The following is a 72,089-nucleotide window of genomic DNA, read 5'->3' on the forward strand; positions in this document are numbered from 1 at the left end:
CAAATGACCCCCCCCAAAGGCCCCGGGGAAGAGGTGGAAGCAAAGGTCTATCCATAATCTACTAATGGTACAGGAACGGGAGAATGATGGGCCCCACACACACACACACACACACACACACACACACACACACACACACACACACACACACACGCGCGCACGCACGCACGCACGCACGAACACACGCAGACACACACACACACACACACACACACACACGTACACTGTAGTGTTGCACGGTGTATCGATACTAAAAAGGTATCACAATGCCTTCACGCAAAAAACGATACGATTTCCGACGTTTTTAGAATCGATACTTTCGTTCGGTCAGTACTACTGGTAATATTTGTCATGGCATGTAGACTGCAATTTGTTCAATAATTATTGCCCAGATGTAGGATAGGCTACCCGAAATGCGCTAATTAAAGCCCACAGCATATAATAACACCAAAGCGTGTTGAGTCATAATAATAATAGCGGCTTATTGTTACGTGGTAGCAAATCATGTTATCAAAGAAATAGGCGTAATGTGGGAATGTGCACAGATATATTGCAACAGGTAATGGTGTAGGCCTATCTGACAAAGACCTGAGTGGTTGGAACATAGTACTTGTACACTGTCGCAAAGAAGACTATCCTCACATTTTTCCCTTTGCAACTGTCAAAGAAATCCCATGAACACGGGAAGGCCTAGGGTAGCCTATACTGTACATCAGATGGCCTAAAGATTAGGCCCCTCTGCATAGCATTCAGTGATTTGCATGCAGTAATTTCAACACTGACCTTGATCTAGCCTAGTTTGGCTATTTAAAGCTACTTTATTGCCAAAACACAACACAATGTAAATTAACTATAACAAACATTAAAGGACTTAATCACACAAAGTAAGCCTACTATTTTACTAACTATAAAAAATAATAATTATGTAGGAAGTTTAGAAGTTTAGAACCCAAAATTGACCTGCACACTACAAAAGTGCACCTAATTAAACACAAATGACTCAATACACTTAGAGGAGGAGGTATAAGTCTTTTCTTTTTCAGATATCTTTCGCCGTAGTATCGTTTCAGTATCAAGCATTGTGATATTTATGGCAGGTATCGTACCGAAGTCATAATTTTGGTATAGTGACAACACTAGTACACTGACATGTACACACTGGAATTCGGAAATACATCCACACCAGGGCCCAGTTTCCCGATAACGACGGAGACACGCTCTTTCGAGGGTTTTCTACAATTCATCTTACGATCGTTCGTTTGGTTTTTCCGACTGTTTCCCAAACATGCTCGTAGCATGAACGCGCGTGCACTGCTCTTAAGATGCTCTTAAGGGGAGCTGTCCACGTCAATAGTTCTGAAATATCCTCTGATTTGACGGTGATGTCAGGTGACTGCACGTCACAGCTATAGGCCTACCATTTAAACTTCGGATCTACACATTAATTCACATCAATACGAAAATAGAAACACTTTGACATCTGCATGTAAGCATCCCAAGTAGGTTATATACCACACAGAGACATAAATAATTGTAATTATTTTAAGATTAGATTATTGCACCATGCAATAATTTTTCGCGGTGTCACTTAAGAAGACGTTTGAAAATAAGAAAGAAGTCGAGTAAGAAAGAGAGGAAATGTGTAGGCTTAGATTTTGATGCAGTAGGCTACAGACTAAACCACATGTTGCTTTCTCTGCTTTTTACCTCAAAGGCCTAATAAAATATAGCCTTCACTTAACAAAGATAATGTCAAACTATTCTGGCAACGTCTCGTTTCATAACTTGATTGCATTTTTGCGCTTTTCATCACATTATTATGACCATTAAATGTAGGCTATTTTGCACGCTAAAATCTGATTCATCACAGATAAACACAATAAAGAATGGGAACGTAAATTGGATTATGTATTCTAAGTTGTAATTCCTCTGTATGTCCTGTTGGTGACCTCAGTGAGAAGTACTGTTAAGACTCTCTTAGCCGGTAACGAGTACTCTGGAGCACTCATAGATCTATGAGTGTTTTCACGACGCTCTTAAGCTACGATGGTTTCGGGAAACAGTCGGCAAATCTTAAGACGTTCGTAAGAGGGACTTTACGACGCTCTTAGGCTTAAGATGCTTTCGGGGAACTGGGCCCAGGTTGAGTGTAGCTCAATAAGTAGCGATACACTCCCTGACACAGGAGACTGGGGTTTGATTCCTGCACACTGCAGAAATTTTAAAGGTGCATTTCTCACAGCTAAACCAAGTTAGATAGATAGATACAGTATAGATAGAAAGTTGGGCTTGTGGAACTATAGGCTACATGGTCCTCGCTTTAGATTGGGGGGCTGTAGAATTTACTACAAATAATTAAGAAAGTTTTTATAAGCTTATTAGTTATCCACCTCTTTGTCTTATACACCATTAACAAGCATTAACAAGCTGCTTGTTAACACTTACAACTGTTAACAAATATGCTTGTAAGTAACTGAAAAGGCTGCTATGTTCATGTTATTAAAGGATAACAACCATTAACTAACTGTTAGTAATGAATTGTTAACAGCTTATTATGCACTGTTAATACCTAATAAGCACATGTTATTCTAAAGCGTTAGCAAAATGTGTATTATGTATGAGAGTATAGCCATGCCTGTGCATGTATATTATATTAATTGATGAACACATGTGGCTGTCTCCATCCCTTTATGTTATGTAACATGCAGGGCCTCGTGGGGGCAGGCAGGAAGAGGCTCTGTGTTCTCAGCAAGAAGCTCAGTTACCCCCCAGCTCTCAGCTGTCAATCACACCACTGCTGCATACAGCGGGATATGATCCCCTCATAGGATCCAGATGAACGCGCACCTATCATCTGAATAAAGAGTGTGTGTGCGTGCGTCAGTGTGTGTGTGGGTGGGTAAGGGTGTGTGTATGTGTATGATAGAGTGCCTTGGGCCTTCACCACACTCACACACACACACACACACACACACACACACACACACACACACACACACACACACACACACACACACACACACACACACACTGCACTCAGAAAGAATGTGAGGCCTAACTCTATGCATAGGGCTTTTTTCTGGGCTCACATGTGTTTTGCATTACCTGCCTCAAAGTTACGCACTCACATACAGGTTATCTTAAAGAAAACACTGGGACTAAAACCCAATAGAGAGAGAATTATGAGTAATGCTGACAAGGAAAAGCAAACCTGGCCAGTCTGGAAATGATGAAAATATCCACGAGAGAGAGAGACAGAGAGAAAGAGAGAGAGATGGAAAGAGAGGGAGAGAGAGAAGCATGAATACCTTGCACTGCTTCCCTCATTAACAGTGACTTAGACCTAATCTATGAGCTGTTTCTCAGGGCAGCTGTCATATGGGAAACCCCTCATTTGAGTGTAAACACACAATCAGAGACCTGTGGCCTGCGCTAGCTGGTCTTACATGTGCTCTGTGCTCCACGCCCTGCGCTGCGCTGTGGGAAGCTCTAACAGACTCTGACTTCCCCAATCCTGGCTTATCAGAGCCCGGCCCTGCCCTGTGACTGGGTAATAGAGGTCAGCTTCCTTTGTCTGCAACTGGATGGGCTCAGTGAGGAGCCAGAACCCCACTGCTGTGAGGTGGGTCAGAACAGACTGGAGCTGGTTAGAGGTGGCCTCTCTGTAAAATGCTGTGGGTTCCCCAAAGTGAGCTTGTTTCAGACGATTTTGATCCAATTATGAACCTCAATATGAAGGATAAGAAGGATGCTGGGTGACTTGACAGGCTGGTAAGGAAGGCTGGCTCTGTAGTGGGAGCTGAACTGGAGTGCATCACTTCAATATCTGACAAAAGGACCCTAAACAAACTGATCAACATCTTGGACAATGAATGTCATCCACTCTACAGCACTATCAAAAAGCAAAAGAGCTTGATCAGCTGGAGACTTCGCTCACTGCCATGCACAACTGAAAGGCTGAGGAAGTCATTTGTTCCTAGGGCCATTGAACTGTTCAATGCCTCACTAAAGGGAAGAGGAGAGATAGACTTCTCTGCTTAGTCTGTCTGCCTCTCCACCCTCTCCATGTTTGAGTACTGACTGCCCACTACTGCTTTACTACTGTTTTACTAATGTATACAGCCTAATGTTTTCACTACTGTTTTACTGCTACACTGTTTTTCATGCTATATTAGCACACATGATCAATGGCTGCGGTCAGGCTTCTGCTACAATACTGAATGAATGAATGGCTATAACCCTATTACCTCAACCTGTTCTTGCACTGACATAGTTTTTTTATTTTACCTTGTCTACATTATACTTTACTCTCCTATTTGTCCATATTATTTATGCTGGTCTCTAGACCTTACTCTTGCACTGTTGCACTGTTGGACTAATGTTGGACTACTTTTTGCACCTTCACCATGACACTCACTCTCTTGAGCACCTTGCCATGCACACATAACTAAAGGACTATGGTTGGACTACTTTTTGCACCTTCACCATGACACTCACTCCCTTTAGCACCTTACCAGTCCCGGCCCTGTCACTACAAGCGTCTTATGCTTGATCACCCTCAAGCACATTGGACTTTCTAAATTTAATTTATATAGTGTATTTAGTATTTAGTTTTGTTAGTTTTCTTATCTTTCTTATCTTCTACTGTCTTATTGTACAGTGGAGTTTAGTTATATGTTTATACTTATAATTATGTTTACCATTTCTGCTGTAAGTGCATGTTGTGTGTGATGTCTGTATGCTACTGAGACCCTTGAATTTCCCCTTGGGGATCAATAAAGTATTTATCAATCTATCTATCTATCTATCTATCTATCTATATGCAAATGCAATCTGCAAACAACTGCCATCTGCAGGTATACTCAGATACATTTGCCATTAGTAGAATGTTTCAGTAGGATTGCACTATACAGTATTTACTAGAGAAATAAGGACGAGTACTAATGAAGGCATGTACAGTCAACAGTATAACATGTTGTTTGTTGCATGTGAAAGTGCTTATTTATGTGTGTGTGTGTGTGGGGGGGCTTTTGTGTGTGATGAATGTGTGTGTGTGTGTGTGGTCAATATGTTTGTGTGCGTGTGTGTGGTCAATATGTTTGTGTGTGTGTGTGTGTGTGTGTGTGTGTGTGTGTGGTCAATGTGTGTGTGTGTGTGTGTGTGTGTGTGTGTGTGTGTGTGTGTGTGTGTGTGTGTGTGTGTACTTATGGGTAACAGTTCCACACTTCCCCAGGAAGGAAAATCGGAGGCAGTTTACGGGAGTAAATATTTGCCACTGCAGGATAAAAGGATACATGCGTACAGCAGATGGTTGCATGTGTTTGTGGAGAGCAGACCATGGGAACCAACACTAACTGTCACACATATGAGTGTGTGCTCTCTGTCTCTCTCTCATTCTTCTTTTGACTTTTCATGTGGTCCATAGAGAAGACACACTTACACACACACACACACACACACACGTAAACACACACATATACACACTAAAAACTATGAAGACTATAAGAAAAAGTTTTGCAGCAACTCCCTCAACAGCCTCACAGAGTAAAGGTATCGCTCAACACATGAAATATCTGACACACAAACCACAACATTTCAGATATTTTAGAACTGGTTCAGTAGGTTTCATTTGCAAAGCTGGTAAATGATCATGGTCAAATATTGCTGGCAATGACACACTCAAGCACACACATTTAATACACACACACACATTCTCTCTCTTTAACTCTCCCTCCCTCACACACACACACACCTACAGACTCCGTATCTCTTACACATACACCACCAACACACAAACACACACAGAGACAGCCACACACACAGACACACACACACACACAGGGTAGTGTATTGTGTGAGAAAGTCTGGCAGCTGGAAACGGTACACCCTGAGGAGAAGTAAAAAAGTAACGAGAGAAAAAGGACGGCTTTCAGCCCCACATTCTACAGGCAGGAGAACCATCAGAACCACATTCTACAGGCAGGAGAACCATCAGAACCACGTTCTACAGGCAGGAGAACCATCAGAACCACATTCTACAGGCAGGAGAACAATCAGAACCACATTCTACAGGCAGGAGAACAATCAGAACCACATTCTACAGGCAGGAGAACCATCAGAGTGAACATGTGTTGTCTTCTTCCCCCTCTCATGGTCTTTCTCATTCTCTCACCAGTGTGTAAGAAATACAGAGACAAACACACACACACACACACACACACACACACACACACACACACACACACACACACACACACACACACATGCACATATAAAGTATCCTAGTTCAGGTGTAGCTTTGTGTTAAAGTATTTTTAAGTCTGTGGTGATTGCAGTGTCAGAACAATGCAGCCTGTCTTCATATTCTTCATATAAATCAAAATGACAATTAAATGCTCCCATCAGCATTCCATTAAGTCATGGGATATTGAGCAAACAGAAGTTCATTATGAGGGACGGACTGTGCAGAACATTGAAACACAGTCCAAATGGTCTTATAGAACTGCACTATAGCCTCACTGTCTGATCATCTCTCACTCTTGTGAAGTCCAAAGGAAAAAAGAGGATTTAGACTTCACTGATGAAACCCAGCAGCTCCGGTCGTGTCACCTTCGGGGGGGGGGGGGGGGGTGCAGCCGTCTACAGCTGCGGTCTGGAGAGAGGCCATGTTTAAAAATGTCATTCATCCATTCATTCCTCTTCTTCTTGCCTCTTGTTCTCTCTCTCTCTCTCTCTCTCTGTCTCTTGCTCTCCTCCAAATCCCCTCCTGCTCTTTGTTTGAGGGAGGAGGGAGAGAAGTGTGTGAGAGAGAGAGAGAAATAAACGAGTGTCTGGAGGAGGAGGAGGAAGAGGAGGAGAGTGGTAATGACAAAACCAGATGAGACATCCGGCCGAGAGAGAGCATCCCCAAACACACACACACACACACACACACACACACACACACACACACACACACACACACACACACAAACACACACACAAACACACATCCATCAGACCTCCTCTGGAAGGCCCCCTTCTCTCCCTGACTTCTTCACCCCTCCGACTGAGCATCCCTTCATCCCCTCTTACACCTTCAGCTTTCTCTACTCTCCCTCTCTTCCTCCCTGTGTTCCCCATGTTCTTTCTCTCCTTCTCTTCCTCCCTGTGTTCCCCTTGTTCTTGACATCCCTCTGCTCTCCTCAGCACAGACGTTTGTGTGGGAGTGAAGAGGCCACGGGGGAAGGAGAGGCAGAGGAGGAGGAGAGAGAGAAGGAGAGTGAGATAGAGAGTGGAGGAAGAGAGAGAGGCAGAGGAAGAGGAGAGAAGGGGAGAGGGAGGGGTTGGAAGAGAGGGGGAGAGAGAAGGAGAGTGAGATAGAGAGAAAGGCAGAGGAAGAAGAAAGAGGGGGAGAGAAGGAGAGTGTATGAGATAGAGAAGGGGAGAGAGAGAGGAGAAGACAAGATGAGAAACAGATTTGCACATTAAGCAGAGCAGATAGGTGGTGATCTGGAGCTGGCTGCAGGTTAGCCGCTCCGGCCATGTTGCTTACTGCTCACACACATCTTCATGTCAGGGGTTTGGTCGCAGGCCAGACTCTCGCTCTGGGGATGCCAGAAACAGATTGAGAGCAGTGAGAAATATATGTGAGGTGAAACACCTTCATAAATGTGCCACATTTGGCAAATTAAAACACCTTTGTCAGTTTTATGGCTAAAGAGGTTTCAGTGGTCAAGGACTGAGAGTTCTGCTACTGAAAGTTCCTTTATTGAGAGTTCCCCTACTGAGAGTTCCCATACTGAGGGCCAGATGTACTAACGCTTTTGCGCCCACTTCAGGCGTATTTGTTTCGCAATGTGCGTGTAAAATCATTGCGAGGTATGTACAAACAGGCCGCAATGATGTAAAAGTGCAAACTGCCTGTCACGGGAGCTGAAAGTGGCAGATTGCGTTTGTCATGTCATGCATATGCATTCATGGGAGGATCCAGGGGAAAGTGGGAGTTTAGTGTAAAAAGATGGGGGGAAGAGTAAAGAAGCGTATATACAGTATTCTGCGGTATGTACTGTACTAAGACTGTCCTAAGCCTATTCTGCGGTATGTACTGTACTAAGACTGCTCCTGAGAGCGCACGTCTATTCTGCGGTATGTACTGTACTAAGACTGCTCCTGAGAGCGCACGTCTATTCTGCGGTATGTACTGTACTAAGACTGCTCCTGATCGCCTCTAGCGGTATGTACTAAGACTGCTCCTGAGAGCGCCGCGTCTAAATAAATACTTCCATCTTGTAAAAGCAGGTGTTAATCCAAATTGCAGTTCAACGCGTCAATAAGAGAACCTTTCAAATACAACAGAATCGCTATTTAGAGCACCAGTTTTTGTGGTGAAAGTGTTTGTACTACCAAAAGCAACCTTAACTTTCGTTGGCCTTTCTTACTTTCACTTTCACGTCATTCACTTAAACTTTCCTACTTGCTAGATTTGACCAATCTTCCATAGCCTACGTGCACAAGTAGTTTGAGTAGAACTACTGATCTTCATTATCTCCCTGCTTGTTTACATCTTATCATGTATGGTATTATTTCATGATCCTAAATGTTTGATTCTTTTTAATGTTGTCATTAGTTAACTTCATTCAACTGCACTTGTATGTAGGCTCTGCCATTCAGTTGTGGACGTTCGTAAATTGCGTTTATGGGCGGAGAAAGGCAGAGAAAGGCACAGTTTACACTAAGGATTGAACGATTGATAAATACGACGGAAACTTGGGTCTGACAGCGTTGGCAATCTGCGGTGTGTCCATGACGCTGATAACACGTTCACAAATATACGTACATCTGGCCCTGAGAGTTATAGGTGAGTTTCTATTACAGCTACTCGGCCCACTACCCAGGTAAAGGGAACAGGTACACCCCGCTTATACGCTTATGTCACACTGTCACGCGGCCATTTTCAATATTTTCTGCGCGAAAACAAAGCTGTGGAGGGAGAAAGTTCGGAAAGTTGCTGTGAGAAAGTTGCTGTGAGAGAAATCCCCTACACTTACTGAACATAAAGCCACACACACACACACACTCCCATACACACACACACACGCACACACTCCCATACACACACACACACACACACACACACACACACACAGATCAGTTGGCTGTTGCAATAATGCACAGGACTGTTCACTTGACTCCTGAGGCTTAATCAGAATGACTGTTTGCCCCTCTCCTCATCCCAGACCCCACCCCCACAGAGCCTTCAATAACACATTATAGCTCCTCAAGTATACAAATATGCACAAGTCTTTGCTCTTTGCTCACAATTAGTTCATAGTGGCGTCAGTTAATCAATTTGATCAATATGTAATTAACAGCACTATTGGCACCTCAGCAACTGATAATACATAACTTACATAACTAGAAGATAACCTGAACTTTATATAACTTTATGATAATAAGATAATGACAGTAAACCATGTTTGTGGATCAATGAATCAGTGTTGTGTGGAAACTCCCTTTCCGTGTGCCTGGCAGCTTGCTTGCGGGAGTTTTGCACGTTCGTAACAAAGCTGTTTTGTCTGGCCCGGAAGAATGCTCGGTCTGGATCTGCTGAATGCTAGCCAGTTTAACCTCTGACCCCCTCCTTGACTACTTCCTGTGCCACTGAAGTCGTTTCCTTCCTCTGCTTCATTAACTTAGGGAGACTTTAACGAGCAGACCCCTGATAGTATCGTTGCACGCCGCCCTGCTGCGTGCGGTTGTTTACTGATGTTTGTCAGTGTGTGTGTGTGTGTGGCTGTGAAGTTGTGGGTGACAGCATCAGGCATTTTTCCCTGTGAAGCCTAAGTCACACACACACACACACACACACACACACACACACACCACACACACACACCCATGGCCCCACAAAAACACTAATGATGAACATCAGTAAACAAATACGAAAGATCCTGGTGGCAGAGCTGTTCTAAACACAAGTGAGGAGGGTGTTTTCTGAAGAGTAATTGTGTGTCTGTGCATGTGTGTGTGTGTGTGTGTGTGTGTTGTACGAAACACACACACACACACACACACACACACACACACAGAAACCTAGACTCTGTAACGGTAGATCTGTGTCACACTGGCCAAATCCTGGCCAATGTTCCTGCCATGACAGTACAGATTTGATGGCTGTCCTTGACTGAATGATTAAGAGAAACATTATCAGTAAGTCACTAGAACACCAACGCAAGAACCTATGTGATGTGCACATGCAGGGCAGACTCCTATTCATTGTGAAACTCTCTTTTACACACACACAGTCACAAACACACACACACACACAAATCCGGATACCATTGTGATAAAGTACAGCCTGAGCGGGAGTTTTTTCCCGCCAGCCTAAAGCAAGTGTGTGTGTGAGTGTGTGTGTGTGTGTGTGTGTACAGTACTGGGAAATCCATTTCAGTATGGTCTTACATCATTCTCTCCACATGGGATTTACCAGTGCCAACTACAGGGGTTCCTGAAAAATCCCCCCAAATCACATCCCCCTCTGACAGTTGACGCGGTGGTGATGTAACAGTGAAATTTAGCCTGCCATGTGTATCTTGACAAACACACACCTTTCCTAACTCCTTATCTGCCTGTGTGTGTGTACTCACCTGAAAATACATTTCCTTGACAGAATGTGCACTTAACCTTAAGTCGTATGACTAATCACGTGTGTGTGTGTGTGTGTGTGTGTGTGTGTGTGTGTGTGTGTGTGTGTGTGTGTGTTTGTGGCTGTGTTTGTGTCTGTGTTTGTGTATGTCTGTGTGTGTGTGGGTGTGTGTGTGTGTGTGTGTGTGTGTGTGTGTGTGTGTGTGTGTGTGTTTACAGTCCACAAGTCCTGACCTACATGCACAGACATGGGTGCATGAGACATGAAAGGGTGTGTTTGTTATCTCTGTGTGTTTGCATTGACATGAGCAGACATCAGGTATGGATTTCACTCATATGGCCAAGCCCCTAACCTTTCATGGTAAACAATTATCCCACTGAGAGAAAGAGAGAGAAAGAAAGAAAGAGGGAGAAAGTGTATTTTCCTCCACTCCATTTATTTCCTCTCTTCATCACATTTTCACTTAGTGAATGCATTGAATGAGGTGAAGTGAAATGTGTTTGCATCGCAATCCAGTACTTGGTTGTGTGTATGTGTGTGTGTGTGCATGTGCCTATGTTTGGGCATGTGCATGTAAGTGAGTGAGTGTGTGCATGTGTGTGTGAGTGAGTGAGTGAGTGAGTGTGTGTGTGTGAGTGTGTAAAATAGCATGCATCATGTGTGTATAAGAAAATGATGGGTTCACCCAGTAAAATACACATGGAACAGGGCATGTTGTTAGAACTAAACATGGTGAAGCAGCTTTTAGCTGCTATGTGGCTCAGCTCTGGAACCAGCTTTCGGATGATATTAAAAAGGCCCCAACTGTAGCCAGTTTTAAATCTAGACTTAAGACCAAACTGTTCTCAGATGCTTTCTGCATCTGAGTAGAGTAGAGTAGAGTAGAGTAGAGTAGAGTAGAGCAGAGTATAGTAGAGTAGAGTAGAATATAGTAGAGTAGAGTAGAGTAGAGTAGAGTAAAGTAGAGTAGAGTAGAGTAGCTCCAGGCCAACTCCCGCACACATCTCATCTGACCAGTCAGCAGACTCTGACTGCCGTGGAAAGGTTCTGCTTTTGGCTCAGTTGGGCAAGTGGGATCTGTTTTACTGGTTTTCCGTGGATCATTTACTAGGACACATTCAAATCATGCAACACAGTGGTTTATGGTTAATGTCAAAACAAACTTTTTACAGGCCTTTCCTAGAATATGTGGGACAGTAACCAAATGTAATTTATATGGGTTGTTGTGTATGGACAGTTTATGGTTTGTAAGCAAGAGACTTGTTAGTGTGGGCACGTGTGTCACATAAACCATAAACACACCCACTCACACACACACACACACACACACGCACCACACACACACACATATTTAAATTTGTACAGACTGGGATATAGTGGGGGGAATTCAACCATGACCTCACTTCCTGTTGCAAGAGGAAGCAGAACAGAAAAGCTCATCGGTTGTTTAGGGTTGGCTGATGCCACACGCTGTGACCGACAATGAAATGACATGCACTCCCATTGAGAAAGGACAACATTACAAGCACACATGCAACAGGAAAGCAGTTTCTTACATGTGCCTTTCTGCTGAGGCAACCGGACACAGAGGTCAAACATATTGCTTTCAAACCTGAACCTTGATCAACATCTGTTCATGTGCAACAAAAGATGGAGCCCCAGGTTGGTCCAGGTGGCTGAAGCACTGGTGGCAGCAAGCTCCTCTGCAGTCTATTGTTTGCAAGTCATTCCAGATTTATGCTATTTAGCTCATCATTACTATAATCTCTATGCATGAAATGTGCTATATGAATAAACCCGCCTTGCCTTGCTAGCTTACATGCCTTACTGATCTAGAATACAACTGACAGCAATTTAAAACATTGATTGATATCATTGTTATTGACCTTGGTCTGTTTTTGGCCAGATCAGACAACTGCTGTGGGGATATTCTTTACCAACCCCACTCTGAATGGGGGGGGGGTGTGGTGTTCCATCATCTGGCACAGATAGACTGGGTGGTGGTAGTGGGATGGCAGTGTTGGGGGATTCCACAGGCCAGCACTAAGGGTCAGGGTTAAAAGGGGAAAGGTGAAGCGCAGACAGGCAGCCGCCCTTCCTCAGCCTGTTTGCACAGGTCAGGAGTTTCCTGAGGGGGGAGGCCAGTCTCAGGCCAATGATTACAGCTCCACAGCACTACCCCGACTGGTTTAAATAAACACCTCTGTTATGCCCAGACACACAATCACACATACACACACACAATCACACATGCACACACACAGTTTCATACAACTCACTCAGTTATACATACACACACATTCTCTCTCTCTCTCTCTCTCTCAAACACACACACATACATGGATGCAAAGAGCCCTCGTTATTTGGCATGCACTCGTTCAGCCCCTATAGCTGGGCTTGAGCGCAGCTGCACATCTGGTTGCATTCAGGGCCTGTGTTGTGCTGATACCAATCTGCTGGGCTGATTTCATGTAATCCAGGGGGGGTGGGGTGGCTCTACTACTCCACACGAGACCCACACGCCATCCAAGACGTTCAGCTTCATTTGGGCTAGCGTGACTTGCTGCTCCGCATGAAACACAAAGGCTTCTCAGTGTGGGAAAGCCTTCTGCCACTGCTGACAAAATGTGCCATCGCTCGGTCACTTGGTTGCTGGTCACTGGTAGAAACCGTCCAGTTCCCCCTCTGTGAATTTCCGCGTTCCATCTTGGGTCAGGTCAAGAGTGATGTCATTCATGTTATTTCACAATGTCATTTCGCATTTTGTGTCATGTCTGAAGCATCCTCAAAAACCACATCGGAACACCCTTGGGTCAACAAAATTGATTATCATCAGTTTTGGAAAACAATCAGCATATTCATCACTATCCACTGAACCCACACTATCCACTGAACCCACACTCTCCAACAGCCTAATGTTGGTCAGTACACATACTACAGTGTGACGTCTCATATCACAGTAGGCAGATCCAAAGCATCCATTAAAAAAACAAAAAACCTGCAGGTCAACTACGATCATTCATATACTGTATTCATTAAGCCATCACCGTCTACTGAACCCATGAAGAGAGAGAGAACTCGGTTAGATGACCTTGGGGGACATGGGAGACCAAAGTGCCTGATGACCAGAGGACCAGCAGGGCAGGGCCAATGCAGGCGAGGCCTGACCGCACAAGACCGATGGGGAAGTGGGAGAAGTGTGGTCATCTTCCCTCGAGCTATTTCAAGCGGCCATTGTTCCAGCCAGCTTGCCCTGAGCCTGAAGGCACAGCCGAGAGAAGTCAACAGCAGCAGCGGTCCAGTAATCCAGTGCCTGGCCTGTACATTACTGTGTGTGTGTGTGTGTGTGTGTGTGTGTGTGTGTGTGTGTGTGATAGAGAGAGAGAGAGAGAGAGATAGTGAGTGAGTGAGAGTGAGAGAGAGAGAGAGAGAGAGAGAGAGAGAGAGAGAGACCTTATGCATGCATGTGTGTGAGTGTCAGCTTGTGTGTTTATGTGTGTGTGTGTGTGTGTGTGTGTGTGTGTGTGTGTGTGTGTGTATGTGTGTACAGTATGTGTGTGTGTGTATGTTTGTGTGTGTAATCCCTCTCTCAAACTGTCCACGTGTGTGTGTTTTGTGTGTGAGTGTGAATCCCTCTCAAACTGTCTGCGTGTGTGTGTGTTTTTGTGTGAGTGTGAATCCCTCTCTCAAACTGTCTCGTGTGTGTGTGTTTGTGTGTGAGTGTGAATCCCTCTCTCAAACTGTCTGCGTGTGTGTGTATGTTAGTCACGGAGGAGAGCAAGCCCTGCACACCAGGAGGGGGAAAACAGAGAGCATGACACCACTATTCTGAGCCCACGGCCCCTGCCAAACACGATCTGCTTCTGTCCTGCCTTCCTTGCTTTTCTCTCTCTCTCACACACACACACACACACTCCACACACACACACATGGGAGACCAAAGTGCCTGATGACCAGAGGACCAGCAGGGCAGGGCCAATGCAGGCGAGGCCTGACCGCACAAGACCGATGGGGAAGTGGGAGAAGTGTGGTCATCTTCCCTCGAGCTATTTCAAGCGGCCATTGTTCCAGCCAGCTTGCCCTGAGCCTGAAGGCACAGCCGAGAGAAGTCAACAGCAGCAGCGGTCCAGTAATCCAGTGCCTGGCCTGTACACTACTGTGTGTGTGTGTGTGTGTGTGTGTGTGTGTGTGATAGAGAGAGAGAGAGAGATAGTGAGTGAGTGAGAGTGAGAGTGAGAGAGAGAGAGAGAGAGAGAGCGAGAGAGAGAGACCTTATGCATGTGTATGTGTGAGTGTCAGCTTGTGTGTTTATGTGTGTGTGTGTGTGTGTGTGTGTGTGTGTGTGTGTGTGTGTATGTGTGTGTACAGTATGTGTGTGTGTGTATGTTTGTGTGTGTAATCCCTCTCTCAAACTGTCTACGTGTGTGTGTGTTTGTGTGTGAGTGTGAATCCCTCTCTCAAACTGTCTGCGTGTGTGTGTGTTTGTGTGTGAGTGTGAATCCCTCTCTCAAACTGTCTGCGTGTGTGTGTGTTTGTGTGTGAGTGTGAATCCCTCTCTCAAACTGTCTGCGTGTGTGTGTATGTTAGTCACGGAGGAGAGCAAGCCCTGCACACCAGGAGGGGGAAAACAGAGAGCATGACACGACTATTCTGAGCCCACGGCCCTGCCAAAACACGATCTGCTTCTGTCCTGCCTTCCTTGCTTTTCTCTCTCTCTCACACACACACACACACACACCACACACACACACACACACACACACACAGATGTGCACGTACACACACAAATTCCAAGTTACTGCCCCGCGATGACTAACCACTATGTGTTTATGCAAAGGTTCATCCCTGACCCACATTCCAGGACTTGCTTTAGCAATAATGACGGTGGTGGTGGTGGAGGTGATGTGAAGCCTTGAAGATGCTTCCTGTGTTTCGGCCTTGCTTAGCTTGACCAGTCCTCCTTCCTCCGACAACACATGCCCCTTTCCACATCTGTTGCTAGCTTACAACCATGTTTTCCTGTGTCTTTCTAACGCTCAATGGTGTTTTAAGCCCCCACTGTCGACTTCAAGGCAGCGCTGCGACTGTCGACTTCAAGGCACCTAACCTTAACCTTAACCCTTGCCTAAACCTAATGCCTTCCATGCAGTTAAAACACCAAACACCTTTTCTAACTCCTTCTCTCCCACTCCGATCAAACAGTAGTTGGTATCTATTTGAGGAGGTTTCTGATCTTCCTGAGGCTTTTTGTGGCCTCCATACAAATAAACAGAGCGCTATATACTATCTATGTTGCCACCATTAAAGCTGTCCTGCCTTGGCAATGTCTCGCCTCAGGCAACATGTACTTTTACATGCAGATCACACACAGTATTGATCATGTGTGCATGTTCAATACTCACTGTATGGCGTGTTCAATACGCACTGTATGGCGTGTTCAATACGCACTGTATGGCGTGTTCAATACGCACTGTATGGCGTGTTCAATACGCACTGTATGGCGTGTTCAATACGCACTGTATGGCGGTTCACGCACTGTATGGCGGTTCAACACGCACTGTATGGCGGTTCACGCACTGTATGGCGGTTCACACGCACTGTATGGCGGTTCAATCGCACTGTATCGGCGTGTTGTCACACTGTATGGCTCACCAGTGCATACCCTAAGCTTACAGGCAGCATCAGTAAGGTCATTGTGGTAAATGAATAACCTGTATACCGATGCTCTTTCTTTTTCGTTTCTCCTCTCTGTCGAGAGTTTCCTTGTTTCCCTAACACTGAATCTACTAACCTTGGCCATCTTACATTTCCACATCTTACATAGACGAAAGGATTTATTGCCCGGGCCATTTGCAACCATGGCAATATACTTGTTTGGCAGCCACTGCTTGACCTTTGATTGGGATGATGCTTCTCAATCATTGATTCAGCATATGAAATCATTGCAACATGCTTGTGTGCACAAAGTCACAAATACACAGTCACACACACACACACACTGACAGAGAGACATAGAGAAGGAGAGAAGAGATAAACACACCCTGCCTTAACAAGCTGCGCCTGCGCTGCATACACAAAACACACACACACACACCTGCCATAGGTTCAGGGTGTTCCCTCCCAGTATTCTTCCCTCCTTTTCTCTGATGATTCCAGTGGTGGAAAACCTGTCCTGAATGTCCCATCTCTATTTAAAGACTTCCTTTATGCCCCCAAATGAGCCATCCACACTGTAAGTTGGACATATCACATTACAGTAGATGGGTGCTGTGGGTAAAATACACCTTCTAAACATACAGAAGCCATCAGGATTATGGCCATTCATTTCATATTTTTGTTACAACCTGTAGTAACAGCAAAGCCTGATAGTACAATGCACACGCACACGGCACACATGCACACACACAGAGGTTTCTGCTGAGCTTATAACATCATTGCTTTCCCAGAAAATATTAGTGTGTTTTTACTCGTGTGGGGAAGGGCACAGGAAGGCCACAATGTTATTATTATTGTGTATGTAATACATGTGCATGCATGTGCATGCCCCCGCCCCGCAGCCTATAACTACACAAAGGACCTATTTATAGTCCAATGGCCGCCCTACACACACACACAGACTCTCAGTCGCTTGCTCACACAAACACGCACACACACTTTTTCTCTGTCTCTGCAGCTTGCTCACATGCACACACACACACACAAACTCTCTCACTTGCACACACACACACACACACACGCACACACACACACATGCAAACAAGCTCTTTCTCACTTGCACACAGGCATGAACACACACACACACACACACAATTTCACTGTTCTGCATCCAGCTCCTTTCTCCACCTCCCATGCCTCTCGCTCTCTGCTCTGCCATAAACTTCCTGTTTGAGGGGAAACTGGGAGAAGGGCACCCTTCTTTACTGGGTTTTGTGGGCTGCAGCCATCGCCGTGGCAACGGGATGTTTGGTTTCCAGGACATGACCAGTCTCAGTTTCTTACTTTCCTTCCCCCTTCTCTGTTTCTTCATTTGTCGCAGTGAAGTGTATTGAGAAGTGGCTACACACACACACACACACTGTGAGCAATCTGATGGGAAAGAGAGAGATCAGCACCAAGCCAGAAAATCAGGGAAGCTGAGGGCTTTTGAACAAGACTGAGCAAAGATTATTTCTCAAGTATTTGGTAGATCTTCAGCCCAACAGTACTGATAACACTGTGACCTCAGGAAGCAATCCCACTCATCTCCCCGAGTTCCACAGACAGCTTCCTGTGCCACCGTAAACAAATCCAGCAAGCCAGGAAGTCCTGCGCCTTCACCGGTCCCTTCACAACGCATACATACAGTACATTTGTATCACAGAGGGATGTTCTATACAGAACAAATACAAAGAAAGAACAATCACGGCACAAAGCATTCATCTGAATCACAGGCCATCATAGCATGGGCTTCCAGCAGATTCATTTCCTGTTTTAAAGGTTAAAGATACACTCCAGCCATTACTATCAACTCCTAAAAACTCATTTTAGTTCCACAAAGGTACATATTCATAGGTTTTTTTTTTTTTTTTTTTAAATCTCACTTGGCCTGGAAACAGCTTGTATGCATCTCTACCTCTTCAGCCTCATCTTTGATGTGGGGAGCTAACAATGTTTTGCTAATGTAAGATAGCTAACTCTGAGACGATAGCTTGCTTATTTTGTAAAACTAAATGTGCAGATGTGTCCTAAAGAAAGCTATTTTCCAACATAATTTGTAAAACTCCAACCTGCAAGTCAGTCAGAATTGGGTTCCTTCCGTAGTCACACAACAATGGGATGTTCTGATTGGTTATCCGTTGATGCAACAGTGGGCTGTTCTGATTGGTTATTTTGAAACATCAGCTGGTGCCCTGCCCATCTAAACCCAGAAATACTCAGCCATGTTGTATACCTTTTATTTCGCTCATGATATGTAACATAGGCCTAATTATCACCTAATGGATATGGGAAAAATGTGAACTATTTGATTTTATGCCAGAGGGGTCCTAAGTTATGTAGGCTATTGACAACTAAAAAGAGACTTAATCCGCTGCACCTTAACCAAAGGCATTAACATTCCAACTTAAAAGTGAGAGGATTCTGGATAATACCCATCAACCTTTTGATAGTTCACCACCATCAATTACACACCCATGACCAACTCCCTCCTTTCAACCAACTTTCCCTCCACTCCTACTACGGGAAAACTTAATTCAAGCAAATTCATAAACACCCACACAAGTGCTACTGACATTATGAATGCTTTTACAATGAGCTTTTACACACCCTCTCTCGCCCGCTGCTCCCGCATGTCATGATGAATTACAGGCATGGCATGTGGCTCAGCACAGATACACTATCACAACCAGCAAACACATAAGCACATGTTGCACTGCACTCTTAAACTGGGCATGTGCCACACACACACAAACACACACACACATGCACCCACACACTAACACCCTAACTCTCTCTCTCTCACACACACACACACACACGCAAGACGCACACACACACCTACCCTTTTACCACGCTGCTGCGCAAGAGCCACCTAGTCTTTAAAATAAGACCACCATGCGCGTAGGCGTAGGGGAACAGGTTGTTCTGGGTCTGGGTTACATGCTGTAACCCAGTGGTCCCCAAACTTTTTCTCCCGAGGGCCAGCTCACTATGCCTGGCTCTAAGAGAGGGCCAGAGACTCGGAGTATATCAGTAACCTTAAATCTTAGTAAACCTTAGTGCTGTGAACAACAAACATTTAATCATAGGCAAGTGCAATTTAATACCATTGTTAACTGTGTTTATATTGCCATCATGCCATGTAAAATGTAGCTCAAATGAAATAATACTAATAAAAAAGACTTTAGCATTCCCAAAAGTATTAGCAGGGAGTCCCAAAAGTATATTTTATCTAAAATGTGTGAACTCTGAGTCTTAGCATACACAGCTCAAGTTGTGAACAAGCAATATCCTACAAATAATTTAATGAAGTTTTATGAAGTGCTGGCAAAAACATCTGAAATGACCACCATTCTAACTTTCACTCAACTGATGAGAACTTTGAAGTGTGAATTTGGATGAACATTTGAACGAGTGAATAAAAAATAGAAATAATTATCCCAGGAAGTCCCAGAAATATGACTTGAATAGAAGTTAGTTAGTTATTAACAATTAATTGATAAACTTTTAGAATACTTTGAGCACTGATGCAGTCAGCATAGGCCTCTTTACATTGTTTGTAAGCCTACATTTCATTCCGTTTTCAATGGTAAACGCGAAACAGCGCCAAAACAACCACCAGTGGACAAAAAGAGCATTACACCTGTACTTTTAAGACTCACCATAGAGAATGAATGGGGGAAATTACGGAGGTTACAGTTTGGCGATGTCATACTCTTGGGCGGGCCAGATGCTATATACCACAGATATGTTTTGGGGGGCCACCCAAAATGAGGTGGCGGGCCGTAGTTTGGGGACCACTGCTGTAACCACATCTGGCTGATGAAGACTTCTCTTGTCAGCAACGTTGGGTGGGGAGGGGGCACCACATACATACACACACACTAACACAGACACAGACACACACACACAAACACACAAGCACACAAGCACACACACACACACTGCCCTGTCATTACCAGCTCCACGGCATGTAACAGGAAATGCAACATTTACAAAACGACTGCTGGGGGATTGCGACTCTCACAACATCCTGTGGACTCAACACACAGTTCTGTTAATCACACATTAATTCTGATGGTTTTAGCAACTCAGCGATTCTCTGCAGGGTGAAGGCTTGTTCAGAGAAGCCAAGCAGAACTTGTCACTCTGAGCGGACGACTGTGGTGAAAACCACAGAGATCACAATCACACATAGGGACATGGTAACACTCACTTACTCACTTCAGTCAGATCAGCATGGCTATTCATGCTCGGGCCGGGTCAGTTTCTTGTTGAGCTCTATAGAATATGGTGACTCTGAGACACACACACAGAGAGAGAGAGAGAGAGAGAGAGAGAGAGAGAGAGAGAGAGAGAGAGAGAGAGAGAGAGAGAGAGAGAGAGAGAGAGAGAGAGAGAGAGAGAGAGAGAGAGAGAGAGACACACACACACACACACACACAGTAGTAGCAGTAATGAGGTGGGGAGGCCATCAGTAATGCCAACAGGACGTGTACTCCCAGACATCACTCTATCAGCCCTATACCACACACACACACACACACACACAGTAGTAGGAGGGGTGGAAGAGGTGGGGAGGCAATCAGTAATTCCAACAGGACGTGTTCTCCCAAACATACAGCCCACTATCTGTCCTATCAGTCCACAAAGTACAGGCAAACAGCATGCATCATGTCAGTGAAGTCATCCAAGAGACACACGCAAACAACCCGCAGGGACCAGATGCCTTATCACCTTTACTCACACACACAGAGACACACAACACTCTCTCTCTTACTTATACACACACACACACACACAGAAAGAAAGAAACACACAAACACAAACACACACACAGATACCGGTACATATATCTCATGGTCATGAGAGCTGTGTTTGCTTACACGCTAAAATCCTGCTTACAGATTTACCCGTGAGATAATGGTTGTGAGTCTGCGTTTGGTCATTGATTATGCAACGCTCAGAGGGACGTCCAGGGGGGCCTCGGGGGGAGCTTCCCAAAAACAGATCCTTCAACAGTGGGGGCATTCGGGAGCACAGAGCCAAGGAAACCCAGCAGAGACACAGAGAGGACAGAGGCGGGGGTTGAACTTTTTCTCTCTTTTATTTTTCCACCTAGTTCCCTTACAGAGGGAGAAGGACAACAGTCTCTGCTTCGTAGCTTAGTCTGCTAAAGCAAACATGAGAAAGATTACAAAATAGTCAGAATTAGAAAAATATACGTCACTATTATGAGGCACTTCAATGCTGAGATTCAGTGTTCATTTGTGAGGTTTGTTTTTTGTTTGTTTTGTTTGTTTTTGTTTGCTTACCATTCAAGAAAACAAAAATATGCTGTTCACACCGTTTTGTAAATGTAAATGAAGTGAAAGGCTTTGAACAGAGACTTCTGTTGCTAAAACTGATGCTGGAAGCCATCTTGAATTTCAGCCATACATCTTGTGAATGAAGGTGATTCATATGAAGTATTAAGACAAGAAGAAGAACTTCAATATTCCCATTCAACTATTACACACACAAACCCAGCAGATTCCAAGCTTTTCATTTAGTTTTAACACTTATGCAGATCTATGCGTCTCAGGGTTTTGTGTCACCATCTTGCTAACGTCCTGCTTACATCTGTACATTGCTCCATAAGACAGGCAAACTTTTAACCTCTGCGGTAACTTTCCACTGGCCTGGATACAAGTCAACATCCATGGGGAAAAACAGACAAGGGACTAGTGCTTACATTCTCAAGCAGTAGGCTTCAGTTTGTAGAGCTGCTTGCAAACAAGACCAAAATGAACAGCACTTTCATTTGTGTGGATTTACAAACACACACACACACACACACACACACACACTCAACTGAATTATACACCAACACAATCCAGAGGAACCTTTTGATTAACAGATAGTTTGTGAAGGTTTTGCCATCAGTCCCAACGACCTCAAAGACAAGGTAGCAATCAGAGCGGTTCATTTAAATAAGAACCTTACTAAATAAACAACTAGCATTCACTTCAGTCCACACAGTTCCCCGCTCCCATCCAGGTCTTCACGAAACCCCAATACTCAGGGAGAATCAGTCCAACTGTCTTGTTATTTGTATGCATAAGTTCTAAAATCAGATTTTCAGAAAAAGATGGATGGATAGAGAGGAACATGAGGATGAATGGAAACGAGAATTCCAGGAAGGAAACATTTTATTATTCCTTTATCCATCGTTCTTTCAGGAGCCAGAAGCTCTCCGTAAGAAAAGACACAGTCACAACAGAACAGAGGAGGAGATAGAATTGGAAGTCCAGTCCACAGAGCATTCCAGGTTTGCATTCTCACATTCCAAAGTCCGCCACCAGAGCAGTACGACTTGCTGTATCCATCCCAAGTTTTTTTTGTTTTTTTTGTTTTGTTACTTTCTTAAAGATCAACATGCTCAGTTCCTCTCAATCTGTTCGATATCCAGCTCTCCATCCAACTCACACAATGCGTCTTTCTCCTCCGCCCTGCTGCTGCCTTTCCAGAATGTTCCATGCTCCTCATCTTCTTCCTCATCCTCCTCTTCCTCGCCCCTGTTAGGGGTGTCACACCTTGAGCCCACGCTACAGGCCGAGTCGGTGTCTTCTTCCTCATTGGACGAATCCCCATCCCCATCACCGCCTCTCTGGTGCAAGCCCCGCCCAAATCCAGCCCCTAAGCCAGACGGGCAGGTGCGCGTGGTCTCTGAGTGACTGGGAATGATGGAAGGGGGCGGGTCAACAGGTGAGTGACAAGTCTCAAAGAATGAGAACCTCGGGCAGCTCAAACTGTGGAAGTGCTGTTTCTGTGAACACAAATTGACAATAGAGACAGCAATTAGCAACAAGCTAAGCTACGCATCAATAAGTTTGAGCTATTTCTTTCTAATTCTATGTGTCAAACATTTCCCGCCGTTGCATGTCCGTAGCAAGCATCTGCTAAATATCTGTAATTTAATCTATTTTATACAATCCCACTGTAAGGCAACACCACCTAGTAATCACACAACTTCAACTGCTCTTGAGGGGAAATCCCTGCTAGTAATTAGTGAGGTGGGGGGACTCATGAAGCGTGTCTGCTTGGATGGACTTTAATGGCCTGCAAGTGGATCTGGTCTGCGTGTAACTACTGACATAACAATGTTCACCAGACACGAACAGCCAGGTTTACACCCAGCCCACACACCAACCTACACACTTCCTGGTTCTCTGTAGTAGTGAGACCAATTCTGCAGTTTTGTGTGTGTGTGTGTGTGTGTGTGTGTGTGTGTGTGTTTGAGCCTTTCTGTTAGCTTGCACCAGCGGCCACGCCTAACATAACCACTGTGGCATCTTTCATGTGCAAACTGCATGCACACTAAACCACACACAACACTTGTCCCCGTCCTTGTCTGACAGAGTGTTTGTGTGTGTGTGTGTGTGTGTGTGTGTGTGTGTGTGTGTGTGTGTGTGTGTGTGTGGTGGAGGAAGGGTAGTCCAGAAGAGGAAGCTTTCCCAGATTGGATAACATTCCATCATGGGAGGCGTGGACCCTTCATCTGGAAATCCCCAGTTTGCTCTGGACCCCCCCGAAAACAATCCCACCCACCCGTCCACCCCTGGCACACACACACACACACAAACACACACACACACACAAACCATCTAACCCATCTAACTATTCTCACACTCCCATCACTAAGTGATGTTCAGCTATGATCACCATGCTTTCCATTCCTGGAATGAAGTGTGTCAAGTGTGTACATGTTTGTGTTTATCTGTCATGTGTGTGTGTGTATGTGTGTGTGTGTGTGTGTGTGTGTGTGTGTGTGTGTGTGTAATAGGTTTATAACCTTGAACTTTTGCCAGTGAGTTTGTATTAATAGCCTAGGAGTCCAGACAGTGCCAGTGATCTGCCACCTTGCAAGATTTATGGACAAATAAATACTGACTTTACCCTGCAATTTTATTCTCGCTGTCAGACAAGCACACACACACACGCACACACACGCGCACACACACACGCACACACGCACACACACACACACACACACACACACACACACAGACACACACAGACACACACAGACACACACGAACACACGCATGTCACACATATGCCAAATTCCTGATTCACAAATTCAGTGGCTGAACAGCTGACGAATCCTTAGAATTCCAACATCGGAAATCCACAAATATCTCCGAAATCTTGCTAGCTCTGCCTCCCAGTTTCAAACTCACTCACTGACTCTGACTGATTTTTTCTCTCTCTCTCTGCTTCTCGTTTCATAAAAACAGTCAGCATAGGAATCCCCTCTATCACTCCCACTCATTCTTTCTCTCTTTTTCTCTCTTTCTCTCTCTCTCTCTCTCTACAGGTTGTGAGTGGCCTCAAGTTTCCACATTCAGCGTATCTGTGGCAGCGCCGTGTCAACACAATCCTCCCAGCCCTGATCAGCCCATCGTTTTCTCCCTCTCCAGCCAGCTGCCTGTGCATTCCATCCTTCCCTTCAACACCACTCTCTCTCTCTCTCTCTCTCTCTCTCTCTCTCTCTCTCTCTCTCTCTCTGTCTCTGTCTCACACGCACGCACGCACACACACACACACACACACACACGCGCACATTCCAGTGTGAGATTCTGGAAACATAGGTTTGTGGAGAGAACCAAGCCTTTCTGAAACCCCTCTGACCTGGCTTTCCTGATCTTCCATGAAAACAGTCACAAACAAACACAGACTGCTCAAGGCTACCGGGTGCTCTGGTCTCAGGACTCAGGTCTTCAGAGAGCAGAGAAGCAGACACATGGTCATGGACAGACTCCAAGGCAAGGGAGACAAACCACACATTCAGACACATCCACAGAGGAAAAAAGGACGACAGCAAGAGAGAAATAAGGAGGTCAAGTTAGAATGAAAGACAAAAATGAACACACACCTATAGTGGTGTATGATCATTGGATTTTGTTTTCCCTTATTACAGTTTTTTCTGAATGCTTAAACACAACCGTGATTCTTATAGCACAATTTCTAAAACTATTAATACTTATAGCAAAACCACTCACTGAGTTCACAAAACTAAAAGCACAAACACTGCTTTGCACTCAGTTTGCAATTTTGTAACACACACTTTGCACAACTGTAGGCACAATTCACTGCACAGCACTATTTTTGCGGAACTGTAAACACAACTCATGCTTTCACTCAATTTCCAAATGATTAACACACTCCTAGCAACTCTATACAAATGTATGGCTATTACTGTATTTACACTATTTTGCCAACTCTCTGGCACACTTTCTCACGTGAAAACTGTTTTAGATAATTCACTTTGCAATCAGCCTAGGCACTATAAATAAGCCACAGGTAATGTACAATGGAGGGAGCAGGAAGAGTGAGAAGAGTAAGAATTAGAGGAGGCTGAAGAATAGGACGTGGAGGTGAAGAAGTAGGAGGAAGAGGAGGAGGAAGAGGACGCGGAGGTGAAGAAGTGAGAGGGAGAGGATGACAAGGACAAGGAGGTGAAGTTAGAGGATAAGGACAAGGAGGAGCAAGAGGAGGATGAGGTGGGGGAAGAGGAAGGGTAAGAAGAGAAAGAAATAGCCCTTTACAGGCAAAAAAAAAACGAAATTTTGAGAGAGACGACCCGATGTAGACTGATTTGTTTTGTCTCAGTGAAATTGCTATTTTGTGTTTTGACACCAAACACCAATACTTGATGTTTGGATCCCTGTATGTTTACAGATCTATGACAAAAAGTATGACCTCAACACCTGACATAGTCTACCTTGTGCACAGAGAAAGCAAAAGCCAGATGTGTTTTTTATTCATACCATCAGTGTGTAGTTGGCACATTGTGTGCTTACTATTGTGATGGCTTGTGTTTACTGTTTGATAGGAAAACACCATATTTACGAAGGTGAGTTCAGCAAGGTGTGTTAGCTTTTGTAAGAGAACTACAATGTTTTGCTGATTGGGTGAAAGGTTTTCCTATTTGTGTGCAGAGTTTTGCAAAAAAAGCCATAGTTACAAAAAATGTGCTTAAGCAATCAGAAAAAACTGTAATAACAACCTTCATCTAAAAACTACATTTTGTGTTTACTTGTGTTATCTTTGAATCATAATTAAGTTGTTTGTTCTGATGATCTGAAACATGTGTGCAAGAAACACATGCAAGTGTGACAAACATGCAAAAAAATAGAAATGATGAAGGGGGCAAACGCTTTTTCACACCACTGTAAATCTTCCAGTTCCTCTCATATTCAAAAGGCCTGTCTAGTCATCTGAAGACTGTGTGTGTGTATGTGCTGTGCTGTGCTGTGCTGTGCTGTGCTTGTGTGTGTGTGTGTGTGTGTGTGTGTGTGTGTGTGTGTGTGTGTGTGTGTGTGTTTGTACCTGGGTCATTTTGGCCAGGTCCAGTGAGGGTCTGGCCTCCTGGCTACTGTGCTCGTCCGCTCGCCTCCTCTTCATCCCCGCCACCTTCTTCTCGCTCAGCACGCAGGGCTGCGAGCGGCTCCGTGGCAACGGCCCCTGACCCCTTTCGGCCCTGGCCTCGGTCCCCAGCTGCGGTCCGGCGCCGGCAGCGTCCGCGTCCGTGTGGCAGAGCGGCAGCAGCAGCGGCGTGGTGGCCATGGGCTGCAGGTCCAGTGGGAGTGTGTGCGAGCGGCCGTGGGAGTGGTGGTGGTGGTGTGTGTGTGCGTGTGTGTGTGCGCGCGAGGGCAGGCTGACGCTAGAGCTCCGCTGCATGGGCGGCCCGCTGTGCCAGCGCCGCTTCTCCACCCACGACCAGACACGCGAGCCCTGCGGTCGCCACGGAGACGACGACGACAACGAGAAGGACGAGCGGCTGCCCGGTCCCACTCCACTCCCCCACATCAGCTCATCGGAGGACAGCGAGCGGCATTGGCGCTTGGAGGGCGGCGCTGCCGCGTTGCTGTGTGTGTGGCCGTGTGTGTGTATGTGTGGGAGGGCCGAGGCACGGGCCTCGTCCAGGCTCAGGTCCTGGATGAGGTGTGTGAGCGCGCTGGCGGCCGTGCGGACTGCAGGCTGGGGGGGAGCGGGCAGAGCCTCCCATAATCCTCCCTCCTGGTGGACACTCTCAGGCTGGACACAGCCGCCTGCCAGGGCCAGCCAACGCTCTCCCTCTGATACACACACACACACACACACACACACACACACACACACACACACACACACACACACACACACACACAGACACACACACACACACACACACACACACACACACACACACAGTCACACAACACAAACACAATACAATCACAGACACACACACACACATACAAGCAGTCATTAATAAACAATACCTACAGCACGAAAGTAATTACACATGCCTACAGCAATGGACATGCTTTCTGGACTCTTTTCTGATATATGTATCAGACAAGGGCAAAGACACAAACACACACACACACACACACACACACGACATACTATAATATCTATATTATATACTAATTATATAATACTATAATTAGTCATGAACACAGAAACCACACATGCTAGCTAGTAGTCTGCTTCTGATACACACACACACAAGCCACAAAAGACACATGCACACATCCACACATACATAGCCCACAAGTCCACACATACACACATCCACACATACATAGCCCACAAGTCCACACTTGTGCCAGCCAACCCTATCTCACCAATACACACATGAGCGATCATAAACACACAAATGTGTACATGAACCACATCTACACACATGTAAATACATACACAAACACACACATGGTCATACACAATAACTACTACTGCCACATGCACACACAGATTCAAATGATCACAAACAGACATACCGACAAGCACACACCATAACACACACACACATATATACAATGAAACACACACACTGACACAGTCATAAACCATTCATTAACATGCACAAATACACACTCACTAGAGAGAGGGAGAGAGGAAGAGACAGAGAGGGAGTGAGGGGGAAAGAGAGAGAGAGAGAGAGAGAAAGAGAGAGAGTAATCTGACAGTCACTAGTCCTCCTCTGCTCGTCCAACAGAGGCCTTCAGTGCAGTACAACTGAGGCCACAGTGTCCTCTCCACATCCCCTCCAGAACAAGGAGGCCCACAGCACACAGGGCACAGCGCACAGCAAGGCCTAGAGTGTCTGTCGGCTCCAAGTGCATGCACGCGCGCGCGCAAGAGTGTGTCTGTCGGCTCTAAATGCATACACACGCGCGCGCGAGAGTGTGTGTCTGTCGGCTCTAAGTGCATGCACGCGCGCGCGAGAGAGTGTGTGTCTGTCGGCTCCGTGCATGCACGCGCACGAGAGAGAGTGTCTGTCGGCTCCGAGTGCATGCAGGCACAAGGATGCTTGTCCGCAGCCTAAAAAAGGGGCCTTTTGATAGGACACCCAGTAGGTGCCCAGCAAGCATTGTCGACATCTCTGGGGGGTCTTGTCCATAAGCCAAGTGGTCTGTAGCGGCACACTATCCTTTTTGGAGTGCACGGAGGAGAGGCCCACACGTTGACATTTTAACGGAATTCTCCAAAATGCACAGAAACAATGCACCAGGCGAAAACGAAACACTCTGGGAGGAATTAGACCGTTCCCTACACCTCCCAGCGAAACAAGAGAGGCTTGTTCGCGTGCCTTGGGGGTGACGGGCACGGCACGGCATGGCACAGCACAGCAGGGGACAGGTGACATGACAGAGGGTGTGTCAGGGACGGTAGCCGTCAGGGGGAGGGTGGAGAGGAGAGGGGTAGGAGGATGTGAATATAATGCAATACACTTTCTATAGCCTGCACTAGACTGGCTCAGAGAACTTAGAAAACAGGTAGTAAAAGAGAGATGGCGTGTGTGTGTGTGTGTGTGTGTGAGACTCACCCACTGAGCTGCAGGAGAAGAGTGCGGTCCCTTTGCTCATGGTGCTGGGCTCATGCTGCAAAGACACACACACACACACACAACCATTTGATTCCCAGAATCATTTAATCAGGATGCACGTCTCTCCTGTTGAACACTTAATGCCGGCAGCAATAATTCCATCGTGGTTAGTTACCTTTCATGCCTGACTTGGTCTACACTTTAAGTGTTAACAGTCAGTGTCATGCACATTACCTTTGCTGACAGCTGAGTTCAACTAACTGCATTAACAGAACTCCACCTGACCTTGCATGACTGACTGTCACCATCGGATTATGTGAGTTCAGGCAAAGCAGGTGCGCTCAACTCCAGAGTAAACCGTTTTTTTTTTTTTTTTTTGGCTGCGAAAGAAGTACTACGATGATAAACAGAAAAACACACTCCAAAGTGTAAAAACATACTTAAATCACTGGAATTATCGTGCTTGAGAGTGTGTTTGCCTGTTTACAGTTAAGATGCAGACCCGCACTAAACGCACTGAGCTAATGGCATCTGACAGCTTTTAAATGTGTTCATCTTCATATATTTTTGAGTTGTCCTGTTTTTGGTCTTTCAAGAGGGGTCTAAACACGTATCTGTTCAGCTTACACTTAATTAATTAATTGACAGAATAATGACAATAAATATCTAACTGTAATGTAAGGAGGACTGTTTAGTAATCTGCAAATGTCATAGAGTGACCTATATGTGAGTCTACAACAGTCTGCAGAGTTGACAAATGCTTTAGCAATGACTCGTATATCTAACCATGTATAATGGCCATACTGTGACTGACTGTGAGTGTGTCTGTGTCTGTGTTTGAGCTTACATTGTCCACGCCCTTCTTTATTTCCAGTGTTTTGGAGTAGAGGATCACCATGGTAACACGTCTGAGTGTTCCTGAACGTCGCTGTGCATGAGAGGAAGGGGTCCTGGGGCGGCCATGTTGGGTGAGGATAGAGGTGTTGGCGTTCTTTGAGGGAAAGGCCTCAGGAGTGTGTGTGTGACACAGCCTCCAGTCCCTGCATAGACCACACACACACACACACACAAACAGAGAGAAACCACATTAGTTTAGAGTTTACAAACAGTGTGGTCGAGTTGAAAACAGCCCAAGGCACATATAATGGCAAATACTTCTAGACCAATGCACATTCATATGCACACACACACCCAAAAGTGTGCCTAACAATCTATTCACACGGCACCACCTAAAACCAGAAGATCTGGGCGTGGATGAACAGTAGACTAGAGGCATGAGCCTACTTGTGCCTCTGTGTGTGTGTGTGTGTGTGTGTGTGTGCATGTGTGCATGTGTGTGAGCGCGTGCGTGACCTTCTACCAGCTCGGTACACATCAGCCCCGTGGTGTTGGCCAGGGGGTAATGTGAAAGAGCTTCAAAGGAACCCACAGCTGCTATAACCATTCTAGCGGAAACGCTAGCTGAGCTGAGCTGCACAGAGTACAGAGCGCCCAGCGCGGGGCAAAGCTGGATTACTCCACAGCACCACAGACAGGTTAATCCTCTCCATAAATACACACAAGTCAGTCTGTCAGCCAGTGGCCCAACCAGAGCTACAGAACCGACAGTCATACACACACACACACACACACACACACACGCATGCACCCACACACAGTATCTCTCTGTCTTTTACTCACTCACTCACTCACACAAACACACACACACACCCACACGGAAAGCACGAATAAGAACACTCGCACACATATCATCTCTTTCTCTTTCACTCATTCTCTCTCAGACACACACACACACACCCTCTCTCTTCCTCTTTTTCGTTCTCACACACATTAATTAAAAAGAGAAAAAGGTCCCCTTGGGGTAAGATCCAGATCAGAAGTGAAGTGAGATGACAGAAGGAGGTGAGTGAGTGTGTGTGTGTGTGTGTGTGTGTGTGTCCGGAACAGACCAGGGCCAGACATGGACTTTAGTCAGAGCACAGCTAAAGAACAGGCTTTGAGACTGTGTGTGTGTGTGTGTGTGTGTGTGTGCCCGGAACAGACCAGGGCCAGACATGGACATTAGTCAGAGCACAGCTAAAGAACAGGCTCTGAGACTGTGTGTGTGTGTGTGTGTGTGCCCGGAACAGACCAGGGCCAGACATGGACTTTAGTCAGAGCACAGCTAAAGAACAGGCTCTGAGACTGTGTGTGTGTGTGTGTGTGTGTGTGTGTGTGTGTGTCCGGAACAGACCAGGGCCAGACATGGACTTTAGTCAGAGCACAGATAAAGAACAGGCTCTGAGACTGTGTGTGTGTGTGTGTGTGTTTGTGTCTGTGTATGTCTGTGTGTGTGTGCGTGCGTGCTAATGGCACAGGCTCAGGAAAATGAACAGATAGCAAAAAACGCTGATGTTAATCATTGAAGCACACACACACACACACACACCTCATCCTCATGTGCTTATTCCATTGGAACAACCTTTCCTTCCTCCATAAACAAACTGGAACTGCACACACAACAGAAGAGGACAACCACACAAAGACACTCGAGGAGGAACCAAAACCATAATGAGATTAATGAGAATCCAAACACAACGAGACACACCGCTAACACACTATCCAACAAGACACACAGCAACACACACCGCTAACACACTATCCAACAAGACACACCACTAACACACCACTACCACACTATCCAACAAGACACACCGCTAACACACTATCCAACAAGACACACCACTAACACACTATCCAACAAGACACACCGCTAACACACACCGCTAACACACTATCCAACAAGACACACCACTACCACACTATCCAACAAGACACACCGCTAACACACTATCCAACAAGACACACCGCTAACACACTATCCAAAAAGACACACCACTAACACACTATCCAAAAAGACACACCACTAACACACCACTAGCACACTATCCAACAAGACACACCACTAACACACTATCCAAGAAGACACAGACCGCTAACACCGCCAACACACTATCCAACAAGACACACAGCAGCACACACCGCTAACACGCCGCTTAGACACTACCCAACAAGACAGTTGTGTATGTGTTGTGTATGTGTGTGTGTATGTATGTGTATGTGTATGTATGGTTCAGGCAAAGCAGGTGCGCTCAACTCCAGAGTAAACTGTTTTTTCTGGCTGCGAAAAAAGAACTACGATGATAAACAGAAAAACACACTCCGAAGTGCTTCACTCTTTATTGAGGTTGAATGAAGACGAAATTCGCCCTGGTTGGGAGAAATGAGAGCGAATCGCAGAGGCAAGCGAAACAAAGTTGACGAAAGTTTAACTTTATTCAAATGAGGACCATTCGAGAACCAATCAGGTCCAGGGGCCTCATGTACAAAGCTTGCGACGCGACAGAAATGCAAGGCGACGCCACTTCTCACGCCACGCCCGATGTAACGGAAGACTGACTTGAACGCGAGAATGGGCGGTCCTCCACGCAAACTTCATGTCTGGCGTGACGACATTTCCAATGTGTATCGCCAGTTGGCTTACACTTAGAGGCAACGAAGCGCAACAACATAGTTGATCGCGAAGTCTAGGCCTTTATTTGCACAGTATATTGTGAAACGTGGGTTATAAAAAATGATAACACTTCGAAAGTAGGCCTATGTTTCTATTTAAATGGACATGCAACATGCTCAAATTCTTATCCAACAACCTATCTGTAATGACAACTGTAGACTTATTAGAGGATATGAATTAAAGGGGAATGTGAAACCTATAGCCTACACATATTGATAGAATAGATAGGCTGACTAATAAGCGCGGATAAAAGCTATATTTTCCTTAGTGTGATTGACTGCATAGGATACTTTGACTTTCCTCGAAAGTAAGCATTCACATTATTGTTGTCACACTTGTGTGCAAATATATCTAGAAATCGAATGTTGTATATGTGGCCTGGATCAACTTTTGTTTATTCCACTCGAAAGTGCCGCGCGTGGTAGCCTACTTGGACACGCATTGATTTAATGTTTTTAATTAATGCAGTTGCTTTTGTAATGGTTCAAATGCATCAAACCCAGTTATTATAACCCCCGTCACCTACTTGCAGACTGACCAATAATTCTGCCACGGTCTCTGACCCTATAGCTAGCCACTGCTACGCTCTGCCACTAGGCCTACTGTTTTTTTGTTATTAATTACAGATGATAAAGACGTAAGATTCTTGCCATTTCGTCTGATAAACACTTCTACCTCGCATTCGCTGGAGATAAACTTTTGTTTTATTAATTTGATGATTTCAATGATTAAACTTTGGAGCAGGTTCGAGTATGAATGGATCCACAAATGAGTTTTCATTGTTATTATTAATATTGCGGGATAGGCCATTTTGTCTTCGCGGAGGTCTGCGCTCGAGTGGCCTTCTAGTTAGCATATTAAAATGAGTGTGATTGAGGCAGGAGAGAGGGTGGAGTGTAATGCTCGTGCATGTACACTTAATTTCACGTTAATTAGGATGTACAAAGAAAGGCTGCGTGGAATGCTGCGTACGCACAGTTTCATCCATTAGGATTTTTTTGTGCGTACGCTACTTTTCAGGTTTGCACTTACGCAATGTTTTAGTATGAAATCCACGCAAGTCTTTGTACATGAGGCCCCAGGTGTTGAGGCCCCAGGTGTTATGCTTGGATGCGGGAGTTACAAAAAAGTCTGACCAAGATGGCGGAGCCACGGAGACTACCTGTATCAACACGAATTGTAGTTTATATGCCACACGAACTTAGTCAGTGCACATACACCACTAAATAGACCACTGTATGTGTTAGTTTAAACACTCAAACTTTTCAGATAGCCGACAGGCCAACTGCTAGCATTTCCAGACATTGCATTTCATTGTAAGCCTGACCAGGCAGCTAGGCTACATGCTGCAACACAGGTATGAAATATATTATGTCTTATTGACCTTGTTATTTCTATGAACTTGAATTGTTGTTTATAGGCAACATCAACTTAGTCGAGGTATAAAAACCCCAGTATATCTTCATTAAGTACTTAAACTTTTGAACTAGCTGATAGCCTAATTAGCTCACTTGCCACCACTGGCTAGACACTGCAGTCATCAAACGTGTTTCACTGTGTGGAAACCTACCATAACACACCGCTTACACACTATCCAACAAGACACACCGCTAACACACTATCCAACAAGACACACATTGCTAACATACCGCTAACACACTATCCAACAAGACACACACCGCTAACACACTATCCAACAAGACACACACCGCTAATACACTATCCAACAAGACACACACTGCTAATACACTGCTAACACACTATCCAACAAGACACACACTGCTAATACACTGCTAACACACTATCCAACAAGGCACACACTGCTAACACACTATCCAACAAGACACACACTGCTAATACACTGCTAACACACTATCCAACAAGACACACACTGCTAACACACCATCCAACAAGACACACAATACACACCGCTAACACGGAGTGTGTCCACCGCCTCAAGTTCACCGCAGGTTTGCTGCTAATCTAGCACCCAGTTTAGCTCACTATGGGGCATTCACACACACACACACACACAATTTCAATATCTTTCTAATTCCATATATACTGCTTCAGCAACAAACACACCCATTTGACATTGGCAATACAACTAGTAAACAGCAGTGAGCAGTTGGCTATAGTTGCACTGAGATTAGTTATATCACCCATCACGTAGCACAGTGATAAGACATTCCAGCTGATGGTATTGCGTTGGAACATCTCGCCTTGCCTGTCGCTGCTGTAGGCTCTGGCTATTTAGACGGGCAGGGCTGAACAGGTATGGCACTCAGACTGGCTGGAATTGTCTACTGGCAGATAAATGGACACCTAAATGGTGCCTTTTCAGGTGCTGCCTGGTATTGGGTGTCTCTCACCATTTGGGTTTGGTTACAAAGCACCTGGGAAGAATTTGCGTGGTGTCACGACATTGTGTGATGTGTGTGTGTATGCGTGACACACACACACACACACACTCAACAGAAGTAGCTAAACAAGGGGGGGCACTCAAAAGAATTTTATTCTTTTTAACTCAAAAGAATAAAAGTCAAGAATAGGAGAGCAATCAGCTCCCATAATCCCCTGTGCCACCCAGCACACTGCCAACTGCTAAAGAATATCATGATTGAACAACTTCTGAGGAAAGCAGCCTACTGAGAGAGAAAGAGAGAGAGGGGGGATGGGGGAGGGAGAGAGAGAGAGAGAGAAAAGAAGTCTGCATTTTTGTGTTCGCTTGCTCGATACTGAAGGGCATTTCTTTAATGGCTGTAGCCACAGGAATTTTCCCCTAAAGAATGTTTTACTTCAAATAATTCAAAGTTAAGAGCACCTGTTAATCTGTTGGTTGTAAGCTAGTCATAACAACATCATAAACATGCAAATCAACACGCACTAACAGACATGTGTGCTCGCACACACACACACACACAAACACACTCTCTCTCTCTCTCTCTTTCTCTTTCATACACACACACCTGAATCCTACAAACGGTGAATCCTACAAACATGTACTGCTGTTTGAAGCTGAAAGCATTGCTCAAGTCGCTGGGTGATTTTGTGGTTAGAGCTGAGTGCCTTTCAGGAATCTCCATCTCTTAAGAGGATACCCCCTCCACACACACACACACACACACACACATTCCTCCTAGTGTACCTATAGAGGCAGACTGCATATAGTGTGGGTGTATGTGTGTGTGAGTGAGAATGTGTGTGTGAGTGAAAGAGAAAGAGAGAGAGGTTAGGATTTCAAATCAGAAAGATAACTACAGCTAAATGAAACCTTTTCTACACAGTGTGTATGTGTGTGTGTGTGTGTGTGTGTGTATGTGCGTGTATGTGCATGTGCATGTGTGTGCGTGAATAAGGGTGTGAATTGTGTGACTGTACAGGCGCCTGTGTTGGTGTGGTCGTGTGTCAGGTCTGGGCTCCTGCGTCTGGCCTGGAGCCAGGTAAGAGTAAGGAGCCTCCAGACTGGCATGGGGATCTACTTCTCCTCATAAATAATGCATCAGCATGTCTCCACAATACATAATTCCACTGAGAGTTTACCTTCTACACTGTGTACGTTGTTCAACAGATGCTTTGATATGACTACAGAGATTGCTGCGGTTTGTACGATGTTAACAACACACTCATATACATGCAAGCACGCGTTAACACACACACACACACACACACACACACACTTTCAGCTGTCAGACAAAGCCATGCATATCTGCTGTGTGATTCACCAGAGTTTCGATGCTGTTGCCCTGATCCGCTAATACCCGGCCTACATCACATTACCTCCCCTCGAGAACTTTCCATTCCGCTCCTATATAGGATGTTAAGGCCATCATGAATGTCTCTAACAGTGTATGTGCATGTGTGGTTTTGAGTATGAGTAAGTGAGTCCGTGTGTGCGTGTGTGCGTGTGCGTGTGTGCGTGCGTGCGTGTGTGTGTGTGTGTGTGTGCGCGCGCGTACGGACGTCTCTGTGGTATTGGAAAATGAGCATAATAATACCCCCATTGTCGTTCATAACAAGAGTCTTATGATGTTAACAAAAAACAAACCATGAGGTCACTTCTGTGTCTAGAGCCTTCTCTCCAGTCCCTGACCAAAGAGGTGGACATGGAATGGGACAGGAGGGATTCATTAGTCATTAGTTATCTGACTAACTAGCTTCATTGTTTTTCACCCTTAAGTATTGGTGTGTTTGTCTTATGTAATGTGTGTGCAAATGTATGTCCATGTCTGATAGCACCTGCTTTTAATCTGCTAGTGTCCAGACAAGAGAATCACAAGTGAGGGTGAGCCTGTCCCACACACACACACACACACACACACACACACACACACACACACACACACACGGACACATGCATGCACATTCACACACACACACACACACACACACACACACACACACGACTTACTGAAACAGGCCCAGTATTTAAAATGCAGCACACAGAATGTGGTGGTTATGACTGCAGGCTCCAACAGAAGAATAGATGGCCATTAAAATGAATTGTGTGTTCAGACACACAAAGACAGGCATGGCTAACAGGCCCATTCTATCTGCTGGCCCCCCGCTCCCACTCCCCACCCCCACTACACATAAACACACACAGCTTCTCTGAGACACATCCTCCTGCTCTCTTGCTCTTTCTCCAACACGCGCACGCACACACACACGCACACACGCACACACACACACAGACACAAAAGCCTTGCAAATTAGGGTAGCAAATCTGAGAGGCTTGGCTTGAAAACCTCCCAGTCGTCTTCAATGACCCCCATGCCATTGAGACTGAGAGAAAAGGACCTCTTTCGCACGCACACACAAAGTTTAATCTGCGCCTGTAGGTACACACACACACACAGCTTACTCTGGGCCTGTTGGTACACACACACACACACAGGCCGCTCCCAAGTGCGCCAATCAACATTCATGAGACATCCAGACACATTCAATTGAAATTGAATTGAATCCAGACACATCTCAAATCGCTTGGCCACTCACCCAGCGGCCAGCTCAGGTTAACGCGGCCGAGACACCCCCGAGGAGCTGCCATGCAGCCCTCTTCCCCTGAGCACTGCACCCACAGCCAAGGGCCTTGGATGACCTTCCTATGCGAGTGCATGTCAAAGGTAGCAGAACTCAGTGAACTACGACAGAACCGCGAAGCCTGCCTGCCTGCAACACTGAAAAGTCTGATGAGATACCGTGAAGGGGTAAAGACTGGAGGTAAAATGGCGCTCTGCTCACAGCAGTCTATGACTAATGAGAACAGATATCAACCAAGAGTGTGAAACAGGGCTCAAATACTGCATGGCTATTACATTCACATTTGCTATTGATGCATCCATATGTGCACACTTACACGCATACACACCCTCTCTCTCTCTCTCTCACACACACCCACACACTCACACATACACTAAGTGCACTTAAGCTGTATTGGCAGACACACTCAAACTACCAACCTAATTATGAGTTATATGTCTCTCTCTGTGTCAAACACTCTCCTTCGCACACACACACACACACACACACACTATGTGTAATATGATACCACAGACGGCACAGGCCAGAGCACACACACGTGCACCCATGCACAGAATCAGACACACACACACACAAGCTTGACGAGCCGCTGCCTGCTTCCTCTGGGTAGTCCTTTTGTTTTCCACAAAACACAGTATACCTAGAGAGAGTGAGTCCAGGCCACTATTTTTCACATATTCTGTGAGACTTTCCCAGTAATGTTCAGGTTATGAAGCAAAACCTTCCAGGTAATGTCTGCACAGATAACATTAACCAAAGCAAAGCTAGTTTCATATCACAAAAACAAAGATATAGCAAAAGTTGTACTGTGAACCAGACAAGCCAATCTCTCTGTCTGCACACGCTCACACACAAACTATACGATGTCAACAGGTCTGCCATCTTTCTCTGTCTGACCATGAGGCCTATTGCTTTGTTGCTGTGGTAGAAATGCCAATTAAAGGCTTCTCTACCCTTGTCAATTAACTCTGGAATTGGAACACACACACACACACACACACACAGGGCAGCCATAGCTAACCAGTCCTGTGAATGAAACCACAAATTCACAAAAACTTGAACAGCCACACGAGACACAAGACAGATTATAAGGTCAAAGTCAACTTTAGGGTTAAGTACTGTGTGCCTGTATGTTGTGTGTGTGTGTGTGAGTGAGAGAGAGAGGGAGAGAGAGAGAGCAGCCTACGCGTGTGTTTTGTAACGTATACGTGCAAGAGCGTGCGTGGACTCTCACATTTTTAATTGAGTCATGCCACAAACTGCAAAAAAAAAAAAACTTGCGGCGTGCACGTGCAAGTGTATGTCAATATGATGAGATAAAGCGACCACACCAGCATCGAGGCCGCTTACAATGGTTTCCGCTCTGCGAACAAGCGCTGTGCCGAAACGCACGCTCGCACGCGCTGAAAGTAGCCTATTCTCCCTGAAACTAATTCCTGGAGTGAAATAAACACTTAATAACGCCACAGCCCCGAGCACACTGCTCCTGTTAAATTGTACATAAACAAAGGTACGCGAACACGCACTGTCGAAGAAAAGAGAGGCACTGTAGGGGGAGAGGGGCGGGCACGGGCAGTTGTGAGGCACTTGAACAAAGTTTTCCGTCCATCCCAATAACAGGACAGGAGCCTGGAGGACAGGGGAGGCTTTTGTCCCCGTCTAGCCGAGTCTGCTAGAGTAACAAAGCGAGTGATCTCTTCATCAGCCTCCCTTCGCTTCGTTTCTCATTGTAGGCTAGTCCATGGAGAGGCATTGATCATGCGCTGGTTTTACGCAGACGGCAGAATCCCATTTTACGCAGACGGCAGAATCCTCCATATATGTCGTGCGATCTACGTAAGCAATTATCATAAAGTAGCCTACATGACAAACAATAAAGTAAAACTTACGAGATGCGGCTACTGACATGAGGAATGTAGTGGGTGAAGTAATTTAGATGGTGTAAAGTTTGTTGGTGAAAAATGCATTGAAATGATATCACGCATTCTGTTACAAATATTTCTATCACAACAAAAGCGATTAAGATTATTGTAAGGATGAAACTAAATGACAAGCATATATAGGCTGTGTAAAAACAGTAATGTGTCATGCTAATGACTATGGCCCACTCGCCAACAGAACAGTTAGGGAAAACTTTATTTTAACACATATTTAGGCCTACCTGTAACAAAACAGCGTTTTACTACACTAGGATCCAAATATGTTATAAAGCTACAAAAACAGCCATCGAGCTCTAATTATTTACGAGGTTTATGATCTTTAACTTGCTTGTTAAATGTTTACAACTGTTTGCGTACAGCGTAATAACATAGAAAGCTGATGCGTGTTGAGGAAAAACACTCTGAGAGATCAACAGACAAAAAGTTGTAATTTCAAATGTCTAAGTACCTGGCCAACTCTGTAGTTCAATTTAACTCATCTTCGAGCAAGGCAACAAAGGACCGGAGGGTTGCAAGCGGGTCCTCATGCGTACCCGTGTACACACTTGCGGAGACGGCGAGGGACTCTCCACACAAGTCCGTTCACTTTCGACATGCTTACAATATCCGCATACAGCCAAACCATTCCTCACCCGCAGGGGTGTTCTGTTTACATTAACCTATTTAAATTATGTTAATTAAAAAATAAGGATACTTAATAACACTCTAATCGCTCTTCAAATTACTTAGAATAAGATCTCACAACTTTACTTATCATTGTTGTTATGTAGGCTACAATGAATCAATGGCGAAGCTTCCGCTACACATATATGTCCGAAGATAATGGTATCATCTACGCACTCTGTCGACGCCCCCACCCTCCCCTCAAGAAACATTGAGAACCCAAAATGTAACTTTGAAACAATGACCCACTGAACATGTCATCCGGTCCCGGTTAATCAGTCAAACTATGAAAAAGCTGTCCTGGTTTTATGAAATCGACACGTTGTGAAATATGATGTCCTATTACATTTTTAGTCCACTGAACACCCTATCCTCAGCTTGCTTAACTGTGAGATGCAAGCCAGGCGTAATGTTGGTCTGTTATGACTGATGGTAGAACCACCTGTTGATGTCACGGAATTGTTACTTGCTTATGCAACTTAAGTTTCTCTCGCTGTGGCTTGAAATGGCAGCCATGAACTTTGCTCTCAAGGGAACTGTGGGCGAAGCACTGTACATTGTAAAGCTCAGCATTTGTCAAAAAGACTGGAGAGGGTAGTGTTTTCCCCTTAAGTCAAACCTGGAGGGTAAGTTTGTGTGAAATGTGGTATTGGTAACTCCACACTCTACCCCTGGCCCCCTCCACCCCCAACCCTGTTTCCCCTGCCCCTCGAATCATGGAAACCGACACAGTTCTCCTCATTCAAGTAATTCAATCTGTGCTCCAAGAATTGTATTATGAAGTTTCAAACAGTTTCCTAGGAGACAGAATGGAAAACATAAATATTTGCTGTATCACAGTTGAGAGCTTGTGTGAAAGAAGGGCATTCATGGTGGCACTACGCGAGAGAGAGAATGAGAGAGAAGGCGAGAAAGAGAGAGACAGAGAAAGCAAAAAAGAAGGAAGGATAAGACCGTATCTCCACTTTTAAATACCATACAGCATGTCGACTTTTCATCACTCATCTTAGAAGGGAAGGAGTGTCTGTGTGGCATGACCTCACACTCAAGAACATATGCATTCTCTCCATTCACAAACTGTAGTGCTTCCTACTATGGCTATCATGCACACATGAATGATAAATACTTTTTATCATGTGTAGATCTAAACTTTTACTTGTCAGTGTTTTGGAACTAATCCTGTTGTTTAACTGCTTTGAATGATTGGCGTCTTTAATGAGGCGTCCGCTGCCTGGTACCAATTTTCCCATGGCAGCTCCGGAAACCAGGCTCATGGTTGACAAGCTCCAGCCTTATTCACACCAGGCCAGGCCAGCCCAGCCCAGATGTGTGCTGCCTGTCAGTATGCCTGGGAGCCCTTTACAGGGAAGCAAGCAAACCAGTCTCTTCTTGCACTCTGGCTGGGGATGAAAATGAGGTGTTTTGCATGGCATGTTCTGTGCCCTCCTCTATACATGCAAAGCAGGAGCTCGTTTGAAAATGGTGCTCCTGAAGTCTGGATAAGTCTTTGTTCATGCTGCATCTGGTTAAACAAAGTGACTTGATGATTTAAAGGCGCAATACAATCAAATGCACTTTTAAACAAATTCAACAATGACAAATTAACAGAGTGGCACAGACAAGACTACTCCCTAAAAAATGGTGCCTGTGCAGCTGCACATAAAGGTGGATGCATGTGATTGGCTTTTAAGCTCAAATATCAAATGTTTTAATTGAACTATTTTCAGTTGATTTTAACCACATGGTCCTCCTGAGATCTGAATTAGCCTCCGTCAGATGAGAACCTTATCCAAGGAGTCCATTGCACCAGCTATGCTTCCTTGGTTCTTCAGTCTTTTGCAGGTATATAGACTCATGGCAGTGCCTTACTTCCTGGCTACCGTGTGGAAGGAATGTTTGACGGAAAACCTGACGGCCAGTGGGCCGTGCTGGGCCCTGCCCCACTCTTCTTTCCTGTTTATGGCCGTGTTTTTCTTAGCAACAGCACCTGTGTAAGGGAGTTGGTGAGCTCCGAGAACACTGGGAATCATAGCGATTGTGATGGTGTGACTGTCTTCGCGGAATCATTGGGCACTGCCAAAATAAATGAGCATGCACACACACAAACACAAAGGCACACACACAGACAGACGGACAGACCAGACACACACACAAGCACACACACACACACACACAATTCTTTCTCACACACACACATACGGACATCATCCTGTGCCCTACCCATTGGCACAGTCGAACAGAGTTGAGCAACGCATTTTGCAATGTTGAACTTCTTTTTCTTTGACACACATTGAAGTGCACTGATTTCAGCATGACATGAGTCCCTTTCCTGGGAACCACTGGTGTGTGTGTGTGTGTGTGTGTGTGAGTGTCTGTTTGAGACTTCCACCCAGGGCCGCTCAGAAATCCAGTAAAATTCCAGGCCCTGATTCTGGTAAAGCCTTGTGTGTTTATGTAAAAGCACGCCTAAGCAGTCACCTCTTTCACTGCATGGGACATTAGCCCAGAATCTGATGAAAGGGATGAAAAAGCCAACGATTAATAATGACAGCCTTGGAGCTAGAGGCACAGCCTGTTTTTTCCCTCTCAAATAGAACATGTCAGTTCTGAACTGCAGAATTTAACACAAAAGCTCAACAATGTCACAATGCTATAGTCTATCATTACAATGGTGTATAGGTGTCAGGCACAAGGTGCATATATGGCCTAGCAAGAAGTGGTCAAATTAATTTCTGAATAATCTTCATTCATTAAGTGGGTATCCTATGTATATGTTCAGCTGTTACTGCTGGCTTACTCAAAGATTTCAAGTTAGTTTGTTCTAATAGGAAAACAAGACCTCACCTCAATGTTTATTACTAGAAATACAATGTGTTTGTCCAACATGTTTCTATCCTCAGACCTGAAGTTTGACTTTATGCAAATCAATCACCTTTGTGCATCATATATGGTGCACATGCCCAAAAATAGCTCTTCTTCAGAGTGGAGTAAATTATGACATTATTTACAAAATGGATTTGAGTTTTATTCAGTACACTCGTACATGTCCATTGAATACATTACAAAAGGATGATGGAACATCAGCATGGCCAAGCCTGCTATTGTTAACAAAGTGAAATGGTGTTTGTTTCTGCCAGCCTAGTTCAACACTAACATGATCAACACATAACTCAGAGGTTTTCTAGTTCAACACTAACATGATCAACACATAACTCAGAGGTTTCCTAGTTCAACACTAACATGATCAACACATTACTCAGAGGTTTTCTAGTTCAACACGAACATGATCAACACATAACTCAGAGGTTTTCCTTCCTCGCTCAGCACCTTCAGCCACATTCCATATACAACATGCTCAACAACTGATTGTGGCGGTTAAAAGGTCAATTTGGAGTCCTATCCTATTCTTTGTGTTGCATTACACTCTTCTCACATGAACAGAGAGGTAATTCATCATCAAAACCAACTTTTTTATGACAAAGTATTTAAATAAGCTAAGAAATACCCCCCTCAGAACTTAGGGGAACTAGAGAAGTGAGGGGACAGAACAAACTGAGAGAATTCCAGGAAAGAAATGAGAGTAGAGTGTACCTCTAGAACTTACCACTCACACATGTGCACGCTCACTTCACTGGCTTGCACAGCCATTCATAAACAGGTACGCACACAAACACAAACACATACACATACACATACAGTTAAACAGCCACTCAGTCTGCTGGTAAATTCCCAGTTTACAAGGCCATTAAGAGGCCTTGCAAAGGTTCAACGGCTCACTGCTCTGTTTGCACACACAGACACAACATGTGCCATTACATCCTTCACTGAGGCAAATAAAGAATAGTGTTCACTTTCAAAGAAAAATCCATGGGTGCAGTCTTGTGATGTTTTACGATATAGAAGATTGCCTTCCTTCCAGAAGTCTTTAGTTTGTCCTTTTGTATCCTGCTTTGTTGTTGTTGTTGTTGTTGAGGAGATTTAAAAAAAAAAAACATTGAAAAAACATTTGACACTCGTTGAGTTCATCAGTCCGGCCGCCAGACTCAGGCCTGATACTTGAAGACCAGGACCGTCACACTGTTCCCCGTCACTCCGCCAAACTGAAAACGAGGAGTGGGGAGCTCCTTCGCCAGCTCAAATCCTGTACAGGGATAGAGGGATAAGCAGTTAGAACAAGGTTACGTCTTTTCTACAACTCGTGATTCTGCTCCACATTTCAGAGCTACAAACGACAGACAGCCATCGCAAAATGGGTGCGTAGCACTGAAGCAGAGGAAATGTGGAGGGCATCCATTTGTACCGCATGCTGTGGGTCCAGAGATGAACCGTGCTAAAATAGAAACTTTTCTCTTTGCCAAACCACTGGGGAAACAGAGGAAAAAGACACATCTTTATATATTCCAAATACTCAACTTGCAATTTTGTGGCAAGTAAAGTGAAAGTGAAATGGTAATTTGAAATGTATAGCTTTCCTCAACATAACCAGCTGACAACACCCACAGCATCACTGAGGCCCTTCCCAGCACGGGTGCTATGCTCCGAATCACTTATCAACAACACACAGATGGAGCAGACAAGCCACTGTGCTCTTGATACAAATTGTGCATTAAGACATATAATTACGTCAACAGTAGATACAGGTATTTATTCAGTGGACATTTTAGAATTCCCTTCACTTCCAGCACTCTTAACAGAAGGTTACATCTCATTTCATTTGATTTATTAATTTCTAATTTCATTTCAGTGGTCGGAGATGGACAAGTCTGATAGTTTTGTGGTCATGAGCTGGCGTGTCTGTCAACACACTGGACACATTCTCTTTTTCACTGCTCATCCATTTGCTCACTCCGAATTTCAAAAACACAACATACTTTTGGCTTCAACTGGAGGAAAAAACTAGTCTTATTTACCTCTAAAACACACCATTACATTGAATTAACATATTTTTCCACAGCAGTGCATTTATCCATGGTAAACTTGCTGCCACCACTTCCTTGTGTTCCCATGAACACAAGGAAGAACACTGAGATAATAAAGCAGCTATCAGTGTTGCCAAATGTGTTTGTTAATGATAGTTGGTCTTAGGGACCAGTAGAAATTTGGTGCTGGGTAACATCTTATGTTATGCTTTGAGATTAACAATGCCAAACCACAGTACAGTAAGTTAGGTATTGAGAATGCAAATATGTCAGATGCCCTTGAGCAAGGCACCTAACCCCCTCACTGCTCCCCGAGCGCCGCTGTTGTTGCAGGCAGCTCACTGCGCCGGGATTAGTGTGTGCTTCACCTCACTGTGTGCTGAGTGTGTTTCACTAATTCACGGATTGGGATAAATGCAGAGACCAAATTTCCCCTCACAGGATCAAAAGAGTATACTGTATTAAAAGAGTATACTGTATACTATACTACACTACTTATTCAGAATGTGGCATGTCAAGAAGCTGTGACTTCATTTAATCTTCTATCAGCAATGACACAGCAAAATTCATTCAACTCGTCAACTTCAAAATGACAACTCCCAGTACTTTGTTCAAGCTGTATACACAATAATGTTTAAGTGAAATATATAATCCATTTAATCTCAATTAAACCATCATTGAAAATACCGTAGTTGCTCAAATTGTGTTTCACGTCAAGGTGCAAATCAATTTTGTAAACCGAGAAGAGAAATGGTACATTGATGTAACATATTTCATTTATGTACAACGAATATACACATTACAATTAAGTAAATTCAGTGGGTACATTTCTTCAGGGTGGGTCATAGACACTGTGGGCAGTGGCAGTGAGTGGACATACAAGGGAAATGGCCTAAGATCGCCAATCTGTTGAAAGAGGGGATTTAGCGTGCACACTGTTAACACAGAGCCGTGCCAAAGCTAAATAGCAAAGGCCGCTGTGCTGAGGAGTTACCTGACTTTTGAACTTGACAGAGGCAGGCTGACAACATGATGAATGCCGTGGCTTGGCTCTTCACGCATGGGTCAGTGGTCTCACAAACAGACCAGTGGCAGGTGAGGGGGCTAAGACGCGACCTTGCACTGGGAGCTACCACTGGGGCTTGTCTGCACATGTTGGCAGTGCTCAAAATGGTGCTCCTCCGAGGAGCAGGAAAAGAGAGAAACAAGCGGACAGGCATGCCCTCGTCTGGGAGCAGTAAATCCAATGGGTCAACCAGAGCTACAGCTGCAGCTGGTAAAAGAAATCAACGACCCCCTTTTCCACTCTACTGTTCTAGATGCAAGAGACTCAGGATCTGCTTCTCTCCTCGTTTTTCCAATGACAACCGTGGTTTGCCTGAAGGACAGCGGAGAGCGCGTGGTGATTTAGGGAAGACGCCTTGCATGTGGTGTGGTGCATATGTGCCGGCGCCAGCGTAGGCGCCTCTCCTTGCCTTCGCCTTAGCGTCGTTACCTGGGCTGAAGATCTGTAGCAGCTGCTCCTTGGTCCAGTTACAGGAAGTGATGATAAAGAGGCCCTGGGGCCTCAGAAACCGTCTCAGGGAGGCCACGTACTGCGCCTTACCCTGCTGACCATCCGCAGGGTTCAGGCTGATGGCGTCGAATGTGCCCTTGTCGATACACATGTCGAAGGAAGTCAGGTCGGAAGGAGGATTGAGGAAATCCATCTCCTGAGGTTGAACAGAGAAGCATGATAGCTGAATAGTAATCAGATAGAAGCATAATACAATAGACTAGAAAGAATACAAGTTGTTGTTGACTCTAGCAAGTCTTTGTGCCCAGCCAAGCCAGTGTATCTGTGCAGTATTTAGAGATACCAATCCTGGAGCACAGAGGTTATAATTTATAGAATATAATTTAGGAATATAGTTGCTTAACCTCCTGTTATGATGTGATCTCCAGACGTGACACTGGCGTCTTTTTTTTTTTTTTTACTTCCTATTCCCAAACCCAAACTCGCATATCAGCCAAGATGTCCAATGAAAGCCTTGCTCTGTCCAAATCTAGGCGTCGAGCCACAGAGGCAACCATTACATTACTGTACGCATACACATCTACCCACAAGCCCCTTCATGCCTGGTTTTATGATCCCCAGTAGAAATGTATACATCCTGCCACGATCACACGGAGCGAGTGAGTTTTACCACTGGGTGCAAATCAGCAACCTTGTACAGAGTTTGACGGGGGCATTAAATCATACCATGCAACATTTCTGCCAGCCAAAGGCATGATTACCCTCATGTGTCTTAGGGCCTCCAAAACCTTATTTTAAACACTTAAGCAGATTCAGGCCTTTTTCAACACACACACACACACACACAGTGCAGCAGTGTTCTTGTTCAGCAGAAGTATAGACGGGACTGCCAGCAAGCCAACCTGCTGGCTGCCAGACTCACTAGGGTCAATATTGGCTGCTGTGCCGAGCCCAGGCTCACTCTCTGCACGGTGTGCGAGTTTCTATGCATACATGCACGCTCTGTAACCGCCTGGGTGGAAAAAACTGGGCCTAGGCTACATATATATATATATATATATATATATATATATATATATATATATATATATATATATATATATATATATATATATATATATATATATATAACTGCCTTGAAACATGCTATTCTTTTTCTATAATCCTATGCACAGTCCTGGGCACCAGTAGGGGGGCCTGTTGTTTTTATGAAGGGGGAGGTAAGCAGAGCTCTATCAGTTTGACATGTCCATGCAAATGTTCCCTCTGATGGCGGGACAAATACAGCCTTCAAGGCTAGGCAGGAGCCCAGTCTGGCTCGAGAGTCGAGAGTCTGGCCACTGGAGTCCTGTCGGACACTCTGCCAAACGTCAGTGGCTTAGGCTGTGGGTCTGTCTGGGCAGTGATAGTCAAGGCTGAGCCTCAGGAGTGCACAGGTATTGACTGGATGTAAGAAACACACAGGTGTTGACTGGATACAGGAAACATTTTGACACAAATGTGTGGATGTGTACTAGTTACTAGTCAGTTGTTACTTACAAATCATGATAAGCTTAACCATGATTGTGTTCATATTAATTTACTGTCTGTTTGATTTTGCTTCTTGTAACTTTTTATTTGATCTATTTTATTTATTTCATTATTACTATGATGATGATGATGATGATATCATCCATTTTATGTAGCTACATTTTTACAGTCAAAAGAGGTAAAAGGTAAATCTGCTGATGCCATCTGAAAGGACCAGTCAGTCAACAGTCAACCAGTGTAGAGAGTTGTCTCAGATTGCAGATCAGGGTTTTTGTTTGACACTAACCTCGATGTTTACTTCAGTAAATCCCTCTTCCCTCAGCACACCCTTGGCCAGCTCTACAGAAGCAGAGGAGTAGTCTATACCAGTGAGGTTTTTGAATCCCTGTTTGGCCTGCAAGCAAACACACAAACATACAATTAAATGAGTTACTATGCATACATGCAGTGAAAGTAGAAATGTAAAATTGCATGTCGTCTCTCTTTTTGTTATGTCTGTCTGACTTACCAGTTCTACTAGGAATATTCCATTCCCTGTTCCTATGTCTAATATGGAAATGTCATCTGATAGATTTTGTGTTTCAATCCATCTGATCACTCGATCCATGCTCTCTTCACCAAACCTTGAAATATAAGCAAAAGCTGTGCCAAAAATCTCTTCATTTACACGTATTAATTTAGCAGACAATCTATATGCAAAAACAAATCTCTATGCAAAAAAAAAAAAAAAAAGTCTTATGCAATTCTCAGCAAAGCAATGCTTTGAAGAGGCCATGAAGAAGACAATCCAAAACTACTCACTAACACAGAATGCACTAGCCTTCTTGTTTTATTTATTTTGTCAACAGAAAAACAAAAACACACCAAATCTCACCGACATCTCCAATGTCTTTAAATGTCTGGAGCTCCCTCTGATAGGCTTCATCCCAGCTGCGAAAAGAGAGACTACAGGTTTCTACACTGTGTTCCAAAAACAGTTCTTACGACACAAAGGTGTCCTTTTAAAATAGCCCTCACACTACGCCAAAACTTAATTAAACATTAATCAAATAAATGCAATGCTTTCAACACTGAGGTTGGTTTACTTTAACTGACATAAAACAGCTAATCTTACACTGGCCGGCCATCCAGTGTAAAGAACATGTGCTAACATTACAGCTGTCATGCATGACCAGTCTGTCTTTCTAGCTGGATAGCATTATTGTTTCAGCATATTCTTACTAGTCTTTGGTCCCGAGCTTTGATGGTGTGAAATCATTCTCCAGGGCAGTGTTTTTGATCTCCGAGGAGGAATCTGACATGTTCTGGATTGCGAAAGTGTCGTTCTCCATAACACTCATGTGTTGCACGGTGTAAGTGAAGTGAAATTTTGTTTCCTCCTTTAGTGGCGGAAACTAGCCCTGATTGGTTGAGTTTTCATCCATCAGTAGGCTACTGACCAATCACTGTAAAACACTTTCTGTCGTTGCCTCCATCGCATATATACCAAAACGGTTTATTTGAAGTGATGATGCATCTGTACTCCAACAGACCATAACGATAAACTTACATTTTATCAGTCACAGTCGGGATATGATTGTATGACGCTTGAGGACCCGGTGAGACCGCGGGGATTTCTGGGACAGGTGGGGATGTTTCCATCATGGCGGCATCCATTTCGGGTTATACTTTTAGTTCTGTGTGTTATCACAGCGCTAACAGCAACTCCGACCATGTAAGTATTACGAACCATTCACAGTAACATTAGAAATTCCATAGGTCAGTTTGTGTGGTTAACAGGGTTACCGGCCGTCTTCTACCAATCTTGTTGAGACATTGAGTTTTCCAGTGTCATCTTCCTGCTGGAGCTAACCCTTTAGCACCCTGCAATCACCCTGTGTGAATGTTCTAGTTAGCCAACTAGCTAGCTGTTCGGTAGCTACCCAGCTAACTTATTTTGCTTGCTTGTCGATTGCGTATATTTATATGCATTCTTAAGATTTGACATTTATACATTTTTACAGGTCTAGAGTGCGTTTATTTTTATTTGTTAACTTATTCTGCTAGAAGAATTGACGATTGTTTTAATGTTAGCATCTGTCAAACTAGATAAATTATTAGCTAGCGAGTTAACCAGTTAGCCAGGATCTTGAGTGTAACCTGTCAAAACGATGTGTGAAAGTAGCAAGCTAGTTATTCCGAACTTGATGTTTTCAGGTTTGACCTCGACATTGTGCACAATTAAACGCTTTTTAGGGTGTAGGCAGTGGCCAACAGAATGATGTTATGCTTGAGTGTGTTTCGGAGCGAACTAGTTTTGGCGTTTACATTCGTCTATGTTCAAGTTTAATCTACAGGAAGTAGCCTGGCTGGCTGCATTGTTGACATACCACAGCTGGGATACCACTGTTTATCTTTACTTCCGTGTTTCTGCTACGTCCTGCCTAGAAAACTATATTACACAAGACATGTGACATTACACCGTAAATGCCTGAAGGAGTGTTGCAAAAAATACTTGAATACTGTTAGAGGCCATACAGAATGTAAACTCCATTTGTAGACGCTAGACTTTAAAACAAAGTAAGAGAAAGAGGAAGTGTATCCAGTGCAAAGCTCATGCATGCCATTAACTGAAGCAACATGAACAGTAAATTCTTTATTTACGCATACAACACTTACTTATTGGGTCTTTTTTACAGGAGGGATTTTTATTGGGAGAGGTGAGGCAGGAAGAGACCTTCAGCATCAGTGATTCACAGATAAGCAACACTGAATTCCTTCAAGTAGTAGGTAAGATGTATTCCTCCTCCTCTGACCTGTGGGTGAGGTGTGTAAATTGTAGTCACATGGAGAGAAACATTGTTGTCCCAGGATGTGTTGTAAAAGACATTGACCTGCAGAATGGCAGAGGGAGAGTGTAATCTCTAAGAAACATTAAACCTTTATTGTACCAAGCCAAAGGTTTGATAACCAGATAACCGTTTCTCAGTGATCCTCATTCATTTGGCTGGAACTGAGAACAAACATTCACATCAGTCAGTGATACTTTTGCCAGCAGAGCATGTCTACTGTTGCTAATATCACTATCAAATCCTGTATATATCCCTTCTGTTTTTTTGTTTTTAGGAAACTCCACTATCAAATGCTTTGCACATTTCCTCTGTCTACATTTAATATTCTATTCCTTTGTGTATAACAAAAGTCATAAAATGTCTATTCTGCTCATAAAACGCAAGAGATTTAAGAGTACCGTAGTTTTATTTATAGTGCTTTCTTCTTAGGCCCATAGTCTCTGCTGTTCATATTCTGACTGTGACTGGGAAAAAAAGGGTCAGCCAGAACACAGTTATACAAATGATTTTGTCAGTTCCGAGATGCTGAAGTGCTCACTGAGAGCCAGCAACACTTCAAAAAAAGCTTTGAATCTGTACAGGGCAAAATCATGCCCATAAATGTATTATTTTGCAGCCATTTAGAATGACAAGAGCTGTTGGAATTCCAAGGTGACACAGCTGTTCAGAATGCTGATCACATTTGTGTGTTTAGAATCAACTCATGTATGATTGCAATGGTAACACTCTTATATTTGTGTTTCTTCTCAACAGAAATACATAATCATGAACCATGTGCACATCTCTTTAGGTAACTAATGTGGTTGACCTGCTCTCATAAAAGCCATTTCCTAACCATCTTCTACTTGTTATCTTGATGTCTGTATTTGTTTGCGCTTCCTTTGTAACATTCATATAGTATGTTTGCATTGGTAGTATGTAGGTATTAATGCTGCTCTTTGCCCCTTTGTGTTTCCAGCTTTTATGATTATGCGGGAAAGGTGAATGAGGAGAATCTCAACAGAATTCTGAAGGACCGAAGGAAAGTAAGTTGTGGAGATTTCTGGGCTCATCACACAACAAGCTCTAAAACTTGGTTTACTTAAAACCCTACACCAGAATGGTGTACAAAATCTTTGCACAGATGGCAATGGCAAGACAACAAAGTAGTAGTGCTGTGATGCCCTTGGTTTGGAATTGAATCAGAATAAAATGAATAGAGTGTGTTGATTGTGTTCTGTATTGCCTCCAGAATGTGATTGGCTGGTACCGGTTCCGTCGGAACACCCAACAGCAGATGTCGTTCAGGGAGCAGGTGCTCCACAAGCAGCTGACCACTATCCTTGGTGTGCCTGACCTTGTCTTCCTCCTCTTCAGCTTCATCTCCACGGCCAACAGCTCCACACACGCGCTGGAGTATGTGCTCTTTAGGCCCAACCGCAGGTAAGCACACACACACTGAACCACACACACACACACACACATACACACGGACTACACCATCCCTACACCACACACACACACATACATGCATACACACACACTCACACACTCACACCCTCTGCATCTGTATTTCATCAAATTGATTTGCTTTACATGACTGATGTAAGTTGTGTGTGTGTGTGAGAAACACTGGATTGGGAGAGAAATGGTTGTTATTTTTCCTCCCCCTTTCTTTTCTTTTTCTTGTCCCACTCTTGTGTTTATTTTCCATGCCACAAGGTGGTGTGACATGCAGTGTAACCATGTGCCTCAGCAGATGATGCCTCACAATGTAATTTCCCCTTTCATCTTGTTCTTGTCTAATAGTTAGATGTAGTGTTTTGAATGACTACCATGAAAGCTTGAAATGACAGACCTAACTGAAATTGACCTGATGTTCATGTACTCACTCACCAAATAACTTAGGTACCCACCATCCATATAACTTACTGGCAAAGGCAAAATTAAGTTCTGTATATATACCACAAGGGGGAGCAATCTGTGATAAAATTTCCCCCACTATTGTATGTGGGTAGGAGAGGCCATCCTATCACTGACCCCCTTGTTTGTGTCATAAGATGCAGGAACACCAGATCATGGTGTATAAAGACCAACCTAATTCACTTGAGCAGTGAATAATTTACAAGCGTGACGACTCCACTATGTCATGGTGGAGCTATGAGGAGAATGTGTGAGCACTGTTTCGCATCAGCTAGTGCTGAGAATGTAGGCAGTTAAAAAGGTTAGTGACATTATGACTGATAACATTATGTGGCACTCACCCCTATCCTCGCCAGAATACACAGCGTCGTTACAGCATTCCCAGGGCATAGTCTGCACTTATGTGCAAGTGCCAAGTCCGATTGCATACACACAACTATACAACCATCTGTTTAGAGCTATACAGCAAGCATAGTCTAACAAAAAATAACTGTGAGAAACTTATAGAGAGTACAATAGCTACTAAAGTAAGTCCTCTCTGAATGTGGAGTTGAACTCTGATGCTGTTATGGAAAAAGAATACATTTATCTTGCAGAGTGCACAGATGTTTTGCTTGTGGGTATGATTTTAGAATGTCAATATTATTAATCAGGAAAACTGTCTGTTAAAGTATTTGAAAATAAGGTATAATCAAGGTGTAATTGATGTGTAATCAAGAACTATTACTCACATCACTCTTAAATACTCTTTGTTTGTTCAAAACTTGTATTTTGTCTGTCTCGTGCATACAGGTATAATCAGAGAGTGTCCCTCAGTATACCCAATCTGGGCAACACCAGCCAGCAGGAGTACAAGGTGTCCTCAGTCCCCAACACGTCCCAAAACTACGCCAAGGTCATCAAAGAGCACGGGTGAGCAGATGTGTGTGCATGTCTGTGCGTGTGTGTGTGCGTGCATGCACACGCCTGTGGGTGTGCGCGTGCCTGTGGGTGCGTGCATGTCCGTTTGTATGTGTGCGACTGTGCGTGTGTGTGTGCATGTCTGTGTTTGTGTGTGTGTGTGTGTGTGCGCACACCCTGTGGCTGCATGCATGTTTGTTTGTGTGTGTGAGTGCTTGTGGGTGCGTGCATGTCTGTGTGTTTCTGTGTGTGTGCCTTTGGGTGCGTGCATGTTTGTTTGTGCGTGCATGCCTGTGCATACCCGTGTGTGTGTGTGTGTGTGTGTGTGTGTGTGTGTGTGTGTGTGTGAGAGAGAGAGAGTTAAGCAGCAAGTGTGCGTGGGCCTCTCCATTTCTGTCCCTCAGCAGTGATGTCAGTGTCAGTCAGGGGCTTGAGGCACAGAGGTGATTAACTAAAGCAGGTGATTAGCGTGCCACCTCAGTCAGACGCTAGACAGAGAGACAGACAGACAGACACTGTGTGTCCAGTCCATAGGCGCCGGAAGCACAGTGGCCAGGGGGCCAATGGCCCCTCCACTTTTGGCTCAAAATATATTTTAATAAACAAAATCATCCACAAAAAAACGTCCGCGCAAAAAACGGAGAGGTGTTAACCATTATAGCGGTAGTAGCCCGCATCTAATATAGCCTAGAGCTATTTGTGCAGCGTCACTGTTGCAAAACCTTAAGCTTTCTGCCCATGGGTCAAAACCGATGAGCAAAACACCAGCAGAGCACCCAGGCTACACCCCCAGGGAGCAGACAGCGCTCCACCCTGGGATGGAGAGATGGATTTGAAATGTAGCCGAATCTAATAACATTTTATTCTGGTTTGGTATGGTTTGTTAACCATTAATAAAGGCTAATGACAATTACTGAAGTTATGAATCTGTTGGATAACCACATTTAGCCTATTACGCCATATGAGATTTAATTAGGCCTAATACATGCGCAACGTGATATCCGAAATATGTAGGCCTAAGCTACCAAGCCTTCGCAAGGTTTGTATGATAGCCTATCACTTAAGATTACCAGCAATGTTCAAATAGACCAGGTTAACCTATTTCACTTCTGTGTCCCCGTTTACCAAACCACATTTGCTGATACGAACTTCTGCTGACAAAAATGAGGCTGCATTTCGTGTGGACATCTTAATGCAGTTTAAGGCTGATTTATGCTTCTTAATTGTGAGCCTACAGCGGCGGTCATTCTCATGTTCTCCTTTACAGCAACAAGACACAATTCCTCCAACTCTAGCCTCGCCCTTTACTCGTCTTTTTCCCCTTTTCAAAAAGTGTGATATTCATAAAGTCATTCGCGTTCTGTCTCCCTGTACTTTTGAGACTCCTCTGCAACTCCAGCTGAGGGGCAGTGGTTGTTCTTAGCCTATAGTAAAATGTGAACGATTATCGATGATATATACTGCTATGATGATACTGCTTTTATTGCAAAACTAAGAATTGGGCTATTAATTGGTTACAAAGTGCTGTCATCTATCCGAAACATCTACCAAGCCTTCTCTGGGTTTGTTGGGTGGGTATTGCAATGTTCAAATAATGCATGTTAACCTATTTCATTTAATTCACTTCTGTGCACCTTGTGTGATATCACTCAAGTCTTGCTTTAGTTAATTAGCAAATTACTAGGCCTACCAGAAGCCAAAAATCTGACTCTAGCTCAAAAATGTCGTCATGTAGGCTACTTTCTAAATATTCAACATCGGAAGCAGCTGCAATTGTAACAGGACATTTTGAAAGAGACCTGCTGCGTACTTTGATAAGCAGCGTCATAACTGCCCTCAAATACGGTATGTTTTGTTTAACTTCAAATAGCATAGGCTTTGTCTGTCTACTTTTGAAATTACATGCGGTGCTGAACCCCTGGCAAATGCGTGTGTGGTCCTATCTGAAATTATTAGCGTCTGTAGTCATTGGTGCCTGCAGGTGGCTACTCAGTGTTGGGGTCGTTACTCAAAAAAGTAATGTATTAGGCCTACACATTACTCGCTACTGTAAAAAAAAAAATGTAATCTATTGCATAACTTCTTTACTCTCTATGGGGATTAACACCTATTTAGGCTACTTTTGCATTACTGCGTTGAAATGTTTCATGTGGACATTGTTATAGATATCGTCCCCTTTTATTTATTATTTAATTAATGACAGTTGGGAAACATTAGGTAGCATAATCTAGTCCAAACCAGGTTGCGCTGTAGGCCTACCAGGCATTTCTTATAGCTAATCTGCCTTCAAAAGTTAATGAACACGGCACTAGCTAGTGCTTTTAAAAATTGTGCCAATTCGAATTGCTTTATGGAAGTGTTGCTGCCCAGCTCGCGCACACTCCTTCACAAAGTTGAATGGTGACACGCACACAACTTGCAAAACATTGAACTGCTTTGAGTGAAGTGCGCTTGCGAGTTGCGTTCCTTCGGTCATTAATAGCCTACTAGATGCTCTTCTTCACACCGAAAACAGTGCAGTCCCAATTGTAACACCCTGATATTTTTTTTGGAATCAATTCGTGGTGTTATTGACAGTCATTAGCTAGTTAGTTGTGCACTGTTTTCCGCTCAGTAGTAAGGTAACAAATAGCCTACTCCGATGAGTTTTGTTTTTTTGCCAATATTCTTGTCGCCCTCCCAGAATTCTGAATATCTTTGCACGCACACTGTAGGCACACGTAATCTGGCCCCTGCACTTTGAAACTCGTTCTGGCGCCCCTGGTCCAGTCCTTCACTCTGTCTCTCACCTTTATTTTCTCGGTGTCACCCTGGCTGTCCCTGGCATGGAGAGTGTGACAGCGCTGATTAGATCTGTGTGTGTATGTGTGCACTATTTCAGACCTGGCTTACTGAGATCAGCTGTTTTCTCACGGCCCTGGCTCTGACCCTCCCCGTCACACCTCGCTCCTTAAATATGTCTCACGGCTGCCCACAGTGCCCCCTGCTGCCGGTCATAGTCAGCTCAGGAACACGAGCGCAGCCAGAATGGCTGTTAGGGTTGCGGCTGTTATGTTAGTGGTGGACCACCAGAGCTGAGCTAACTGGAGCTGCTGTCTGTCTGTCGCACAGTGGCGCCATCTGCTGGCTGACGAAGTGAATTGAAACGAGGGGTTAATAATATTGTCTGGATCAGGAAGTTAATCTACAGGCCAAAGACCACCTCTCAGCAGCCACCGGCACATCCTACAACACTTTTCTTAAATGCAGAATACAATAAGCACATTTTTTGTGTTTGTAAGATCATGCTAAACGGCCATTCAACAGCCATGTGTCCAATAGATCAACAGCCATGTGTCCAATAGATCATTTGGGATCCTAATCTCTCTCTCTCTCTCTCTCTCTCTCTCTCTCTCTCTCTCTCTGTGTCAGGGCCGAGTTCTTTGATAAAGATGGCGTGATGAAGGACATCCGCACTATTTACCAGGTCTACAGCGCACTGCAGGAGAAAGTCCAGGTGAGAATGACCACTCGCACTGTCACACTTGCACACAGTTGGGTGTCTGATTCCCTTATATATTGCTCATCTAGAGTGTTTTTCCAACTGGCTATATGTGTCTTCGGTGGACATGGAGATGACATTCTGTGTGGGTGATTCAATTTCACAGGCAGTGTGTGGAGAAGTGGACAAAAGTGAACGTGTGAAGGAAAAACTCCAGGAGGAAACAAACAAGCTAAAGCAGCAGATCACCCTCAGGAAACGTAAGACTGCAGAAGAAGAAAGGAGTAAGTCAACAAACTCCATAGATCACAAGGAGGAAGCTTTCAGACAGCAGCAATTCTTAGAGAAATGCGTGCGTGCGTGTGGGGGGTGAGAGGCAGGACTCAGGATTTTGTACTTTATGCAGGACATGATTGAGATTCTACTTGTCATGTCTTCGCTATATACTGCTCTGGGAGATGCTCTAAAATGTGGTTGTACAATTGTGTGCGGTGACGAAAAAGGCAGTCTGTCCTGACTGGAAGGCAGCGTAGCTGAGAGTGAATGCTCCATTAGGGCCTACGGCTATTTGCTATACAAATCCTATGAAGTTCAGCGCTCACAGCACTCCGTGCCCTCGGCGCTGACCGTTGTTTTTCCGCAGCACTCGGAGCGCTGAAAGTTGATATCTGTTCAATTTTTAGAACAGCGCTGGCCTCGTCAATGTCACTTCTCTCTCGACGACTAATCAAAACTTCGTAACCTAGCAACAGTAAACACCCTGAAAATGAGGTTGAGGGCGCTGTTTGGGTGGACAACGCGATTTGGTGGACACAGGGCCTTACTCTCTTCTCTTGTTTAAATGCCACAAGGCAGCAGATTCTGTGTTCAAAGTCTTCTGGATGATGGTTAGTAATAAGGTGCAAACATTAAAAAAAGTGTTTTTTTTTTTTAAGGCATGTATATTTCAAGCATATTGTTTATTGTTATTCAGTTATATCTGAAAAACTTCCATATATAAATATTACAATGTTTTTTTGCCATGAAATCTAGGCATAGGTCTGATATGGCGTTAACCCAAACTGCCCTTCCTTCCTCAGGACTACAGGAGGCGGACACTGCAGACCAGCGCTCCTCTCCTGAGAGCTCCACAGCACTGTCGGACGCTGCGTCTCCCTCTCCCCGAGCACCTGCTCCACCACTGCTTCCACCACTCTCCTCTCGCCTGGCCTTCCAGCAGACGCCCCCTTCCTCTGCTGACCGAGGGGGAGCGTCCGCTCCTCTCGGGGGCCTCCCCGCCGCGGCCGGTGCCTCGTCAGCTGGTGTGGCCGGCGCGGACGCCTCGGCCTACATGGGCGTGCTAGGCCAGGACCCGACCAGAGCCTTGCTGCTGCCGCGGCCTCAGGCGGTGGGCTCGCCGGGCCACCCGTCGCCCAGCCTGGGCCTCGGCAATGGCGATGGCTCCAGCTCTGACTCCCTGGACCGGCAGGCGGCAGGACAGGAGGGGGACGACGAGGACGAGGATGAGGATGAGGACGAGGACAGTAGCGAGTACGAGAACCTGGTCAGCGTGACGACAAGGACGGCGGCGGTCGCAGCAGGAGCGGACGCGGCAGCCACTTCGCCGCTGTCGGCAGAGGTACTGGCCATGGGGCGGCCGGCAGCACTGAGGCCAGACGGAGACGCACAGGGCTCCTCGGCGTCTTAGGCGACGGAGCGGCACAAAGGAGGAGAAAAAAAAGAACTGGAACGAAGGCTGGAGAGATGGCAGAAGGGCAGCCAGAGGAGGTGGTCTGGGATAAGAAGGTGAAGAGCTCCATGCGGTTTATGGCTTCATCTTTGCCTGATTTGTCAGGTGAGACGAGCAATCTGCGACAGACGTTTTTATTTGGCCAACAACCTCACTGGCAACGTTGCAAAATATTGTGGGAGAGCATAAGAAGTGACATTTAGTGTATGTGTGTGTCTCTTTCTTTCTCTCCCTCTCTCTTGCTCTCCGTTTGAAAAACTCCTCTCCTAGTTGGGCAGACTTGAGACTTGTGACTCACGTGCTTACTGGCTCACTCCGTGTCGGACTGACTTGACATCTGCTACCCACCTACAACGGCCGTTTTTTTTTTACATTTACCTCGTGCACTACTTTTGCCTTTGTTTAATGTTTATTTAACGAGATGAGCAAGGGTAAAAGAAAAACGATGCCTTCTGCGGCCTTCAGACTCATCCCTAAGAGAGCCAGACCATTGCCCATTGATTTGTTTTTGCTTTATTTTGTTTTTCTCATGTTTTCTTTATTCAGTGGCAAACAGAAATATATAAATAGATATATATATACTTGATCTATATCTATATCTATATATATATATATATATATATATATATATATATATAAAATAAGATCGATCCACTACATATAAATCACCTGCACGTTGCAGAGGTTGGACTACTGACTGTCCTTAGTGCAGTTTTTGTTATTGAAAATCTGTTTGTCCCCATCCAGTGGCCTGTTTAGACGGCGTAACAAAGAGAGGTTTGATCAGAGTCATAGTCTTTGGCACCATCGATTCATGTAATTTTCCTGTTCATTGGTAGGGGAATCGGGGTGGGCATGCGAGTAACAGTGATGAACTGTAATCGTCACCTGATGAGAAGACTTGTTTTGGCGTTAGTCTTTGTTTATTCCTCCCCAGCGGTTGATGTTGCTCTTCTGCTGCACGCTGCTTGAGCTGTTCTTGTTTCGTTGCTCTCCAGACGAGTTCATCTGCTCTGCTTGTGCGTCGACCGCAGGAGTTGACTAACTGTGGTGTGCCTCTGTGGCACTTCCCAACATAAGGGTACAAACACACACATACACACACACACACACGCTCTACTGTAGCTTTACTAACCCACCCGTGCTTCAGCTTGCCAGTTTTCAACACCATTGTCTACTTCCTGGTTTGCATAGACAAATTTGGGAGGGACATAATGAGGTTCAGTAGATGTGTTTTTAAGGTCAGGACCGATCTCACCACAGACAGTCAGACCCCACATGCAGTCCGATCAATAGGGCTCTTACTGACCAGGAAACAAAAAAGGAAGTCAACATTGATGTGTTTGACATGGTTCTTCGTCCTGCTGGTTTGAGGCAGGAGAGGTTACTAGTTTTCTTTTTTTTGTGTGTGTAGATCAATTAAGTTAGTTAGTGCAGTCTAAAACGTGTTAAAATGTGCATTTTGTTTTCCCGTGTAAAGAAACCCTTGCATCTAATCAATGACAGACGGCAGTCAGTTCATGCATTCCCTTAACCAAAGCCAGTGGCTGACTAATCCAAACAGGTGGCTGGATTGGGTTTATGGCTGGAAGGAGGATGCATGCCTACATAATGCCCCTACAGACAGACTCTCTCCCCGTATAACAACCGTGCCTTAAACACTCCCCCCACCTCCATACTGTTCCTCTAGACACGAGACACGTTTGACTTGCACACTTGGATGCTTCCTGGTCAGTTGCTCTTCATTAAGGTATCGCTAGCTTACAACTCAACTGCTTGCAGATGTTTTGGAATATCTTCCTGGACAATGACTCAAGCTTACTCCAAGAGTTTGTCGAATGTTAGGAGTTTTTCTTTTTTTCCAGGATAATATTTTTTTGGTAAAAGAAAACAAAAGCTAAGTGAGCAATGTGAAGGAGAGATACGTTAATAACGATTGGATCTGAAGAAGGACCTCCAGCTGATCAATGGCCGGCAAGTGTAGGCATTATCCACTGGTGCCTCATACTCCACTCTGAGCTGGTCAGCAAAACAGACAAATGATGAGGACTGATGTGGTTCTGAGGTCTGTCTTGGGGTATGTCCAGTATCATGGCATGTAAACATGTGCTTTACAATTGCCATGATGATCTACTGTAAAAGCCTTTGAAACATATAGGTGTCCCCCCCCTAATTAGTGTTAAGCACTGCCTCTGGTGTGGCTGGTCCATAAAAACAATATTTGATGGAACTGTAAATGTCTTAAAGCATAACCACAGTACAGGTGTGTGTGGGTGCGTGTGTGTGTGTGTGTGTGTGTTTAAAGCTGTAGCACAAAAAATTATGCTGCATGAGCGAAGCATGGGAAAGTGTTTGAGGACCGAGGTTATTTGTGTCGAGTCGGTGCTACCGTGAAAACTGACTGTCTTAACTTTTTCTCTTTCTTGGTGGAGTTAAGAATTAAGTTGCATTTTCAATGCAGAGGGGCTTTACAAAGAGGAATGGTAACCCAAATGTGATTTTTTTTTTTTTTTTTTTTTTTTTTTCTTTTTTTCCCCTTATCTCTCTTACCTACCCCCCTCTGTGTTTTCTTTGAAATTGCGCTATTTTATTTTACAAATCACTTAACCAAGAATGGAAACGGTTTCTATTTGATCACTGGAAGCAAATGTAAAAAAAAAGTAAATAATAATAAACGTAATGTAAGAGTAAACAAACTTTGATGAATGTAGAATGTAGCTGTGAGGGGTTTGGAGTGTGGGAGTGGAATCACACTTCGCCTCCTGCATTTAATCTCCATACGAAATGGGACTGCCCCCCCCAGCTGCTCTTATCCTAATCAAGGACGCCACACAGGACAGTCCGACTGGTTGCCCGAACGGAAAGGCCCTCACATTCTTCCATTTTGAGGGTAATAAAAGGATGATGATCCTCAGCATTGCCAGAGTGGTCTGTTCTCTTGTCTGCATTTTCTTACATACACATGTATTATTTTATTTAAAAATGTTATTTTTTTATTGTAAAATTTAAAATATAATGTTTAAGACAAAAGTTTTACCATGACTAACTGTATTGTAATGTGCATGTTGGAAAGTATCTAGTTGGGAAGAATATAATGTTTTAAGACAAAATTTTTATTTACTAAGATGACTGTGCACCATTTATTGAAAAACTAGATGTACAGCCGGCATGGGGCTCTCAAGTTTTGAGCAAAATATAAAATGTTTGCTTGTGTGTAGAATTAAATAAAGTAAGTGCATTATTTACTAAGATGAGTGTCCAGTCCAGCACATTTTTTCCACAAAAGAAATCAAGCTGAAAGGCCTATATGATTCTAACTGTCTCACTAAATTGCATTATCCACACTCAATTCTCACTGGTATCTACTAGACAACAAGTACCAAAACATGATTAGTTCATAGATTTCACATGTAAAATTCATTTTATACAACCCCACCTCCATCTTGCCTGTTCATAATTCTGAGAAATTATTGAATTGTGTGCATGTACATGTTTATGTTATGTGTGTGTGTGTGCGTGCTTGTGTGTGTGCCTGCGTATGTGCCTGTGCATGCATGCGTACATATGTCTACTGTGTGAGTATGTGTCATACGTATGATTACTGTGAATGTATGTGTGTGCGTGTGTATCTGTTTGTGCACATGAAATGGGTTAACATGACCCCTGGAGGCAAACATACGGAAAAAAATTGGTCATCCTAGGCCCTACATTTCTCAAGATATTCACAGAGAACTGTGTCTGCCCTACCCTCCTTTCAGGGGGTCCAGTCCAGCGGGGGGGCTACAGATCAAAACGAAAAACGATGGTTCCATGCTATCCATGTAGGGTTACATGCCCACCAAGTTTCGTGTACCCCGGTCTTTCAGTGTCCCGGGAATCGTTGACGGAAATTTGGGCATGCGAAAAAAATAAAAATAAATAAATAAATAATAAGTGCGTAAAACTTGCGCACTATGTAGCAAAAGGTGTGCACACATGGGCGGATTATCAGATGTGAAATGGGCCCCCCAGGCACAGATGTGCACAGATGTGAAATTCAAAAGGTTGGTAACTCAGCTTAGTTAGGTCTGGGGGCATGCTCCCCCAGAAGAATTTAAAAAAAAAATAACCCCTTAAATAACAACTTCTGGTGAGATTTTTGGAAAGAATCATGTCTCCCCTGTCCCTAAGAAGCCACACCCTAGTGAGCTTAATGACTACAGACCTGTCGCTCTTACATCACATGTGATGAAGACAATGGAGCGATTGGTCTTAGGTATGCTCAGACCCCAGGTACGCCATGCACTAGACCCGTTACAGTTTGCATATCAGGAGAAAGTAGGCGTGGACGATGCCATCACTTATCTTCTACACAGGACACATTCCCACCTAGACAAGGGGAAAAGTGCTGTGAGAATCATGTTCTTTGATTTCTCAAGTGCTTTTAACACCATCCAACCCCTCAGATTGGGAGACAAGCTCTTGCAGATGGGTGTGGACGCTCACCTGGTAACCTGGATTACAGATTAACTGACCAAGCGACCACAGTTCGTCAGACTGAAGAACTGTCTCTCTGACACTGTGATCAGCAGCACCGGAGCGCCACAGGGAACTGTACTCTCTCCAGTCCTGTTCACCCTGTACACATCTGACTTCTGCTACAACACCGAGTCATGCCACATGCAGAAGTTTTCTGATGATACTGCAATTGTGAGGTGTATCAGGAACGGGCAGGAGGAGGAGTACAGGAGCCTGGTGGAGGACTTTGTGCAATGATGCAAACTCAATCATCTTCAACTCAACACTTCAAAGACCAAGGAGATGGTGGTGGATTTCCGCAGGTCTAAGCCCACTCTGCTACCAGTCCACATTGATGGGGTCAATGTGGAGGTGGTAAGCACCTACAAGTATCTGGGTCTCCACCTGGACAATAAACTGGACTGGTCAGCCAACACTGATGCACTCTACAAGAAAGGGCAGAGCAGGCTGTACTTCCTGAGGAGGCTGCGGTCCTTCAGTGTGTGCAGCAAGCTCCTCAGGATGTTCTACCAGTCTGTTGTTGCCAGCGTCCTCTTCTATGCAGTAGTATGCTGGGGAGGAAGCACAAGGAAGAAGGATGCGGGGCGAAGAGACTTCTCTGCATAGTCTGTCTGCCTCTTCACCCCCTCCATGTTTGGATACTGTCTGTCCACTAGCCACTTTTACCACTGTCTTTCTGCCTCACTGTTTGTTGTTTCATTACTTTTTCTGTTGTTAAAGAATGTGTATGTGTTGTCTGTATGCTGCTGAGACCTTGAATTTCCCCTGCATGGGGATCAATAAAGTATCTATCTATCTATCTATCTATCTATCTAAGAAGCATTAACACTTTGAGACCTTGAATTTATACATCCTATATCTTGTTTTTGTTTATTTTCCAGGACAGTCTTGGATTTGTACCCGTCTTGCATAGCTTATGTATCTTATGTCAGCCTTTATATCAAGGGGAAACCATTTGTGTTTTTATGTCACCAGGCATGTCAGTAGAAATAACTTTTGATATTTAGTCACTCAGTACATACTGTAGGCCTATATCTCGTAAATTGGTGAGCCATAGAGTATCCCACCGTCAAGATTATTATATTTGAAAAGGACAGCAAGTTCATTATTTTGGTTTGCTATATTACATTATGGTGGTTGGCAGCTCATTGTCTGCAGCAGTCCTGTATCTTTAGTAAAAAAAAATATGTGTAGTATACTCGCTCACATTGATAACACTCATTGATAATAAGCTAATTTCATTCATTGTTGACCTGGTTAATGGAGGCTCAGACGAGTGCGAAAGTTGCAGCCGTGATGACAGGGAAAATGCAGGCAGCCACGATTGATAGGTCGTATAAAATAGTCAGTCAGAGTATGAAGAATCAGAAAATGTTTGGTTGACAATTTTCCAAGGTCAATATGGCGGCCATCTTGGATTTTCAAAATGGCCGCCTTCAAATACTAATTTCTCAATCTTGCATCTCCAGGATTACCTATAATTTAATTTCTAGCTGTCAAAATGTCAAGTTAAATGGCAAGAAATCATGTCAAATAGATTTACATGATCATTGACCCATATTAGAGTTTTTGTTTTATATTTTACTGCCAAATAGCTGCCTTAATGTTATGTTTTTGTTGTTTGTTTTTTTACCCACCACCCCCCTCGTTGGAGGACATCTTTATTTTATTATATGTTGTGTTTTGTTTTAGTGTGTTCTTTTTATTTATTTATTTTTTCCTATTCCTAAAATCTTTTTCATTTCCTATTCCTAAAATCTTTTTCATTTGTTTAGTTATACTCCATATATCATTTCATTAACTTTTCTTAATATTTATGACAAGTTAAATTTAAAGAGCGGTCCAACGGCGGACCACAATGGCACGCCACCGGTGGCATACCACCAGCGGTCCGCTATCTGCCAATCTGATTTTGCTATCTGGGATGGGGCTTTTCCACTGCATGGTATCAGCTCAACTCGATTTTCGGGATACTAACATTCCCCTTCCCCTACTCCTCGTACTCATCCAAAGCACCAAAAAACAGTTTATACATCCCTATCATCCTTGCTGTCATCATCACTGTAACTGAAAAGTTATATAGCCTGAACATGGGCTCTCAGGACATGCTCTTTCAGAGCAGCACATGTGGGTGGAAGCTTGTCACTCTCTGCCATGTGCTTGCAGAAAAGATACCATCTCAATTCTGGGATATTGTCAATCTGGACCTACTTTTGGTAAGTATGCAGCACATACAAACTTAGCCAAAGTAGATAGCTGATCCTCTGTTACTTCACTTTTTGGTGAACGCATCTGTAGAGCATTGAGGACACAATCATCTGCTTTCAAGTAGATGTTGAATCAAGTGGTCTTTCCTATTCCAGAAAAACGCCCGGTGTTGTCTGCTCCTGTGAATGCATGAAAAGTCTTGGAACAATATGCACCGAAAGCTGTCCAAATTTGTTCCACTTGCAGAATCCCAGATGTCATTGAAATACAAGTATCTTTCAACAGACTCTTATAGTTTGCTATGACTAATAGAACATCAGTGTCAGGACAGAAGAACATCAGCTTTGCATCAGAGGGGTTGCGATGTGATGCCAAAACTGCATGATTAATCAACAAGGTGTCTGCTTCTTCATGGTTGGTTGTTTCAAGGTGCAGTTGGACATTGCTATTTGAGTGTCCTGCAGCAGAGGATATGATGAGCTTGGGGTTGTTATTACTGCATTCAATGGTCTTTGATGCCAGATACTCTGTGGCATCTGCCTTTGTCTGGTCATGGGAGAGTAAACGGCTCATCAGAATGTTCTTGATGTTTGTATCATCTCTAATTTGGTACTGGATAGGGATTCCTCGTCTTCTTTTCTGCGTTGTGATATGCTTGAAAGAATCAGCCTTGTATGTTGATTTTCATACAATTTCTGTCCAGTTGCATCAACACTCAAGATTTGTGTTACAAATTCTTGTGGGACATAGGCATGTGTGATCATGTTGTACAACCGGTCACCTTCAGCAGTAACTGGATTGCCATGACTGAGTATGGCAGCCTTTATCTTGTTTATTGCCTGATGCTTTCTATTTATCTCACTAGGTCCTAGTTGAGATGTTTGCATGCATGGTCTGCTCTTTTGTCAAATGCAAAGAAAAGTTTGCTAAGTCCTTCTGCAGCCTGAAAATGGAGTGCAAGATCAGCAGTGGCGAGAAGCTGCCACAAAATGAGGATTGTCTCCACTCGATGCAAGTAGTTCATGATGGATCTGAAAATTGCATTTTTAGCTTTCTTTGCTTCCCACTGATTTAATGATTTCACAAATTCTGCATTAGTCAAACCTTCAAGGAATGTACCGTTAGCCTGCATTTGTGCACTCAACCTTGGTGGATTTGTCCTTCTCAGAGCAGGCCGATTCAACTTGCTCTGTTGCCCGCCAGCAAACATCTCTCAGTTGTGGGTTTTCCATTAAGAAATCCTCCAGAACTAATTTGTACAGAGCCACATATGAGTCGATGGGCACACAAAGAATGCTTTTGCCGAAGTTGCTGCTGCACCAGACTCCACTTCCGGATATTCGCCCACTGCCTTGCTGAAAACAGTTGGCACAGATGGCCATGTTGACAAATGGCTGCCACGGCCACCATGTTGAAAATTCACGATGGTTCAATATATTTTTGAACATGCTTTCTGAACATGCATACTGAAGTACACAATTTTTCAGCTAAGCATCTCCATTAAGACAATAAAACAAAATATCCAGGATTCTAGCATGCTGCCTAACACCTCCATGGTGTTTAGAGGGACCTTCTTTACTTGCTGGCTACTATTATATCATTAAACAGCAATGCTAATTTTTAAGGCTTCATCCAATATGTACCGTATCAAGTTTGGAAATTTGTGCACATTAGTGCATATTTCAGTAGATTAAGCCTTATTTGCACATTTAAACATTACATTTCAGAAAACTTGTAATGCAAAAAATACTTGTCTTAATGTAAGTGAAAAACTGGGAAAGTTTTGTGGTGATACATAAAAGTTAAAAATTTTACCCTATACCAGTATTTTCTCACCTGAGAGCAAGGCATCCATTTTTGAATGAAACTTCAGAGACACTGGGGACCTGATTTAAATGTTATACGGTGGATTTGTATTAAGGACCCTTTGAACTATCTAAAAATGCTGTATAACAACTTTTCCTCAATTTTTTTACCACAGATTTACTTTAATTTCAACTCTGCAAGATATCAGCAAATTAGCCTATGGCGTTTTTAGTGTAATAGTACACCGTTTTCAGGTCCTAAAATGACTGCAGTAATGACTTCTAAAAATTGTCAACCAAAGATTTTCTGATTCTTCAGTTTGTAAGGATTCCAAAAATATATAGTTTTACAAATCCCCCAAAAAATTGAACGAACAAATTGGTCTGAACAAAGTGTCCTTCACTAAAATGAACGTTGCTGATGTCTGGGTTACACAAAGTTACAACGACACTTCATTGTCCGACAGTTTAGTTTAGTTTATAAATAGGAAAATAATTTGGCCATAAAGTAAGCTATATAGGCCTACAAGTGTTCGTAGAAAGGCCTGATTTACACACACTGTTAAAGTGCCATAAGTAGGCTGGTTTACCAAAATGACAAACAGTTGAATTTCTGAATAAAAATATCTTAAACGTGTAACCCCACATCAGCGCACAAACATAACGTGGTTTCAGGGAGGGGATGTCATTTTTTGGAATTTTACCCGGATACAACGAACACTATTTTTTTTAATGGATGTCGGTGGCTATTTATGTTTTTGCTGGTGAGTGGTGCGCTAGTTCTGAACCCTGCGAGATATCCTCTCGTATCCCTGCGCGTTCTCTAATAATTATGCAGATACCTTGACATCCCTAGTAATATTTCTGCGTGAAGAAATGCAAGGTGTGGCGTGTGAACTTGTTGAATTGCGTGTGTCTCACGTGTAAGACTTGAGAACCCTGCCGAACACATGCACTCACACTTACATCCACACACATGCACAAACATCCACAAACACACACGGGCACGCACATGCAAGCGTACTATCGTATCGGCAACTATAATGGCCGATAAATCATTTTAAATTCAGTAAAGGAAAACTGAATATTGATTGATCCTTCATTTAGGCTGCATTTCCAGTAGTGGTGTTACGTAGTTTGTCCACCAGATGGTGCAGCGTCTTGCTGCAAGACACACAGTAGTGCGTGAGAGACAATTAGTTAATTTTATCCTACTGTAATTCTGCGCGAATATAGCATGTGCAGGCCTACAACACTCTTCCTTCTGGGAGCATATTCCGTTTAAGGTGTTTTCATGACCCAATATTCCGTTTAAAACAGGCATATGCTAGGGTGTGCAAACGGTTTATTAGTAAACAGAATATGGCCTTTTTCGGTTCATTTCAATCAGAATAAGGTGTTTAAAAAACACACATATTCGGTTTATTCCCAATATAAACCGCTTCGAAACCGGTTTTGAATCAGTTTATTGGAAATAAACCGAATATGCGTGTGCAGGCTGCATGGAACCACGCTCATTGTCTATTTCGACTGTCATCCCATTCTTTTCTGACCATACTGACAGGATCGTTAGTTAGCCACAATGCTAACATTCGCTAATGGGATGATTCGCTGATGGAAGATACCTGTCTACGATGCATCCTAAACACCGGGCTGGGACATTTCTGCTTGCTAAATAGGTTTTTCTGCTGTTGACTTGCTCACAGTCCTTGGTAGCCCTGTCAGTGCTTTGTAAAATGTTGCATTAAGACCACAAAAAGTCAACACGAAATACATGTGAGCATCTGACCTAACGTTCATTCCCAAACACTCACTAGACTACTCCCAAATTTCAGTCTTCAATTTCTTGCATTTCAACAAAGGTGTTTCAAGTAAGGAAAAGCATGGTTTAGGCTACAAAGGCTAAAAGTAAAGTAGGCCAAACTGATCATACTTGTAAAATGTTTTGCTTGCATAAAGGGAGAGTCATTAAGCATAAATTGTTCACAATGTAACCTAGATTGTGGCAATGTGGTTATCACAGAACAAAGACCCCTTTTATTCTTACTATTCTTTCTATTCTATACACTCGTTTATTTCTTAAATATATACTGTATATGAAGAGCCTTTCATTAGGAAACTCGATAGTTAGGCCTATTCAAATACATATTGTCTCACCTTGATTATAACCTTGTTATGGGAGAACATTTTTACATTGTGCTTGTTAAAAATGACTATCAATTTTTGAAAAACTCAAATATCGAACTCTGTATCGGCCTTCAAAATCCCATATTGGTCAGGCTCTATAAGAGATGGAGACATTGACATACACACACACGCATGCATGACGCATCCACACACACATCCACACAAACACATGCACGCACATACAAGCATACACAAAAGTTGTAAGAGTAGGAGATGGAGACAAATTGACAAGCCTGATTTATTTTCGCAGAGAGAATGTACAGGACTGAGCGACAATCATATTTTGTAATGCTATGCGGTATATCTACAGCTTCAAACTCATTACTTGTTACCGGAGGGTTGCCGGTTCGAACCCCGACCAGTAGGCACGGCTGAAGTGCCCTTGAGCAAGGCACCTAACCCCTCACTGCTCCTGGAGCGCCGCTGTTGTTGCAGGCAGCTCACTCAGCCGGGATTAGTGTGTGCTTAACCTCACTGTGTGCTCACTGTGTGCTGAGTGTGTTTCACTAATTCACGGATTGGGATAAATGCAGAGACCAAATTTCCCTCACGGGATCAAAAGAGTATATACTTATATATATATATATATATATATATACACTATATATTGTGTTACTTCAAATCTCTCAGAATAATAAGACTGTAGTGAACATATATTGCAAGTAAGTTGCCTTTATTTAGGTGATTACAGAAAGATGCATTGTTACTTGCACATATTTAGGAGCCTTGAATCAAGTTATGATGTATTATGTGTGTTATAATGTATTATGTGCGTAACCTTTAAGGGGCAGCCGTGGCCTACTGTTTAGTGCTTTGGGCTTGGCACCGAAGGATTGCCGGTTCGAGCCCCGACCTATAGGAAAAATGTGGGCAGGGGAAGAGGTTGAGCACTGCTCACATCCACGGCCGAAGTGTCCTTGAGAAAGGCACCTAACCCCTCACTGCTCCCCGAGTGCCGCTGTAGCAAGGCAGCTCACTGCTCCAGGTTAGTGTGTGCTTCACCTCACTCTGTGTTCACTGTGTGCTCTGTTCACTAATTCACGGATGGGATAAATGCAGAGACCAAATTCCTTGTACACGCAAGTATACTTGGCCTAGAAACCTGATTTACATTTACTATTTACCATGATGCATCATATAAATATAACAAAGCTTTTGGCCGAGTAGAAAGGTTCTTTGAGGTCTCAAATGCATTATTATTTTTGATAACACCATTGCCTGAACACAATTTGCTTTTGTTGACTACAATCCATGTGCTTTCCTTTCATTATTGTTAGACTTCAATCCAAGTGAGCCTGTAACAGTAACTTAAACCAGTTTGCCATTCAATCAGTTGAATAATGATACTTCCATTGAAGTTTTAGCAATATATTGGTACATATGGGTTTGATGCATAACAATAAACCCTGACGTGTGTATTGTGTTATAGCTGTGTGAGATGACAACATGATAAGACATTAGAAGGTATTCTGTAGGACTACACTACCGGTCAAAAGTTTGGGGTCACTTAGAAATTTCCATTCCACTCCATTATAATATGCAATATGTATATATTCTATTACAGAATTTTGACAGGCTTCATGTTGACTAGTAATATTATGTTATTTTGCAATTTAACTAGATGTTCAAGGTTCAATGTTTTAATAGTGGACTACAAAAATATAAACAGTGATAGACTTTAAACTAGCCTATGGGGTCTACTAAAATAATCATAATTATGAAAGAACATTTTACAAGAAAAATAGACTTTGAATTAAGCATGTGGAACTTAGGCCTATATTGTTTTATTGGTGCACAGCTTTCTTAAAACCAGAAATATACTGCATGGGAATAGTTCTAGACTAGCAACATTTCATCAGAGTAAGCTTCAAAAAGTGTTATAGGCCTACTAATCCGTTCATTTTAGAAGACATCAGGATATTTATATTTGTCCAATAGAATGGGGGAAAAAACACCTTTACCAAAGTAGGCTACGACTGGGTCTCCGACCGCTGTTCGTGGTGACAGAACTCACAGCCACATCGTTGATGACGTCATTCTGAAGGTTCAGCATGTAAACAAATAAACAGCTGGTCGATGCAGTGCTTGTTTGGCATAATCGAAAGACAAGGTCCGAATGACCTGTGCAATGCGCAGATTCCGTAGACCAACATCAAAAGCCAAAGGGATTATTTAATAAAT

The 72,089-nt window shown here is 44.0% G+C and overlaps 3 protein-coding genes and 1 long non-coding RNA gene across 5 annotated transcripts in view; 1 reads left to right on the forward strand and 3 right to left on the reverse strand.

Moving 5' to 3' along the window:
• Positions 1–21,412: 21,412 nt before the first annotated feature.
• On the reverse strand, positions 21,413–40,398 carry LOC125311673 (protein FAM53B-like). The gene is made up of 5 exons (XM_048269939.1): positions 40,168–40,398; positions 30,031–30,223; positions 29,184–29,238; positions 26,699–27,447; positions 21,413–23,132 (listed from the first exon to the last, which is right to left on the reverse strand). Exons 2-5 carry the CDS (start codon positions 30,079–30,081, stop codon positions 22,746–22,748), a joined length of 1,242 nt encoding a protein of 413 aa, XP_048125896.1. The 5' UTR covers positions 30,082–30,223; positions 40,168–40,398; the 3' UTR covers positions 21,413–22,745.
• Positions 40,399–43,388: 2,990 nt separating this feature from the next.
• On the reverse strand, positions 43,389–49,884 carry eef1akmt2 (EEF1A lysine methyltransferase 2). 2 transcript variants are annotated; one of them, XM_048270071.1, is made up of 6 exons: positions 49,569–49,884; positions 49,226–49,277; positions 48,856–48,970; positions 48,634–48,741; positions 46,797–47,013; positions 43,389–44,523 (listed from the first exon to the last, which is right to left on the reverse strand). In XM_048270071.1, exons 1-6 carry the CDS (start codon positions 49,603–49,605, stop codon positions 44,426–44,428), a joined length of 627 nt encoding a protein of 208 aa, XP_048126028.1. In that variant the 5' UTR covers positions 49,606–49,884; the 3' UTR covers positions 43,389–44,425. The 2 variants fall into 2 exon arrangements, with proteins under 2 accessions (XP_048126028.1, XP_048126027.1); XM_048270070.1 differs by having other exon boundaries at positions 49,212–49,277.
• abraxas2 (abraxas 2, BRISC complex subunit) lies at positions 49,880–59,608 on the forward strand. The gene is made up of 9 exons (XM_048270067.1): positions 49,880–50,061; positions 51,026–51,116; positions 51,932–51,968; positions 52,137–52,203; positions 52,410–52,600; positions 53,873–53,992; positions 57,392–57,476; positions 57,628–57,745; positions 58,541–59,608. Exons 1-9 carry the CDS (start codon positions 49,990–49,992, stop codon positions 59,146–59,148), a joined length of 1,389 nt encoding a protein of 462 aa, XP_048126024.1. The 5' UTR covers positions 49,880–49,989; the 3' UTR covers positions 59,149–59,608.
• A 12,062-nt stretch (positions 59,609–71,670) lies between these two features.
• Positions 71,671–72,089, reverse strand: part of LOC125311757 — a 650-nt gene continuing 231 nt past the window's right edge. The window contains exon 2 of the long non-coding RNA XR_007196521.1: positions 71,671–71,946. This is a non-coding gene — a long non-coding RNA (uncharacterized LOC125311757). The remainder of the gene's footprint in view (positions 71,947–72,089) is intronic.

The sequence above is a fragment of the Alosa alosa genome, chromosome 18 (assembly GCF_017589495.1).
Source record: "Alosa alosa isolate M-15738 ecotype Scorff River chromosome 18, AALO_Geno_1.1, whole genome shotgun sequence".
NCBI classification, from domain to species: domain Eukaryota; kingdom Metazoa; phylum Chordata; class Actinopteri; order Clupeiformes; family Clupeidae; genus Alosa; species Alosa alosa.

Coding starts and splice junctions, on each gene's coding strand:
- LOC125311673 (XM_048269939.1), bottom strand. CDS start 30,081: ATGGTGATCCTCTACTCCAAAACACTGGAAATAAAGAAGGGCGTGGAC. Junction 29,239..30,030: donor TAAAGAAGGGCGTGGACAAT/GTAAGCTCAAAC, acceptor GTGTCTTTGCAG/CATGAGCCCAGCACCATGAG. Junction 23,133..26,698: donor ACCTGGCCAAAATGACCCAG/GTACAAACACAC, acceptor TTGTGTTCACAG/AAACAGCACTTCCACAGTTT.
- eef1akmt2 (XM_048270070.1), bottom strand. CDS start 49,687: ATGAGTGTTATGGAGAACGACACTTTCGCAATCCAGAACATGTCAGAT. Junction 48,971..49,211: donor GGAGATGTCGGTGAGATTTG/GTGTGTTTTTGT, acceptor TTATATTTCAAG/GTTTGGTGAAGAGAGCATGG. Junction 44,524..46,796: donor GCTACAGATCTTCAGCCCAG/GTAACGACGCTA, acceptor ATCCCTGTACAG/GATTTGAGCTGGCGAAGGAG.
- abraxas2 (XM_048270067.1), top strand. CDS start 49,990: ATGGCGGCATCCATTTCGGGTTATACTTTTAGTTCTGTGTGTTATCAC. Junction 53,993..57,391: donor AAGGTCATCAAAGAGCACGG/GTGAGCAGATGT, acceptor TCTCTGTGTCAG/GGCCGAGTTCTTTGATAAAG. Junction 57,477..57,627: donor CACTGCAGGAGAAAGTCCAG/GTGAGAATGACC, acceptor TCAATTTCACAG/GCAGTGTGTGGAGAAGTGGA.